Raw genomic sequence first — 72,089 nt, 5'->3', positions numbered from 1 at the left:
ACTTAATGGAACAATTTAATAGATTAAAAACAAATATTTTACACAAACTTTGTGCAGTTTGTGAACGAAGCTGCACCAATCAGACTGCACAAATCAGCCTATGAGTGTCAAAAACCTACTTTTTGGCCATGACAGCCCATAGGCTACATCAGAAATGTCATATTAATGATGTTAAACTCACCAAAATTGTCCTCTTTCTATCTGCAGTGTCCGTTTCATAGAAATCCACCGTAGACATGTTATGAGCTATACTTTCTGTCAAGAAATTCCGTGTAGGTGAATATTTTTGTGTCAGATTTTGGAAGCACTCGTTTTCAATAACGCAACGTCCTGCTGCCTCATGTGACAATGAGAAACAGGTGGTACGCATAACTGTTGAGTGATTTCCAACGAGCGCTTCGAAACTCCAATGCTCCATGCTGCTCAATCAGTGTGTGTGTGTGGGTGGGGGGGGGGTGGCGTGTCCCAGTGGAAAAGTGATGCATGTGCATACTCTATAGTCTATAGTCTCTATTGTAGTTCACCACTGAGCGTCACTATACAGCTTACAGTTTAGGCCTCATGTCATGCCAAATGGAAATCATGACCTTTATGTATATTTCTCCACTAACAACAAAAGTGCATCACAAGAACAATGTTGGTGTGACATGGCGGTATAGTAGCCTTCACGTCCAGATATCATCTAAACACACACTGTACCTCCATGACAGTCCAAACAATGACAGTTTTAAAAAGTCATTACCAACCCCGTCCCTCCACCATTCATCAAAAGTTTCTCAAGGTTAACAGGAGAGCCTTCATTTGTCCAGATGAGTGATCGTTTACTTTAATCTAAAATGACAGCCACTGAATCCCCCCTACCCACACACACACTGACACACACACACACACACACTGCGGGAGAGGACAAAAATGGAGCGAGATGGTCGAGGTGAGGGAGAAAGGCCAGAGGCTGTGAGGACAGACAGTGACAAAGGTGGGGAGCTTACAGTGGACAGCTAGCACGCGTAATGAGAGAGAGAGAGAGAGAGAGAGAGAGAGAGAGAGTGTGTGTGTGTGTGTGTGTGTGTGTGTGTGTGTGTGTGTGTGTGTGTGTGTGTGTGTGTGCGCGCGCGTGCGTGTGTGTGTGTGTGTGTCTGAGATGAAAGAGGAGAGGTGAGAGGAGTGAACAGAGAGCGGTGGGCTTGGTCACGACGATCGTCGTGACCAAGCCCACGGTGCTCATGCTCACTCCGATCAACAGGCCACATAAACAGATAAATGCAAGGGCCGATAAATTTAGCATGACAGGCAATCAGTACAGTTACCAGAAAAACCACCCACCTCCACCACCACCAAGGACAATGCTGTCAAAGAAGGGGCCATCTGACACTGGAGGCTCTGGAGCTGCCTAATGGGATAATTTATAGCCTACCGGTACTTTGTCACATGACGGTGTTGCCCGCTTACTAGCTGAACTGAAAATAACCTACTTTTTGTTTATTTACTGGAAATCGTATTTCAGCGACAACTTGTAAACTAGGTTTTGGCATAGTGATAAAAGAAATTCATGAATTCTATGGGCTTTATTTTTCTCACAGCTGCGCGCACGCACACACACACACACACACACACACACACACACACACACACACACACACACACACACACACAGACACAGACACAGACACAGACACAGACACAGACACAGACACAGACACAGACACAGACACAGACACAGACACAGACACAGACACAGACACAGACACAGACACACACACACACAGACACACACACACACACAGACACACACACACACACACACACACACACACACACACACACACACACACACACACACACACACACACACACACACACACACACACACACACACACACACACATTGTTGAGTGCCCACCCGACTGGAGTTCACTGTCTGAAGGGATACCACCAAACCAAACCTCACACAGAATAAAATAAACATAGAAAAGGTGACAACCCTTTAACCTATAGAACTGATTTGCAGGGGGCGACAGCCATGCCACGTGAGAGTTCGATCGAAGACAGCTATGATAGCATCTATCAATCAAACTCTGGGAAGAAATAACAGTGGTTATATAAGGTGACAATGATCAAAGCTATAAAGCCATATGAAGTGGAACACTGTCAAAGTGCCCCAGGGGCAAACAGAGCAATATCTCAGTTCAAAATCGTTGTCACCTTTTGGCAGCATTTCAAACTCCTGCAGATACTTGGCAAACATCATTGTGACCTTTTCACTGTTGTAGAATGAGCAAAAGATTGTTTTAACAGTGGTGAAAACAAATAACTGAAATCACAAGTGAAACAGCTCAAGCTTTTTTACCACCCAAATGTAAAACGGAAACAGTTTTTCCTCAATGTCGATGCATAATATTAGTTCAGGCAAGTAAGATTTGAGAAAGATCACATCTATAGTCTGCCCGTCTTGTAAATCCTCCCAAAAAAGCAATTTCATATCTGTGAACAGGGGGAAATGGCTGTTTTTTATTCACGTTCTAAGAGAATAGCTGGTTTCCAAGTCTCTAACATCAGCATTTTGGCTCTAAAAGAAGTGTGATGCATCACGGTTAATTTGCTTCAGTGTGATAAGGTTTTTCAAGCGTGTTCTGTGATTGGGTTGTACCGTCCTCTAAGCACATACTGAGGGGCTTATCACTTCACAGGGATCCATACAGTATGTGCCCTGGTATCTGAATTGCTATGAAATCATCTAGAACAGCGGTGTACAAACTTTCAGCAATGATGCAGAAACTGTAGAAAAAGTTTAAACAGGACTATAGGTCAGGAGTTTTTCATTTTAAATTACAGATGGGATACAGGAACGATAGCACTCGGGGGGAGCAACTTTCTTCGTAGGGGATGTTCAGGTTTCCATCTTACATTAACTATCAATAATTTAGTTGGGGACCGCCTCAAGGACCCCATGAGAACCAGAGATCTAGAGGGCATGCCATACTATCCTCTATTGTAAACAAGTGTAATGCTTTATGGTGTTCACAGTTAACAGTTTTGAAATGTACTGCAAAGTCGTTATAGTTGATGTTATATTAACCTAATTTTGCTGGAGACCCCCTGGAACCCCCTCAAGGACCTCTGGGGGTCCCCGGACTCTACTTTGAGAATAACTGTGCTAATCTATACTTCAACAAGCAGCAGCTCTACAACCAATGTGACACCTGTGTTAATGGAGCACTTCATACATTTTCAACCTGATCTTCACAATTGGTCCTATGCGATTCCTGACTAATACTCATTATAAGATGGCACCATTTCCATCTCCTCACGTTGCATCCTAGAGGTGGGGGCTGTGGATAATTCTGAAATCGGCCTACAGTGACATAATTTGTGGTAATTTCAAACAAGATTATATTTTTTCCTTTTTATTGATGCAAGAAAAATGGCTTCTATTTCAGCATTCTAACTCTCCAGCAAGAGAAAGCCTTTTCTTTCCTTTTCTTTTCTTTTTTGCTTTGAAATGATACCGTTCCGATTCGGACCGATTTTATCCGACCGTCCACAGCCCACCTCTGAGACTTTGGTAGTGCTCCCTTAAAAACACCCGTGGTGATCACCTTGACCAATGCCTCTGGCATGGCAACAAGGTCTGGCTGCAGGAGGAGTACACGGGAGAGTACACTGACAACATTAATGACTCCACTATCTTCCACCTTCAAATCAATAGAAGTCATAAATAAGGTCATGGCCGGGCGTGGCTCAGGAGGTACTGTGCAGAGCGGCCGTCTGGGAGCTGAAAGGTTCTGGAGTCTGATCCCCAGCTCGTCCTGGCTGTGTCGGAGTGACCTTGAGCAAAACACTGAATCCCCTAACTTCTCCTGATGAGCAGGCCAGTGCCTTGCATGGTTGCCTCTGTAGCCATCCATCGGTGTTCTGTACAGCACAGTAGAACTGAATGTGTAACAGTGTTCTGCCAATGCGGTGTGTACTGTATGTGCATCTGAAGTACACTGCACTGTCCATTTGAGTGGAAAATGTGACATAAATGCAGTACATTTACTGTAGGCTACCATACAGAAAAGCTATGCTGTATGATTCAAAATGACAAAATAAGTGTGCATTCGACAGATAACTGTAGCGTAGATGTGGTGGACACTGTTGTGTGTTTAGTATATTATAAGACATAATCTCTCCACTTTTGTAATACGGAGATGGCTTGAAGTTGGCCAGGTTTCAATATGGCACACAGCCATGGTATATAGCTACAGTGTCTGGTAAGTGATTGGCAAACATGTCCCTGTAGACAGCAGCTGCAACTGTAGAAATAGATCTTCTTTAATGCAAATCACGGACGTGAGACAAACACACTGTTCATGCATGCATCTTTGTACTTTGTACAGAGGTAATCACCTAGAGGAAAACCAGACAGAATGACATACAGCACCCGTCTGTCAGCATATTAGTGCAAGCCAAATGGCCCTGTCCCACATCGACTTGTTCTGCTTTGTGTTCCATTTCAATCAGATGCAAAATTATGACTTTGTACTCTCAACTCCAAGCAATCGTAAATCCAGCACAGCTCCACAACAATCACAATGATCGGCCAAATCTGAGTGCGTGCACAGTATGTGAAACGTCAAATGTTCCGTACCAGTGAATCTGCGCTCCTGAAATATTGAAAAAGAATTTGGGTGAAGATCGCACTAATTCCTTCACATCAAGAGCAGTGAGTTTATTGAGAAATCCATACAGCAAGGTACTCCAAAGCGATTGGATTCACCCCCTGTACGCTTGTAATTACCCCTGGTCTAAATTATATGGATTTGAAAAAAGTTAACATTTTCTGTCCTTTTGTGCCTTCTTTTAACTTTCTGCTGGTGTACTCTAGAGACGAGTCTTATGCCTCTGATCACTAATGATTTAACCCATTTTGTCAAAATGAGGATAATTTTCTAATCAGTATGAAAAACTTTGATTTGATTAAAAAGCTTATTTTTGTGAACATCTTACTTATAAGCAAAGAAATAAATACAAATAACAATTGGGCTATCGCCTTTTACGAGAGGAGCAGATGCGACATGATTGGTCCACACTCGACAGTGACTTGGAATCCATGCACCAATATTAGGTGTAATTCTTGTATTTAACCACGTAGATCTCCTATTTTTGTTTTAAAACTACAAATTGGCTGTATAACTGCCAATATCCCCCCAAAAAGCAGAAGGCCTATCCTGTATATCAGGCCAACCAATCAATGTGGCATTGTGGCCCTAGTGTAATCACAGATGTTTGTTATTTCTATCAGTGTTGTTTTCGTCGACTGCCTGACGAAAAATGTTCGACTACCTTTTTTCATTGGCGAAAACTAAATGGAAACTAAATGAAAACTAAGCTATGGTGACTGAAACTAAGACTAAATGTACTGACAATTTCGTCAACAAATAAAAACAAAACTAAAATGTTAGGAAGGGACTAGTGGACAAGAGATCCATAATAAATAAAAGACAAGTCATTTTAAACTTGGTTTCATGCTGAAAATAGCAGATCTACAAGCTCACGTGTCGACGTTGTGAGCTTGTAGATCTGCTATTTTCAGCATGTAAAATCAGTCATTACGACGGCCTCAAGGCCCGCCAAAATACATTTTAGTCGACTAAATCAACTGTAGATTTAGTCGACAAAAATCGTATGATATAGTAGACTAAAACTAGACTAACACTAACACATTCCAAGTGACTAAAATGTGACTAAAACTAAATTAAAACAGACATCTGTGGTCTGTAAGCATGTGTTGTTGTTGCTTGCTATGTGATTTGGATCCAAAGGAAACTGACGGTTGGTTGCACATGGTTGGTCTGTAATGTGAGCGGTATGAAAGCGATCCTAGTCATTCTTATAGGTGTACTGTATGCTGTGCCATGTCCCGATGGCCCAATTAGAAACAGTTGCTGTGATTCTCTAGTCCAGTGGTTCCCAAATGGTATGCCGTGGCACAAATTTATGAAAACCATATAGCTTATTATTTGCAACTAGACCGGGCACCAGCCTACTGGGGAACAGTTGGAAATGCATGCCCCACCAGGTTATGCAACACCCGTTGTACCTGTTCTGTCTGTGTCACTTGTTTGTTCATTGCGACTGTAGGCCGCATTTACTATGAAAACCTGCATCTCCTGCCCGTCCGTCCATTAGTCACCCCACACCTCCATATATGGTCACGCCTTGTGACATCACACCTCCATATATGGTCACACCTCGTGACATCACGCCATGTGACACATCACGCCACCATATATGGCCATCTCCATATATGAAGCTCACGGACCTGACCTCATCTAATTCTGGATAACCATACATGGAGAATACTGGATCTTCACCTAGATTTGCATATATGGAGCCGGCTAGCAACTCTACATCCGACCTCAAACCTCAGCATATGTTGATCTGACCTCATCAAACCCTGTACAAGTCACGCTCCATATATGGCCAGTACAGAATTCATTCCATATCTTGACCTGACCATCCATGCCAAAGTGCCAGCACTCGCCAGGCAGTCTCCCATCTGCTGTAACCCAGGCGGGTTACAGCCATAGGTCGCAGTTTACTATGAAAACCTGCATCTCCCGTTGGTTCGTCACACCTCCATATATGGTCACGCCTCTTGACATCACACCTCGTGACATCACGCCTCCATATATGGTCATATCTTGTGACATCATGCCTCGTGACATGTAACGACACCATATTTGGCCGTCTCCATATATGGTCGCAATTATGACTTTTGGAGGGGACCCACCCCTGTGACAGCCACAGTGGGTGGGTGGCTGGGTGCCCATCACTTCATACGAGTGTGATTCTTTTTTTTTGTGGCTTTCGCCTTTATTTTATATTTTTATAGAGGGACAGACAGTAGACTGACAGGAAATGGGGGAGAGAGATGGGGGAGTGACATGCAGTAAAGGCCGTCGGGATTGGGAGTCGAACCCGCGGCACACTGCCAGACTCGGACTACCGGCCAAGGTGCCTGGACCTCTGAGTGTGATTCCAAATTATAGTTTGTCAAATTTTGTTTGGCATTGGTAAATAAAAATAAACCTTTACAGAGCGATTAGATTGTTAACGAGTCATAGGGACGACTTTGCCAGTAGCATTGATTTGAATTCAGGTGTGCCTTGAGCTTTTATTGGTTTGTCCTTTAGTGTGCCTTGGGCACACATTTGAAGATCACTCTTCAAGTCAACTATTGATTCAATGGTTAACAATAAAGTGAAAGCCTGTCTTAGTGAACGGTTAGGTGGATGGTTAGGTGAATGGTATATCGATCAGAAGCCAGTGAACAGTTAGGTGAATGGTATATGGACGAGTAAGACGCGCGAACGCGGGAAGCGAACGCAGATCGTAAATTGCAATAACAATTAGAATAAATTACGAATTAGTGAGAACTGTGTAGTACTGTGACATTAGTGAAAACAGTCCCTTTTGTGCCCATATATGGAGCTGAGTGGACCTGGCCCCTTTTGTGCCCATATATGGAGCTGAGTGGACCTGGCCCCTTTTGTGCCCATAATAGGAGCTGAGTGATTGCTGATGCAACACACTCCATATTTGGATAGCGGGACAGACACACGGACAGACAGACAGACATGATCTGCTAGGTCTCATAGTAAGTGCTCACTGCATTCGCAATCAGAAGCCTGTCTTAGTGAACGGTTAGGTGAATGGTATATAGATCAGAAGCTAGTGAACGGTTAGGTGGATGGTTAGGTGAATGGTATATCGATCAGAAGCTAGTGAACGGTTAGGTGGATGGTTAGGTGAATGGTATATCGATCAGAAGCTAGTGAACGGTTAGGTGGATGGTTAGGTGAATGGTATATTGATCAGAAGCTAGTGAACGGTTAGGTGGATGGTATATTGATCAGAAGCTAGTGAACGGTTAGGTGGATGGTATATCGATCAGAAGCCAGTGAACGGTTAGGTGGATGGTATATCGATCAGAAGCCAGTGAACGGTTAGGTGGATGGTATATCGATCAGAAGCCAGTGAACGGTTAGGTGGATGGTATATCGATCAGAAGCCAGTGAACGGTTAGGTGGATGGTATATCGATCAGTAGCCAGTGAACGGTTAGGTGGATGGTATATCGATCAGAAGCCAGTGAACGGTTAGGTGAATGGTATATCGATCAGAAGCCAGTGAACGGTTAGGTGAATGGTATATCGATCAGAAGCCAGTGAACGGTTAGGTGAATGGTATATCGATCAGAAGCCAGTGAACGGTTAGGTGGATGGTATATCGATCAGAAGCCAGTGAACGGTTAGGTGGATGGTATATCGATCAGAAGCCAGTGAACGGTTAGGTGGATGGTATATCGATCAGAAGCCAGTGAACGGTTAGGTGAATGGTATATCGATCAGAAACCAGTGAACGGTTAGGTGAATGGTATATCGATCAGAAGCCAGTGAACGGTTAGGTGAATGGTATATCGATCAGAAGCCAGTGAACGGTTAGGTGGATGGTATATCGATCAGAAGCCAGTGATCGGTTAGGTGAATGGTTAGGTGGATGGTATATCGATCAGAAGCCAGTGAACGGTTAGGTGAATGGTATATCGATCAGAAGCCAGTGAACGGTTAGGTGGATGGTATATCGATCAGAAGCCAGTGATCGGTTAGGTGAATGGTTAGGTGGATGGTATATCGATCAGAAGCCAGTGAACGGTTAGGTGAATGGTATATCGATCAGAAGCCAGTGAACGGTTAGGTGAATGGTATATCGATCAGAAGCTAAACGAATGCTGATAAACATTTGAATTTTAGGCCATGTTGCAGCGTCATGCTAGGTGTGCAATGTTAGAAAAATCCTGTTATACATTTTTATCACAGCAGCAGCACAGGTTTCTATGTATGCAGTCATTTTATCACAGCAGCAGCACAGGTTTCTATGTATGTCATGTCTGGATGATCATATGTCATATCTATCACCTGCACACACAGGACCTACAGAACGCACATCGCTCATCCACCACACACTGAATTACTCAAGTGGACTGGAAGATTCGCTTGACAGGTCAGCCGCAGCCTGATTTTATCCACCTCTGCCTCCGTCTAGCCTACATTTGACTTTTTCCAGATGACTTGTGCAGTAATAGCTTTTTTAATCATCCGATCGAGCCGTGTATAGATGCACACACAGGCAGAAACATGGACAAAGACAGTTAAAACCCAGACGCAATTGCTTAGCTGAAATGTCACCATCTTGTGTCCAGAAAGGAAATTTAAGAAGCTATTGCCCCCAGGCTGAAGCCTTTAAGCAGCAAATGCACTCCGAGGTCTCACAGTAATATGCTTTATTTACAACCAAAGATGCTCAGGTTTTCTTATACAATCATTTTTGAAGAGGTGGGGTTCTATGAAAATCTAAATTGAAACAAAGAATTGACAAGAGGTCAGACATGTGGTAGAATATTTTAATTCTCATATACCTTTATGGAATATCATACAAAGCTATACTTGCCCACCCCACAGAAACTTCAAAACCCTAGACTCAAGTGTGCACATCAGGCCTCTTCTGGGAAACCAAAGCAATGGCCTGTGCAACCACAACTCTTAAAAGTCACTGGTTGGTGGAAAACTGTCTTAATGGAAAGGCCAAGGGTAAAGAATAACCTATTAATAGACATGAGAACTAGCTGTGTGGATGTAGAGGAGTATGATATCACTTCCATGTGAAGTCTAACCCATATAAAAAGTACATCATCTCGTCATCATGAATGAACCCTAAAAAAAGGTTAGCCAACTTTGGCCAGAGTCAATTCACACTAGTGCCGCAGCCTTAGCAGCTGAACCAAGACAAGAAAGAGAAGCGGAGTTCATTGAAAAAATAAAATGTCTTTTCATCATCATCACTAGAAGGACATAATGTGCAACAATAATTTAGGTTTACAGGACTAAAAACCAGACCCTTACAACTTTTTTTTTTTCTTCTTTTGTCACAATCTCTTGAAAAGCTGCACAACAGGAATGAAATATTTGCCCACTTAAGACAACACTTTTCACAAAAATAATAGAAATAGCTGAGGGGAAGAAATAAAATGAAGAAAGAAAAATGAAGTGACATGAATGTGACCTGTGTGACAACATACTCAGTTTCAATAATAGAGCCCCCCCCCCCCCCCCCCCCCAACAACCTTTGAAACACTTGGGAGTATGTTTGATTATAGCAAACACATTTTGCACCAGAAACTAACAAATCGAGCGCACATCAAATATTTCAAAATCTTGCCCAGTTAAATTTGTGATGGACCAGTCAGACTAGGGGTGGGACCGTCGACAAATCACTGAGCATAGAGCGTCCTGGAGGGACAGGGGTTAAAGATCCTGCCCACCATCATGGAGACTGGGGTTTGAATCGTCCACAGTACCTCCGGTTTGGCCAGGCGTTCACAATGTACACAATAGGCAGTATTCGTGGGTGGGAAACCAGGTTGATAGGACGTCCCGTCACTGCACTAGTAACTCCTACAAGGTTGGGAGAGGCAGCCACCTAGGAGAGCTATAGTGTTCCTCTGCTTGCGTTAGTTACGCCATCCCGGTGAAACTCCTTGCCTTCAGGTGAAAAGAAGTAGCTGGTCACTGGTGACATTATGAGCATTAGAATAGACAACCTTTTTTGTCTATACTCTCCCCAAGACCAAAGAGTAGGGGTTGGCAGTGACAGGAACTATACACATGGGGGAATTGGCATACTGTAACTACTAAACTGGGCGACATTTCAAACTAGATAAAGTATAAATATAACCGAGCTCAAAACGAACTAGAATGGCAATCAGAGAGATGCCTACACCAGAGCGTAAGCAGGCAAAACCTTCTGCAAGTGCTGATTCCCCCCCCCCCCCCGGGTAACATTACGAGTTTGTCCAATATCATCCACGTTCGAAAGGTCCGCCTGACACAGGGCTTCATATTAAGCCCCATTTTATTATGTTATTTTAATACTTTTTTTTTTCTTCCAAAATGTTTTAAATGTTAATTTATTTTTCAAAAATAGCCCATCTACAAGCTCACACATCTTACTCAAGGGGTTTTTGGATTGAGCTGGCAAATTGTCCTGTGGCCAACAACAGGAAACCAGAGTTCTTGCCAGAGCACCCTGTAGTATTGGAAAAGGCTACAACCTGCACCCTTCTGGCAGAGGAATACCAATGAAGAATTATAATAGCCAAAGATTTAGGCTTCGTTTTAAAAATGTGTTATGGTAATTTAATATATATATATATATTTGTTTTAATGTTATCAAATATTAAAGAAGGCAGGTCCTTGGTCAACTGTTAAGCCATGTGTGAAGTGAAGGGGCTGGCTGTTACTGTCACACATGTAGAGGCCTGTCACAATTATCACATAATCGTCTAATTGGAATTATGTGAGATAATTGCAATTATTTGAGATAATCGCAATTATTTGGCCTAATCATCAAAATTTAAAAAATCAAAAATAGCTGTAGATCAGCTATTTCCGCCATTCCATTATATTGTTTTAGTATAAAATTATTAAATGTCAATAATTTGATAACAAAGCCAAAAGGCCAAAAAAAGAAAAAGTGATGCATGTTCCAATGTTCAATGCCAAAAACAATTAAATCGTTAAATCGCAATTAGTTGTATGACATTAATTGTCAACTGTAACCGTGACAGCCCTACACAGGACAGGAGGGTCGTTTTGGTCCCGTCGCTGCACTGCACACAAAGGTGTAAAAAGTCAAATGTTACTACAGTTTAATCCATCCATTACCAGACAATACTTACTTCTGTGAGATCAGAGGGACATGGTTAGTTAACTATTTAAACCCTGTAGTCTTTGTTGGCCAGTGTCCCCCAAGGGTCTATACTTGGTGCCCCTACTTTCTTCCCTCTATACCAAATCTCTTCACGGAAAATAGCCAATCTACAAGCTCATGCTATCTCAAACTCATTTAGGTTTTTTACGTTTAACCTTTTGATTATGGTGGGCTATATATCTATATACATAACTATTGCATATGCATATATGTATCTCATTATGATCAATATCGATGTCACAATCAAAGCCAAACTTTCAGCTTTTCAACCTGCACAGGAATGGTTACAGCCGATAAGATGGAGGCCACACAGGAAACGTTGGCCCATAAGTGGAGTGGGAAGCTCAGATGTTTGATTAGTTGGGCTGCAAATATTTTCTTAGCAATTAACTGTCAATTACCATTTTGATTATTCCAACAATTTTAATTTTATACATTTTATACTTTGTTGTCGCACAGAAATAGCTAAAATAGCTGATCTACAATATAATTATGTTGTGAGGTTGTAGATCTGCAACTTTTTTAATTGCCCAGGTCAAGATGTGTATGCCAACGCTCTCTTGACTTGGCATCGTCATTTTGTGTCACTGTGGTGCTCGTCACTAAATCGATTAGATTAAGCATACCGGCATATCCTTTTGGTGGGTCATGTTAGTTATCGCTGCAAATATGTTTTCCATCATCAATAAAGATGTCAATGAATACAAATGTAACAAAAAAACTGTGGTGGTCATCTCCACAGAAAATGTGCATTATCATCATAAGCCTTATTCATTATCTCTGGATCCGTCTTTAAAAAAAAATAAAAAAGGAAAAATGATATATTTTATTAGGACGTTCTAGCAGCAGCAGACCAGCAGGGGGCTTGGAGTTTAAGAGGCCTGCTATCATCTGGATGAAAAGAACAGTGTAGGGATTCAGGGCATGGCTGAGGCCCACTCCTGTAGAAAACTGGAGAAACGCAGCAAAGATGACATCCTTGAGTAATCAGTGTTCCAGCAAGATCAGAGATTGAGCTTGACACGGTGAGCTTGTAGATCTGCTATTTTTAGTGAACGTGCGCCCATTTCCAGTTTTCCACCAAACGTTCACCTATTTTTACGTGCCCAGACCAGGGATGCTAGGATTCATTTGGTTAAAACCATCTACAGGCAGACTAATACGATCTGTTATTTGAGTCGGATATGCCCCCTCCCAGGCTCCCACCCTTCATTCCCAGAAATAGGGTTTAATAAACTGTGCATTACTGTAGTTCTCCTTTCCAGGAGGTGGAATAAACTGACCCATGTTCTGGGTCAGTTTCCCGTTAGCTTTGTTTGGAAACACACAATACTTCCGTGCGTTTCCCACTCAAAATCTGCTGGTGAGCCAATCAAATGAAACTATGCAAGACTGACCCGGAACAGGAAAACGGGCATAACACCTTCCGAGAAAGGGAACCATAGTTATGCACAGAGCCTATTCTTTCCTCCCCTGATGACTACAAGACAAAAACAAAAATCTTAAACAGAAACTTTGTCCGTTACATACACAATCAGTTCCATTGTCCGAAAAAGGTGCCATTCAACAAGTGTCCAGAACAAGAAGCTACAGCCCTGCTCCTACGGCCCTCTGTGTCCACTGACTTACGTGTCCTGCTTGGGGTGAACCATCATCTTCTTGACGGATGAGGACAATGTCATTATGGTGAACATTGGAGGAAAGATACAAAATCGACATGTGGAGTGGGGCTTCACGTTGAGATGTCCTGAGCTCTCTCTTCTACTGGGGCTCAGTGTCCTAACCCTGCAGGCCTCCCTCTCGGCCTCTTAGAAAGAGAACATTGGTCGCAGAAGACAACGGGACGGCCGGCTGATAGGAGGCGGCTGCCCCCTCTTTTTTCTGTCTCTTTCAGTCCATCCATCTCGTCGTCCCTCATCCTCTCTCTCTCTCTCTCTCTCTTTCTCTCTCTCCTAGTCTCAAACCATGTAGGAGTTCTGGTTCTTCAGTTTGTCCAGCTCTTTGCTCTGCTGTCTCAGAAACAGAATTCTAGAAGGCAAAAAAATAATAATAATGAGAGGAGGATGTTTTAATCATAATCTTGTCTGGGTCCATATCCGTTCAGTTATGTATGCAAGGAAATAAACTGAGCATAGTCTGAGGTAAGAGCGTGTGCGACTTGTCCTTACCTCTGTTCCCTCAGCGTGGCCTGAATTTCACACACTCTGACCAGGGAACGCAGATTCTTCAGCTCTGTGCAGATCTCAGACATATACAGGCTGCCCATGTTGTGGAAGTCCTCGCGCAACCGCGCCGCCTGAAGGTGACAGTCCAGTGCAAAGTTACAAGCAACTGAGGACGACGGATTTACCACGCTTCTCTCGAGAACGCAAATGGATCACAATCGCTTGCTTGTCATACTCATTTGGATGCGAGCCTAGCCTACATTTTTCCCCAACCTGTACAACATTTTAATTGTTTCTACTTTTTATTTAGTTATTTTTCATGTCATGATTATGAATTGAATACCCAGGAACTGAATGTTAACAAGACCGCAAGGACTTTTTCTTTCTGTGACCCTTTTGGATGTGTGTTTGACCGTAGCCTGTACCGCTTACATTTATGCCAATAAAGTATTTAATCAAACACAAACCCAAAGCCCAAACAAGGCATATTAATAGAGATGAATGAGTTAATAATATGAACTCATGGTATATATTAACTTAATATGTACCACCCCCATGATACAAAGTAATATTCAGGTCTCAACTGTGACTCCAACCCGGTCTGAACAACTCAATCATGAAAATTCAAGTGGGCCGTGACCCGGCAAAAGTGGGGAACCGCTGTTCTAACCTGTTTCTCCGTGTGTTCGGCAGGCCATCCTTGGACGTGTCTGATGAGGTTCTCGTCAAAGTGGGCGGCCAGGCTGGGAGTGAAGGAGCCAGGCGTGCTGACCTGGGATTGGCTGCTGCTGGAATGGACAGGGAGCAGCCCAGAACCGCCGGCCCCAGATATGTGGTTGGATCCCGGGGATGGAATCTCCTGGCCGCTGGAGGACAGAGAACAGGCTGTAATGACCAGCTTAAGTGTGTAGACTATTCTGGATCAATTATTTGTATTTTGTAAATCAGCATTGTGTGCATGTTAGTCTTGGAAGATGTATCCTCATTTGTAAATAAGCCAGCGAAGAAACACTCCACAGGTCCAAGATTCTTCTCCTTTCCGACAATGGAATGAACTTCCCATTGTAATCAGAACTGCAGACTCATTCCTAAACCGTGCCGTGCCGAGTGTTGCGAAGGCCACCAGACCCGACTCAGCACCGTCCGAGTTACGTCCCGATAGGCAAAGAATAGTATATATATTAGTAGCCCGTAGTTTCCATGCACCGACAATAGAGTTGGAAATGACACGTTCAGCAGGGGGAGTCCATGACCAGGCTATGTCTGCACCACCCTACATGCGTGCAGTCCGGGGGAATAAAGCCAAACTCCACAATGTCTAGTATGCCAGTATGGCCATATTGGCCGTATTCCAACGACCTGATAACTGTTGATTTCGTATATTTAATACAGTGATAACAGGTGAGTCAGGGAGAGCAACAGTAATGTTTTGAAGTTTCATACTGATTAAGGAACATGGTATGTGGGATGGAATTCAACCAGACAAAATGAAAATATATTTAAAATTTCTAACTATGTGAAGAATACCTTCTCTGCTGGAGAGTCCTGGGGTCCTCTGGACGTTTCTCTACCGAGGTCTGGGACATGAGGACTGGTCCTGGTTTCCCTAAAGACATGTTGCCCTGGAGACAGCAAGAAAACACAGAGACAAGAGCAGTGAATACCAATTGGTATTATATTTTATATAATTGTAATCATTGATTAGCAGTAGTCACCTTTACAGCGAGGTGTAGAGTTGGTGGAATGAGCAACCTGTGGGTTGCGCCTCCAAAACATTTGCCAAAATGGAAAGTGGTTGGTATTCACCCTTGCTTTGAGTTTTAGTGGATTGGATGATTGCACTCTCACACAGTAATAAGGAAAGAAAAACATATTGGCCATTTTTACACTTTTTTATTAATTTGACACATTGTTAGGGAATTCAGTAGCGTCTGGAAGATCCATACGCAGCTACAACAGACAAGACAGAATTATGGCGATCCCATATCTTCAGAATCTAGGACCCAATGCTCGCCCCCACAGAGCCAGGATCAGAGTACCTCCAGAATTTGGTAGGGGAGAGGATGGAATGGCCTGCCGTGATTCCAGACCTTCAACCCAATTGAACGCGTATGTGCTAGAGTGACCAACACTCTGCCATTCCGCAGCAAAATGAGGCTAGGTTGGTGCCAAGATGTTGCGGCTGCTTTTGGATCTTCCACCCGCTACCGAGTTCCATAACACTGAGTGTAAAATTAATAAAGTGTAAAAATGACTGTGCGAAAGTGCAAAGTGAATACCAACCACTTGCCATCTTGGCAAATCTTTTGGAGGTGCTACCCACACTTTTAGCTGTGTTGGCCGATCCTTACAAGCTATACCTTGTTGTAATGGTGACTAACCAACGATTAAAATGATATAAAATCTAAGTGGAGACATAATGGTCCAAAGTTACGTTTCCGAACTTTGTGTGCCGAGTTTACATCATCCAAATATATGACATATAGCACAAGCTCAGAAAGCGGCACAACGCAACGCGTTGTGAGTTTGCAGTTCAGCCATTTTACTAATATGCAGACATCAGGGTCAATGCGGTGCCCTCACCCTGGTTTGGGAGGAAGGAATGGCTCCAGGGGGCATGCCCAGCAGGGATTTCTGGTTCATCAGGTTGGTCTGCGGGGTGCCGTTCCGGGGGGACACGTAGGGCCGCGGTGATGAGGCGTCTGATGCCAAAGACATCGGGGACTGACTGGACTGCTGGGCTGCTAGATTAGAGACAGGGACACGTAACAGAGACAGAGCATAAGAAGAAATGGAGCAATGGATTTGTTTCAGCAGCGGTTCAATCAATTGCTCAAAAACGTACAGAACTACTAGCAGACGAGGGTTGTTTGGCGGATAAGATGATCAAATGTTTTCCACTCAATACTGGTAGAATTAATGCGGGGGCATGTTGAAAGCCAATTGGCAATTGATTATGTAGGGTGAAGAAGAGCACATGGATCAATTAAGCAGTAATAAGGGGGGAATTCACATCAAACAAAATTATTCATCAACCACCCGATCAAAACTAATTCAGTCACATTCCCAGATGGCTTCGTTTTCGTTTTGTTTTTAAGGAAAGCTACAGCTGTGTTGTAAATTGTTCTCTTTGCCAAGTGAAAAAGACTGATGCTTGTGGATTGGAAATTGGCACGTTGTGACGTAAGGATAGTTGATGTCGTGTTCCAAGGCCTTAATTGCTTGATTGGCTTTGAAAGTGTTAGGTCTGTAATCGATATACATGCATGGATTGTGGCTGGATAGGACAATATGACCGGCAACTAGGCCACTCTCACTCATTACCAGAGACTGTTCTTTAAATCATCTAAAGAATCTGCTATTTATACTACTACTCAGGGCTCGACGCTTAGCATTTTTCCAAGTAGCACGTGTGCGCCTAAGTTGAAAAATCTAGTAGCACACAAATTATTTTAGGAGCACGATGAAAAATGATGTATTTTTAAGGGGCGCTAGCCCCTCCTATATACAGCCTTTGTCCCCACACATCTCAAAATGAGCCATTGACGATCAACAGAGAAATTTCGTCAAAATTCTGCTAAATATGACATAAATTAAACGCCATTGACATTGAAGGGAAAATGTATGTCATATGTAAACGAGCAAATCAGCTAATCAATCACAGGCAACAGGCATTCTGATTGGCCAGTATGAGATGATATCTGATGTATGATGACAAGAGCGCCCCTCACTTAACATGGGTGTGATTTTTCTTTAATGAAGTGATATGAGGTAGGGGTGGAAATAATATGTCAAAATATTATATCACTATCTTTTCAGCAATTATCACAAAATAGTGATATTCATCATATCATTGTTATGTTTGTTTTCATATAATATATATAATCAATTTGTTTTATGCTAATACTTTGTAGATAGATCGATAGTAGCTCTGTTCCATTCCATACCTCTAATACGTGCAACACATTAGAGCTATGGACCAGAGCTAGATAGATAATAAGTTGCTCATGGATGGATAGACAGGCTATCCGTTTTTATCCTGCTGTTCTATCATGTTAGTGTGACATTCGATGGTGAATTAGTATTGTAACATTCTCCTTGGATTTGACTGACTGACTGATATTAATACGGTAATCCAGCCAGTTCGGTCATTCGCATTATCATTTACGCTGGGCACACGCTTTTGTAAGCAAACGCTAAACAAGGGTTGTTTTTGATAAACATCAATCCGTCCACTCCATGTGTGTGCGCACGCGTGCGTGCACGGCTGCACGCTGTTTCACCCGCGTTTGGTTAAAAGTAAGATACGTTTGAACATTACAAACAAACTTTGCAAGCAATTCCTTCTGAATCTGTGCTATCATGCTAATGCTATCCCGTTGAGTTCGCTCTGACTTCTTTTCTGTCTGCCGCTGACTGGGAAGAGCACGGAGCAGCAACACAGGGAGGGGAGGGGCAGTGGGAGCAAAGGGGACAGATCTTCAAATGAACGTTGTTAGCTTGTAGCTCTTCTCTTTTTGGCGAACGACACCGCCGTTCAGAAATATAAATTTAGGTATAGAACAAAGACTATAGAATGTGCACTTGCTGTAGACAGAGACTTGTCTTTATCACGATTGAATGGTCAAATCCTGTAGTCGCACCTGTGCTACAAATTGAATTTTACAACTCGCACAGTGATATTTTTAGTCGCAAATGCGAGTACCTAGTCGCACTGTCGAGCCCTGCTACTACTTAAACCCTTTTTCCCCACATCTTGAGCTTGTAGATTTGTACTACTTCTTAAAACTTTATTTTATGGAAATAATTGATCATGTTTTTGCTCCAGATCCGATTCCGATAATTTGAAAATGTGATCGGCCCCAATTTCTGATCACGTGATCGGATCTGGACAACCCTAATTAAACCCTATACACTTAGCTGACCGAGGTACCCCCAGGCTTTTTCTCTCCACACTAAATCTCTCACTGAAAATAGCAGATCTAGTAGCTCACAATGCATTGACTGACTAATCACATATTACAATAATAACTAAATAACAAATTAAATAACTAAAACTTTCCACACAACTAAATAAATAACGTAGCAAACATATTTTGAATAATCAAAAGGTGAGAGGTGAGCTGGAGAGAGGGGTGGAGGAGTAGGGCAGGAGGTTGGGGTGTCAGTGGGCAGAAGAAGAGACGGTAAGGGGGGCAGTTGAGGGCTGTTACCTTGGTTGGAGTGCTGCGCAGCGGCTTGGGAGAGCAGAGCAGTGATGTTGAAAGCAGACGGTCCAGAATTTAAGAGCTTATGAAGCATAGACCGCAAAGATGCTTGGGTGACAGCAGCTGCCAGGACTGGATGGAGGGAAAGAGAGGAAGTTGCACACTGGTCAAATACCCAGTACTCATTTGTAGCCTCTTCTGTTCTCTCTTACTCTCTTGAGTGGAACTCAAGGGTCAATTTAAATGTCTAAAACGCAAAGTGGGGTTTCAACTGAACCCTTACAGGCCTGTAACTCAGACAGTGGAACCAAATGGACCCACAATGGTCCATCAAAGTAATGGCGGTCCTTGAAATAAAAAAGGTTTGATGAGATGTTGATATATGCCCATGTTAGTCGGGCCCAAAACCTTAACGGACTATTCTGTTTTTGATGATTGATTTGACTCGGGCTTCTAATGAGTTTTGATGATATACATTTGGCTCGGGGGTTGTCAGATCTCAGAGGCACTTGTCAGTTGGGCAAATACAGGTAATGTTCTACTTGCCCACTTGGACAAATCCTCCATTATAAAATGCTAGGTACAATTTAGGCTTGTAGAACAAATTAAAGTGAAACTGATAGTTGTAAAAAGGTAGCATTGTACTTAATGAATAGCCAATAATATTTAATGAAGACAGAATACACTTGCCCGTCGCGCAACCTGAAAGCAAGCTCAACTTGCCACGGGCAGTCGAGGATTGTTTTTCTCATGATGGGCCGATACCGATCTTGTGCGTGAGGATTTTTTTTTTAATATTTCCAAAATTATTATACGTCAAAACTGTTGCTGTGTGTGGGGAGGAAGGGGAGAATGTTTAGGCCTGTCAAAGATGCAAAAATGATGTACTATATATATATATATATATATATATCTGATTGACTTTTATACCACTTAAATGGAATAAGAGGAAAAAGAGTAAATTGCAATCACTGATCGAGTCATTTGGAGTGAATATCGCATCTCTACAGGCAACCGTTAGTGTCAACCACTGTGACTTCTATGGAAGGGTTATATTACAGGGGTGCACACAAGCGAGTGCGCAAGATCAAAGGCATGGAGGTGCATTTGCGCACCAACAGCTGAGAGACAGGGATTTAGAGAATGCTGACAGGCACTCAAAAGGAACTCAAATGAGATGTTAACGTCCTGTAAGTAGACTTAGAAATAAAACTATTGTTGACTAATCATTACAAGTGGCTCTTATTTTGATGAGGAAGTCAGAGGACAGGAAGTGCGTTTCAGTTGTAAACAAGCTAGATACCAGTTTTTAGCTGTCAAAGTGCTAGTCGCTAAACCGCGTTAGCGACCATATTTAAAATATGAAAACTATCTGTCACTTAACCAATGTAGGTTACACACGCTGGAATTAAACATGGAACCTGCAGGCAGCATTAGGTGAGTAATTCATTGTATATCTGTTGGACGTTTGTGGTTGTGCTAGAGATAAACGGACACCTGCTGCCAGTGGGATCATCCTACTGCTGCTTAACGACTACATTCTGTGACTAGGTGTAAGAGTGTAGCTTTGCATCTGCCCGTGTGAATGCAGCATAAAGTTGTGGCAGGATACGTACATCTTTTTCAAAAATAAGTTTGGTATTTAAAAAAAGTCTTAAAAAGTCCCTAAATTCAATCACTTTGCTGTCATTGGGGGACGGTCCCCCCGCAAAGGTCACGACCCATATCTTAGCTTGAGAACCACTGGTCTGCAGCACCTGCAGAGATCTCATCCTATGCCCGTCACTGTGTGAGCTCGTGCATGCATCTCGTATGTCCTGCGTCATATGTCCTCACCCTCATTGATCTTGGTCATGTCCATGCTGCCGTTGGTCATCTGCAGCGTGGCCTGCAGCGCGGGAAGGAGCTGGTGCAAGAGCGCGGGGTCCTGGAGTAGCGCGGAGGACGATTGGGATTGGACAGCCGAGGACACCGTGGAGGAGGAGGCGGAGGATGTGGTGGCCGAGGAGGCGGAGCCCAGAGCACTCGATGCCGAGGTCAGGCTCTGATTGGCCGAGGAAGAGGAAGTAGAGGAGGAATGGCCGGAGTTGGCTGCGGCGGCGGACTGCTCTGCTGAAGAGCTCTCTGCAAAGACAAAAGTGCTTGAGATTGAAGTTGAGCCGCACTCTGTACAGCAGCAAAACTAGAACGCAAAAGAATAGAATCGAGGGGAGAATGAAGGGACCAATGACAGAAGATACAAAGCTTGCCATGATCCAAGCAGGTTTACGGCGCTACGGTAATTTTATTTGGATATCACATTTCAGCAACAAGCCAATTCAAAGTGTTTTACACAGAACATCAAGCAAAGGAAACTATAAAGGAAAAGTATAAAATGGCATTAGGATATTTCAAACAAATATTTTTTATCTTCTAATTATTTGTTCGGCCCAATTTTTTAAATGTATTGTCATGATTTGTCAACTCGGCTGTTGGCTTTGTCCGAGGCTTAAAGTTCGTCTTGAAACATCTATGGAAAAATGAATGGGAAATTCTCTTGACACTATTAAAGGTAGCGGTAAACAGAAAGGTCTTTAGTTGTGTTGGCAGCAGAGAAGCCCTGAAGTTTTCTGGGAGTTCGTTCCAGATGTGGTTAAAAAAACTAGAGCTTTGTGTGTTTAGGGTACAAGATCAGTCTTTTTCACATGTGGACAATACATCTTGGGTGACAGGTGCTAAGGTATTATAAATTAATCTACAGCCAAGTACACTTGCTGAACATTTATTTAAGACCTTCAGGCATACGAGGAATATGTTTAAGAACACAGGAAAAGCTTGAAGAACATCACGTTTAGAACATTTGTAGATGCATTTATCCGGCGAGCAAGGGCTCGCTCAAGGACCATCTTGACAGTTTAGTTATGGAGCAGGGTGAATAACCATTATTATTATTTTCTATGTGTCAGCCAGGATATTACATAGATTGCTGAATCAGACCAGAGCCGCATTTTAAGATCGTGACATACAGCTTGGGCGACACATACTTGTTGTGGCTTTGTCCTGCAAGGCCTCGTGTCTGTAGTCCATGTCTCTTGGGAAACTGTTAGCCGCCATCTTGGCCGGGTCTTTCGGACGCTGTTCTCTGAGAAAAAGGATTACAACACAGATAGGAAAATCAATGTGTTGGACATGGTTCGTAAGATGCAGGCTCCAGCAGAGCACCGGTTCTGTAACCTGTAGCAAATAGGCCTGGGCCGTGGCTGAGCGGTCCAGGCACCTAGGCCGGTAATTCAACCCGACGGTGTGCCGCGGGTTCGAGTCCCGAGCCAGTCGGCCTTTGCTTACGAACACTCTTTTGAACACTCCTTGCCAGTGCTGGGCCTGAATGGTCAGGTTGGCGTTTCCACCAGTCTAAAAGACAAATGAACTGAATGAACAAATGAATACACACGACACACTATTTGAGGCCATTATTTAAGGTTATTGTAAACGGATCACTGGACCAGCATCATGTAAAGACAGCTTTCATGCACCAGATGTGGACTGTCCAAGCAAGGAGCCCTGGCTGAAAACAACTCGACACCTTCACTGTGATGTCTCTCCATCATGCTGCATCTACTACACCTTCACTGTGTTGTCTCTCCATCATGCTGCATCTACTACACCTTCACTGTGATGTCTCTCCATCATGCTGCATCTACTACACCTTCACTGTGATGTCTCTCCATCATGCTGCATCTACTACACCTTCACTGTGTTGTCTCTCCATCATGCTGCATCTACTGCACTGTGATGTCTCTCCATCATGCTGCATCTACTACACCTTCACTGTGATGTCTCTCCATCATGCTGCATCTACTACACCTTCACTGTGATGTCTCTCCATCATGCTGCATCTACTACACCTTCACTGTGTTGTCTCTCCATCATGCTGCATCTACTGCACTGTGATGTCTCTCCATCATGCTGCATCTACTACACTGTGATGTCTCTCCATCATGCTGCATCTACTACACTGATGTCTCCCCATCATGCTGCATCTGCTGTAATCTGGTACTATACAGATACTACAGATACTAAAATCATTCCCAAAAGAGAAATTCACTTTGTCACCATCACAAAACATCCAAATAGATATGTTAATCACCACCATTATCATTATACTCCTGGTTCAAAGCAGTGCTAAAATGTGCTGCTATTCTAATGTTAGCACTGCAGTCTTTCCTTTTTAATTATATATAATTAATTAAAAAACAAACCCTCATATCACATTTGTCCCTCAATATCGTTTGGAGAGGCTCTACACATTTGTCATGTTTAGCATGCCAACAGCCACAAGCTATAACACTGACAGCTATTTTCAAGTGGAGCAAACAAGACTAGTCTAGTGAGAAGAGCTGAAGGCAGCGCTGTGACTCAGGTGAGGCTGCTTCTGTGTGTATATTTCCTATATGCCTCACTCACTACCTGGACTTTATGTTTGAACTTCTCTTTTTTGAGGGACATCACATCATAGAATCAAAGGATTGAAAGTAGTTTGGTTATATTCTGATATTAGTCTCATTGCTATTGTGTTTATTCTGACATCTCCCCGTCTTTCCAACTCTTTATTAAATCAGAAAATACCATTTTCTGGTCAGGATAGCAATATACAACCAGGCGAGAGAACTCTTTACTGGATACAGGATAAATAAGTAAAATTGGAACTTGGAAGTCAACAAACATCTGGAGCACTATCAAATTAATTCATTCAATTCCTTGTTTACGGCCCAACAGTTTAGGACCTCCATAACTCTGAGTGTACAAATGGAACCAAATGGGTCCATTTGTACACTTTCAGAGTTACAGAGCCGTACAGGGCCATTAGGAACGCATTCAAAGACACTTTGAGACCCACTGGTGTAGCAGAGCGTTTCCACTGTGAGCCAACATGCACAATAGCAGCACCCAGTCTTATATCATCGGTATCAGCTGTGAAGGAAGTAGGAAAGGGGACCAAGTTCTTTCCAAAATGGCATGTGTGCAAAGCATGCATAGAGCCCATTGCTGCCCTTAGCGAACACTAGAAGGTAACTATTCCATAACATGCGTGCACGCATAGTTACACATGTAATAACTATGCGGTATAATTACAAGCAGGAATAATGTAAGTCTACTGTACCTCTCCAGCAGGTCTTTGGGTTTCTCCCACTGGGAGACTTCAGTTCTACAGTTGTAGTAGTACTTCTTGCCAGAGGAGCTGATGTGTTCGGTCCAGTCATCTGCTGGCTCTTGGCGCTGAGAAAGGACCAGACAGGAAGACATCATTTAAAGCAGTGGTTCTTAAACATTTTCATGGCAAGTGAATAACCGATGTATACAGGGTTAACGTGCAGGGCTCCAGACTAACTTTTTTCACCAACGTCCCGGAACCGTCCCAAAATACAATTTGAACCGAAGTAAATGTATACAGTCCCTTAAAGTACAAAAAAAGCACCACTGAAATTGTGAAATTAATAACTGTATTCCTATTGTAATAGAAATGCAATTAAGCCAAACAAATAATGTACTAAATGTATTGAATACATGCAGTACATTATTTGTTTGGCTTAATGTTTCTTCTGTAGATACACTGATTTAGTCAAAATGCTCCCAGATGAAAAATAGGGCTTGGTTAAAAATAAAATTAATCAGAGGCTTTGTAATTAATTATTCTTAATAAATCACATTTTAATCGCATATCAATATTTGACCTGAGAACAGTGATATTTATTTTCAAATGGATTTTGTTATTTTGGTGTACCAGTGAATCAAAGAATAGTGACTACAGTAGCTTATAAAACGTTGGTGTATGCTACTTGATCAAGACCAACGGATAACGTGCAGCAATGGTCTATGAATACTCAAATGTCTATAGTATTACATGGGTGGCATGAGAAAACAAATAAAAACTACTTTATTAGGGGGAATACTAAGACGAAGGAATAGTTCAATAAAAACTGTGGAATGAGAGCATTTTGGGGTGTGCATTCCACAGCAATTCCAGCACAATCTGAGCATTAGAAAACATCTGTTGCTTCAGAGGATATATACCAACACATTATTTAATGTCGATGCCAGCTAGCAAGCCTAGCATGGAAGCTAACGTTAAACGTTGGTGTAGTGTAGCCCCATGTCCCTATGGGACCTTTCTGTGGCACACAACCATGGTTTTATCCACGCTTCCAAACGATAGTTTTTAAATCTAAATGTCCCATCCACGGGGCAAAAGCAATATAATTCATATTATTCCTTTGGGTGAATGGTAGTGTGCGCGTTGTTGTCGTCAACTGTCTGACTGACGGCACTGCAAAAACTCTTTGCAGTGCTGCTGGTCTCATGCTGCTCATCGCTGCACGCGAAATGCGCATTTTCAGTGCAAAAACTCCTCTCGTCCCGAAACCGTCCCGAATGAGACACATTTAAGTCCCAAATAGATTTTTACAGTCCCCGGGACGCCGTTAATCTCGAGCCCTGTTAACGTGGTTAAACTGATTCATGTGATACTATAGTAACTCATTTTACTGGGGACCCCTGGAGCAATTTAGGCATTTAGACACGACAGTTCACAATGACCAAATTAATAACCAACTAAAAAGGCCCAAGTACTAATGGTATGCCGTCATTATTCAGAATGAAAAGCTCTATAATTTCAGATCAGATTGTCTGATTACAGCAGAAGACTAATGGGTGTTTCACAGCATCTAATGTGGATCGGCAAGAGCATTGTGAGCCAAAAAAAACTATCAAATGATGAGGCCTAATTCTGTCAAGTCAGTCAGTAGCAAAAAAAACAAAAACAATGAAGACTCAATTTTAGATGTTATCCTGTAGCAAAAAAGAAAAAGAAAATAACACAAAACAAAATGAATGCTCTCAACTAATCCCCGCCTCCCACCCCAGCAAGATAAAATATGTATGCTTGTCGTTGGGGAAAAATGACTTGTGCTGGATTCAATGAAGTAGTCCCTATTTTGGGCATGTTATTAAAGGCAAATTTGTTCCCGTTTAAAAAATCCCTAAAATGGCAGATCTACAAGCTAGAGGTCTTCATGGGTCCAATTTGACCAATCCGCACCGAAAAAGACAGGCAACAAATGGAGCCGACACCGAATAGATAGCTGCTATTATTAGAATTCTGTCTCCGAGCCCGAAAAGCACAGAGTGCTGTCGGAACCGGAGCTGAACAGAACCGCGTATTACAATAAATATGATGACAGTTACCCGTACAATACCCAAAATGCCCGAATGCCCACGTAATCATTAAGAGCTGTACATTATTTAATATAAAGACTTCTTTCTTACCTAAACACAGCCCGCTGAACGTGGTGCTGCAACACCGCTACATGGTCATTAAGGTGAATTACACGCCATGTTAATCCCAGTCAATCATTGCGGAGTTTGGACAGTTTGTAAATAAAATAATAAATCCACATCAATCCACGTCCAGCTATTATTTAGATGTGGTGTGTAATCTTTCTTCTTAGCCATTGCTAATCAACTGTTAATTTATGTTGCACAGTTGTTCATCATTATATCTTCAGCTTCGCACTGCCGAGCATAAAGTTCATCACACTATGACAACTCGATTGTTATACCAAATTTGAACCATTAACCAAAGCGTTCAGTGATTTGGGAAGAATCCTGGTCCGCCCCGGTAACATGATGTGCACAATGCACATGCACGCGCTCTACAGTTGGGGAAGTACAACAGACCAACAGCACGTGCAACAAGGCCCGCCCCACTCGATCATGATTGGAGGAAGGCCCCTCTCATCCTAATTGAATGAAGGCTTTGCCACCTAAAGCCCAAACTGAAACTAGGGTTTTTTTTACCCAAGGGGCTCACTGGGGACAGGGAGGAACTCCTTATATGGTCAGCACACTTTATAGTAGGGAGGATTATCCAAAAAGGAAAAAATAAGTGATATTTGAATTAAGTGAAATCACTAAATATACCTTTAACGTTAATATCAACAATAAATAGCCTATGATATAATGTAACTTCTGTCTTTTGTTGTAGTTTTGTAAAAAGCGCCTACTTCCTCAATAAAGTCACATGACCAAGGCACGCAGGCTCCCACTGCATGTGCATGGCTTGAGGAGGAAAAACAGGGGGTGCTTGACAGCTGGGACAGCCAATCGCCAGGTCCACTCTGGTTTTAGTCATTACCAGAGCCCAGAGACACACGCTCAGAACTTACCCGGGAGTCACTTCTAGAAAACGGAACCGGGACCGGCACCGGGTCGGACCCTGGGTATTTTTGGATCTCGGGTAAGCGCGAAGACCTCTATTGCAAGCTCACAATGTGGTAAATCATCAAGTACTTGTAGATCAGTTATTTCTGATCCCTTTGCGTAACACTGTCAATGTCAAATGACATGATCGAAAGGTTTCTGTTTGGACAATTGTGTTATCATCCAAACTAACCATCAGATCATGGTTGGACACTTATATTGCTGTTAACCTGTGCCGTTTATTAGCGATATTCACTTTAATTTGGCTGTAAATACAACACAGTAAGAATTTTAAATATGATTAAGTGGCTCTGGCACCCATCCTACCTTAATAAGAGCCCTCTGAGAACCCATACACACAGACGATCTTTGTGTCTGCTGAAAAAGCAGGGAAAGTAAATTAGGGACAACGTGAACATCATCTTACCCGTTCTGTAGGTTTGCTCGGAGCACCATGGGAGGTGGTGTTGTGACTGTTCTCATGGGGAGAACCGTTGGTCCCTGGAAAAATAACCAGAAGACAAACGGTTAGGAAGGTACTCGCAGACCACCTGTGATTTGCCTTCTTATTCTAGCAAATTGTAAAAAATAAATAAAAGTCAAATGTTATGCAGTGACCAAGTTATATTGTGAATTAACAAATTCAACGATTCTTTACACTAATTTCATGAAGAAATAAAAGACAATCGAATAAATTCCATGAATTAGAAAACAAATGTTTAAGAAGTAGTGAAAATGGCTGATCTACAAGGTTGCAGCACGTTGTGAGCTTGTAGATCTGCTATTTTCACTAGTTCCGGGCAAACGTCCAATTTATTTTTTGGGTCTAAAACGTTTGGGAACCACTGCTCTCTATAGTATGTGCTCCATCACAGTTGCAAATGGCTGACCCTATGAGTTGACCACTGTGGTCTGTATCGGCGATACTAATAACAGGGTGGTCTCCCTGTCCAATCTTTATCTACTGACAGTAAGTTACTATGCGTGCAGTTTGTGAACACCGTGCAGGCTTGTGGCGTGTGTGCATATCCCGATGTGGTGGTAAATATAATATATACAAAAATATAAATAAATGTTCTTTCATAGCAACTCTATGCTTTCGTGTCAAACATGGAAGAGGAAGTACTCAATCCATGTGGGCCATATGAAGATGTGTTGGTCAAGTATCCATAACAATAAGTGCCTTTGGGTCCCCAAGCAAAGCAGGTGGAACAGGGAAGTAGGGCACTTACCTATAGTATACCGGTAGTGCCTTAAACCTTTCTATGATCAAAAGGAGTGAGTCCTGAGAGGACTCAAACTGGCGTTTTGGGGATTTCTAACGATAACCTACTGCGACTGATTAATGTTAATGTGCATAATTTACTTTGTATCTCTCAAGCCTTTTTGGTTGCTCTGTCTGCAGAAAATCTCTGCAACATCAAACGGCCAGTCTTCTGAAATTTGAATAATGGACTATACTGAGGAGTGAGGACTTCCTTAAACGGAGTGACAGTGAGGCATGCCAGAGGCTTCTTTGGGTCAACGGCCAGACAAAATAAACAAGAGCAGTCATTTCTCACAGGGCATTAATTTACAAATCAAACAATGCAGCCTGAAGATAATAAAGAGAGGCCTCCGTCAATGTGCTTAATGGTACTTTGAGTGTCCCCCTAAAGTAAATTCAACCACAATGGGGGCAACTCTACTAGTAGATTCACCTCTGTCGCCGCCACAAAGAAAATATCCGCCATCTGTCTGACTACATGAATGCCTCTTAATAACTGCAAACTAAACAATACCAAACAAACTTCAGAATGGCAATTATCTGCCCAAACCCAAACATCACTAGCCAATGTGATATAACACCCAACAACAGTCTACATCTGTTAAGGAAATAAACTGACAAGAAACATGCAATGCAGAAGTTGTATTATACTGCTAAAGCAGTAATACAAATATCGAACATTCTGGTTAGACATAAGGAATATTCAAATGTCAATTAGTGACACCTGCTACAAGCTCTGTTTTCAATAAAACACTAGCTGCAGGACCAGGAGCAACAATTTCACAAAATCAGACAATGTATTTCGAATTGATAATTCGCACTAAATTAGCGTGAAATAAAGTTCTGACATAGGCTGGCCAGTGGCCACCATGGGTACGCTTGAAAGAAGAGATGGACCTGCATCGACTCCCTAACACATTGCTGTTTTACTGCTATGCTTTCTAATGTAGCAACAGTTATCAGAATATATTAACATAAACCCGCCATTTATTTTATAACGGGAGACAGTGAGTTCTTTCCAATTTCCAAATGAACAGTTTACTCTGATTGCGGTTGTTACATAAGGTACTTTTATTCTGATAGCGCCATCATTATGCTCATTAGTGGAATAAAACGCTCCTCTTGTTATTTTATGACTATTATTATTATTAACAAGTATAAGCGCATAATATATCAACTCATAATAGCCAGGTCAATGGGGGCCGTTTACGTATTGAACACTGGACCGCATTCACTTGTGAATATAATTCTTCAAACCCTAATGTACAATGTATACAATAGGCAGCACTAAATTAACAAAGGGTCCATTTAACAAATACAATAGTGTAATTAAAACATTGATTTGTAATACAATGCATGGCCAATACGGCTGCACAATGTATTGTATGTTTTTTTACACAATATTAAATTTCTAAATCTCAAAGAACAGAATGTTACAAAAACACACTATACGGTATGTCCAAAATGCTACAGGATACAAAGATAAGCTTCTAACTTTGAATCAGCATTGGCCAACTCCTCCAGCATGACAGTGCACCTATGCACAAAGTGAGGGCCATGATGACAGATTCATGCGTTTGGTGTGGAGGAACTTGAGTGGCCTGCACAAGCACTGACATCAACCCCCATTAACACCTCTGGGATGAACTGGAACACTGATTAAGAGCCACAGGCATCGTTATTGTCCAACATCAGTGGTTGGCCTCACAAATGTTGGCCAGTGTACTTTCACTTTGGGCAGAGCAGAGAGTGCATGTCAGTTGCCTTTTTTATTATCGTTTACCAATTATGTAAACATGTGTCAGACGAACGTCGGTTTCTTTAAATGTATGCTACTGCCAGCAGTCTGTTGGTGCTTTATCTGACCGAATGCATCCAGTTGGTCCGTTTTGAGGTACTTTCTCATAAGCACAGATACGGGGCACGACAGTGTCCAACATTTTTAATTCTGTTTAACTTTTGCAAAGCTTCATTCACCGATTTCAGGACATGTGACGCCATCGCAAAAGAGCAATATGTCAGTTGTTGAATCTGAGAAAGTGAGTCGTCCGACAACAGAATCGGAAAGATGTGTCAATGACAACACATGTATTGTGTGATACGTTATTGAGAAACACAAGAATGTTGGCTTTCTTTAAAACTATTGGGAATGGAGAGAACAGACGTATCAACACCTACAAGCAGACAGAAAAAAGCTTGGATCTTGCAGCCTTAATGGCAATGCTCCTCACCTCCCAAAATAAAGGTCACAGGGATTTGTGAAAACACACATGATGAACTTTGTTTAGTTCAACGGTGAACTTGTGGGGAAAAAATTAAGACAGAGGCATCATAATATGCAGCAACTATAGACTAAAACTAAAAATGAATTTAATGAGGCTTTATTAGAATTAGATCTCATGAAAGATGCCATGTAAACAAGAGTTTCTGAAAAGGTGCACGACGTGTGTTACACTGTTAGTTTGCATGTAATGTCCCACTACCAGGCTCAGTGCATACCATCTTTTCCTCTGAGAGCGTGGGCCGGCTTGGCCTTGCTGTGCCCCATGGTGTCTCCATGCCGGCTGACAGGACTCTCGTCGGAGCGTCGCAGCATCTTGTAAGGTGGAGCGGGGTCCGAGGACCCATCACGCACCTTGTCGTGACGGTGAAGGCTGCTTGACTGGCTCTTTGGTTGAGACTTATGGGCCTGGGTTGGAGTAAATAAAGCATGTCACATAATGCACGGTGGATCACTGTATATAGGCTATGTGTGTATATATATTAGAATATTAAGGTAGATACAAGTAATGAGTGGCTGTTTGCCATTACCACAGCCTAATGACACTTCTTATAAATGCTTGACATTAATTTTACGGTAAATGTCCTGTCATATGTCTTTATGCATGACTTATAAAAGCCAAAGTGCTGGAATTTATTGTTGATTACACAGCACTTCTTAGACTGCACAGCTTACACAATTATGTCTAAATTAAAAGTGTATCGTTATGAAAATAAGATTTAAACATATCAAGTGATATTAAGTGGTTGTAAAATTATCTGGCATTGCCATGTTTACTAGCCCCACACCATAATCAAAATGTCACCCTATTCCATCCAAAAACATATCTTACCTGATAGGATTGCGAATCCCTTCGGTCGTTGCACCTAGAAACAGACAAAAAACAGTTAATCATCCATTATTATGTCATTTAAATTACTTTAGCATCATGCTAGCTAGTAGAGATAAGCAGCGATGCTAACTGCAACCCATCGTCGGCTAGTAATCAGCCTAGCTTATCGATCAACCGGCTTCACACTACGGTAGCAGCCTGCTCTCAACAGATGCCACTTGTCTGTAACTTAGTATTGTGGTTCTAATGATGCCAAATGTCCAATTTGAAGGATCGGCGGCTGGATTAACGAGAACTAGCTTAGCTGGCTAACTTCAGTTCGGGGATCATTTTGTTCCAGGAAATAACCGGGGCCCATCCATGTATAGCTAACTTTTAGCTAGCGGTGTTAGCACCGGCTAGCGACACAGTTTAAGAGACCACAACAACACGTCTATGCGTCGTAGTTCGGAAGTAAACACTGTTGTTGGTGGTAGTTCTTTGCACATAATTTACCCATCGCTGGCTCTGGTTGGTTTCCTTGCATGCATCACCATCAAGGCCGTGTTGATGTGTGTGTATGTGTGCGTTGAGGCCTGATGTCTAGCTGCTGTCACCGCTTCTCTCCTCTCTCTGTCTCCCTGCTGTTGTTGCTTCACCTGATCAGCTCGACTACCAGATATCTGCTAAACTAAAACAACAGGTTGCAACGGGGGTGATGGCCAAGCATTCTATGCATTGCACAATGGGTGGTCTATGCTGAATTACCACCCTGCGTGCGTCTAATAATAGCATGTGAGAAGAACAGAACAAACTGCGCTGCTGTGCTGTCTGTGGGCTCTGCTCCTCTGCCGAGGTTCCAAAGCACGACTCGAACCCATAGTCTGAAGGGACGGTCTCGCCATGATTGGCTGTAAAATGAACCGTTAGTGACTTTATTTTTATGGATATCAACTCAAAAAAAAATTCGGGGTTTCTTTTAAGTTAGTTTACCTACTACATTTGACTGCTGGCCTGTTTATCATAAAACATTTATTTTTGTATTTATTTTATTTTGTATTAATTGAATTAATACAATACTCTATGTACAGTTTGCAAATAGTGCAGTGGATTATACAATGGTGCTAAAGGATAACACAAAAGTCCCCATTGTAGTCCACTTGCCAGAATGTGAACCCATGCATGTTGAGTAGGCTACACCAAGGTTTTATGTTAGAAATGTTGAGTATGGGTCCCCAGCATGTAGAAACCGCCGGATGCTAACTTGCATAATATGTTGAGCAATTTTCATAATTGGCATAGTATGTGACCATACCATTAGAACAACCTATATGCTTTATGTAGCATGTGAAATGTCAAACTTTTCATGATGCTGAATCCATTCCAAGCATTAGTTTTGCACAAAAACACTCCTTGGGTTTAAAACGGTCATAGCTGCAGCTATGTCATCATGATGAGCACATTTGGGCAAGTGGCTGGCTGTTTTTAGCCCAAGGAGTGGTTTTTTTTGTGCAAAACGAATGCTTGGAATGGATACAGCATCATGAAACCCCCCTAGTTTGACACGTCACATGCTACTTAAATCATGATGAAATTTTGGATTTCTTTGCCTTCTATAGGTTGTTAATGGTATGGTCACATATTATGCCAATTGTGAAAATTGCTCAACATATGTGTCGTTTCTGGGCAATAATTGCTGGGGATCCATACTCAATATTTCTAACATAAAACCTTGGTGTACTCAACATCTCCGGGTTCACAATGGGGCTCTATGTGCTGGCAAGTCAACTATTCTGGTCAGGTCCTGTGTATAATATTCAATACATGTTCATCGTCAATGTGTTGAGTGATGGGTTGACAATGTTCCCTGACAACCAACTAGCCAATCACAGCATGGCCGTCTCTCCAGGCAATGGGGTCCCCACTTCCAGGGACATCGACGTAGCAAATTGCACTGTGGACCCCGCCCCCACCTTCACAACTACACTCCACTTCCGGGATCCACCCATCTGATGGTGCTGATAAATGCACTGATGTTTTACCATTTTGATTTGACATTCAGTTAGGTCTGTTCTTGCTCTCATCCAGAGAATAAATTGGATAAACCATATAAAACAAAGATGGCCCCAGAAATAGAGTGGGTTCAATGGCTTCAATCAATAATCAATAGGCTACCCCCTTTCCCTCATTTTGAATCCAAGTAGCCTACCCCCTTATTACCAAAAAACATTTTCATTAACATTCTGACAACAAAAGTCTGGTTGTGTCAATAATGTTCAAAATAAAACACCATATCGGTGTATACCAGATCGCTATAGTAGGCTATTTCTTTCTATTCAGTAACATTTAAATGTTTTGGTTAAAGCTACAGAGTAGGCCTATAGCATTTTCACATAAATGTGTTAATGTTTTAACATTAAACATTACAGTATTAAAGATTTTTCCATTTCCTCATTTTCTCTCAATTACCGCCTACCCCTAACTATAGTACATGTAGCCTATATCCCATTTGAGAAACACTGAAATAGACCAACCAAGGACATACCTGGAACTTTGCCCAAATTTGGAGTCATACCGTACATCATAAATACGTCATAAATTACTGGTATCATGGACTGGCATGCTGTAGTCAGAACATGCATCAGTGAAAAGCCACACCTTACTACATAAATGGCAGAGGTGTCGTTGGATGTCGACTCACTGATTTCCAGGCTATTGGAGGTGCGCGGATGTCGCTCGGGGGCACCAGTCCAAATGACGGAGGCCGAGGTCAGGGGCCTCTGCATCACGTCCCGGCAGATCTTCCTCAGCCAACCGATCCTCCTCGAGCTGAACGCTCCACTCAAGATCTGCGGTGATATCCATGGCCAATACCCAGACCTGCTGACACTGTTCGAGTGCGGTGGATTCCCTCCAGAGGCCAGCTACCTGTTCCTAGGGGACTATGTTGACAGAGGCCAACAGTCCCTGGAGACCATCTGTCTGCTGCTGGCCTACAAGATCAAATACCCAGAGAGATTCTTCCTGCTCAGAGGCAACCACGAGAGTGCCTCCATCAATCGCATCTACGGCTTCTATGACGAATGTAAACGCAGATTCAACGTCAGGCTCTGGAAGACTTTTAACGACTGCTTTAATTGCCTGCCGGTCGCCGCTATAGTGGATGACAAGATATTTTGCTGTCACGGAGGTCTGTCACCCGACCTACAGTCCATGGATCAGATCAGAGACATTGTGAGACCCATAGATGTTCCTGACTCGGGCCTGCTGTGCGACCTGTTGTGGTCTGACCCAGACAAGGACGTGCAAGGCTGGGGAGAGAACGACCGTGGTGTCTCCTATACCTTTGGGGCCGATGTGGTCACCAAGTTCCTCAGAATCCATGAGATGGACCTAATCTGTAGAGCCCACCAGGTGGTAGAAGATGGTTATGAGTTCTTTGCCAAGCGGCAGCTGGTGACCTTGTTCTCAGCCCCCAACTACTGTGGAGAGTTTGACAACGCCGGCGGCATGATGAGCGTGGATGAGAACCTGCTGTGCTCTTTTCAGGTCCAGAAGGGGAAGAAAGTAAAGTACCAGTATGGAGGCATGAACTCGGGCCGGCCCGCCACCCCTCCCCGCACAGCCCAGCTCACAAGGAGACGGTGAAAAAGAAGCGAGTGGTTGCCCTTTGTAGTCCCTTGATGACATTTGATCCCCTCCTCAAAAGTACTCTTCTGTTTCTTTCCATTTCTACTGCAGGAGTCGTCTAGCCGAGAGTCTGTATTTGTGTGCAGACTCCAGAGCCTATCTTCGTCTGGAAACCCCTGGAAACACTGCCAACAAGCCAAAGACGTATTAAACTACACAATTTTTTTATCAAGTGGCCCTGAAAAGGCTAGCCGTGTGTGTGTGTGTGTGTGTGTGTGTGTGTGTGTGTGTGTGTGTGTGTGTGTCTTATTCTTATGTACCTACAGGTACATAAACGTGTAACAGTACAGAAACCTTGAATCTTGAAACCTAGAGCCACATGTGGACGACAGCAGCCTCGATCCATAACAACTCAAGCCTTCGCAGCGACAGCCTCGGCCCTCGACTGAAGGAGCAGACCTGGGTGCAATGAGGTGATCCTGTTTATGTAACCTATAATGGAACCTTCCAGCCGACAAACAAAGCGGGCCAATTTCAGAGATATGTTTAAATATATCACAAGAGAATTTCGATTGTGAGAGAAGCAAGCTTGTGAGATCGCTCAACAAGTAGATTTTTTATTCTGCCTTCATTCATGTTTCATTTATTGTTCTATTGTTTTATTTGGTTTTATTTGATTTAAACCCAAGCTGGGAATGAACCCTATAGTCTCCCACTCCGCGAACCAAACAGAACCTACCCAGGTTTGATTGGTAGAGAAGTTTCGGCCTGTCCACTACACAAAGTGTCAGGATGATTCGACTGCCGTACCTTTCATTATAACAGCTCTGCCTGAACCTTTGCCCAAACATGGTCATATGTCATAGCTAGGTCATCATAGGTGACGGAACTTAAACTGGCCACATGAAGCCACGCTGTTATTGGACCCGATCTTGTTTTCACAAATCTATTATAATATATTTTTAAACATTTAATTTAGAAATATAATGTTATAATGGACGTGAATGGGGTCATAGAAAACTGACTTCATAGATGACAACATCACAGGCAGCTAGCTAGACACATGAAGTCCGAGATCCACATGGGAGCAACATGATTTTCTCATCTCCCTCTTTGAACTGTTATATGCAGAGGATTAGCAGCAGGTGCATCTGTCACAATCCTGACATTTCTATTGATTAATCGTTACATACAAATAACTGTGATGAATGATTTATTTTATTTCCCTCTTTTTTTGAGGGGCGCTCCTATTTCCAGCTTTTGGTGTGTGTGTGTGTGTGTGTGTGCATAAACCTTGTCCTACACAAACATTAAATTCCCATTAACAATGAATGGAGAATTTTACTTTATAGTGTCTGAGCAAATAGACATAGTGTCTATTTTACGTCATGATGATGTACAGAGTGCCCCTCACTTCACACAGGTGTGATTTTTAGATTTGTTAAAGGTAGGGTACATGATTTGCTTTGATTGAAATAAGTGTTAAATAGTAATATATTCTGATATAGTACTCAATGCTATAGAGTTGTTCAGTTACAATGGTTCTCCAACTCTTTACACAAATTGCAAGTGCGAGGGTGGGGTGAGGGAAACCCCTTTTTTCTTTTAACAAAAAATAAAATAAAAACTTGATCACAAATTGCATTTTCAGGTCAGGATACCAATTGCATCCAATCAGGATAGAGAACTCAGACAGGATACAGATTAAATATGAAATTGGAAGTGCATTACTGAATAAAATGGGTATTTTCTGTTTAAAGAGTTGGAGAGACAGGGGGACTCCTGTTACTGAACAAACGCTCTATAGCAATTAGGAATACAAAACATCACACGTGTGTGAAGTGAGGGGTGCCCAGATTTTTGGGGGTATGTTGATGTTCTCATGTCAGTGAAAAAATGAAAGTGATGAAGTCTTACATTGTCATTTACTGTCCTAAACAAACATTAAAGTCCATAGACCATAATAAATCTGAGATCCATATGGGAGCCATTATGTTTTCATCCAATCTTTCCTTTCTTCCTTTCTGAGACATGGTCAATCAATTAGAACACTTTAGAACAAGACACAAGAAGCCATCAACAATACATCTAAGTAAAGTACACTGTTAGATATGTATGATAATAGATATGTTTAAATGTGTTCCACATTAGTCCTAAATGTCTAAAATGTTTGTCAGAAGTGTATCTGTCTGTGAGTGACGTCACTGACATGGAATGCCAGCACAAGGGAAAAGTAGACTAGGAAATACATTTAATAAAATAAATGTAAAATGTCACAATAGTAACCTGGGTTGCTTATCCCATTTAGACCCGAGGCCAATTCTAAAAATGCAGTCTAAATCCCATCATGGGTTAAGCTCGAATGATATGAATGTACAACAGTCATAACATGGAAAGTGTTCACTGACCTATGCTCCATGATTGCTGTATAGCTATTGACTAGTTTACATATAGGTCAGAGCTGACACTGTTCTGTGAATCAGGCTGCGTTGATTTACAGTATACGTCATTGTATGATGATCCTCAACACCGGACATAGCAGATCTCCAAGCTCACAAAGCACACTGTAAGCTTGTAGATCTGCTCCAGCGTGCAGAACCTGCACGATGGAGTAGCCATTAGGCTTTATGTACTGTTTGAGTGGTTTTCACTGTGTATGCTCGTCTCTCTCTCTCTCTCTCTCTCTCTCTCTCTCTCTCTCTCTCTCTCTCTCTCTCTCTCTCTCTCTCTCTCTCTCTCTCTCTCTCTCTCTCTCTCTCTCTGAAATGAGTAAGTAGCCTACCATATCTCACTCATATAGTTGAGTAAATAGTAAATCTTAGTTTATTATAGACGGGAGGAGAGCCTGCTTGGTTCGCATGGAATGTGGTGAGTAACAACATCTCAGTTTGGCCATCGTGAACACACATGTACACAAAAGGTAGGGTCTGTTTGTTTATTGTGTATGTTTGCTTGTTTGTTCGAAGAAGACTTTGCATTTTAGAGTGAGTAGAAGTGTGTGCTGTTCAAGGTTCAGTTATCACCTTGTACTATCTTAACCACTTTTAGCCTAAACTATTTGTAACAAAGTGGGGTCTGGGGACCCCCAAGGGTCCTTGAGTGGGGTCCAGGGGTCCATGACTTGCTCAAAATAGGTAAGACTATAAAAGTGGTTAATTTCACTATCATTTTTCACAAGCTAGAAGATAGTCCAATGACAGTGTACATTATATTATCTCTCTCCCCATCTTGCAGTGGACCTAGAATTCTGTACTTAATCAAATGTACAGTAACAACTATAATATCTTCTCTTGTGATGTTCCCTGGAACCTAATCTTATCAGATGAGCGGTCCCCAGCTTAATCTGTATCAATTTGAGGGTCTTGACATGAAAATGTTTGAGAACCAGTGACCACTGATATGACAAATAGCTAAAATAACAAATCTGCAAGCTGATCCACATCCCAATCCATTGTGAGCTTGTAGATATTAAACTTGAAATTTGAAAACATTTGTTAATCTTTGACTTTGTTATTTACTTATTTAAACTTTTAATGACTTCCAAAATAGGGATGTCAGGTTGAAAGTACTGGTAGTTAATTTATCACCAGAGGTAGAAGGACTTCCATTTAACCAGGTTAGTAAATTAATCTTCATCAGAAGGCATTGACAAGGTCATTTAAGTGAGTCTGAGTTACTTTTTTGATGATACAGGGGTAAGCGCTATTAGGCTATGCATTTGACCAGAGGACATTTTCCTCCTAAATGTGACATGCTATATATATAACGCATTGTGACAAATTAATATTCATTATATCTTATTATACATTTCACTTCATACAGGGTTCAAATCAATACCCACTGCAGTTCTGACAAACCATCTCTCATGTTGTAAATACTGTATGGATTAATGGATTTTGCCTCGAGGAAAATGGAAGTGCAAAGATGAAATGGCCTACACAGTGTATCAGCATTAGGGGGCAGTAATATCACAGAAGAACAGGTTTTATAGCAGTAGAACTCTAGCTGGTTCTAGAACTGGAGCCGTTCTATATTCTTGGAACCGTGGTGCTGTTACGGAACGGGGGCCATTTCTTGGTCTGAGTTCCGAACCAACTTTTAGGGTTCTGAACCAAATCATATTCAGTGGAAAAAAGAAGTGATGGGCCAAAGGAAGAGTCAGACTTTGCATCACATCACATCTCTCTCTCTCTCTGGTCCCTATTTAAAGAGAACCTACAGCAGATGAGTGTACATACTCTACCCGTAAAAAAGATTGATACATCAATTTTTCCCTCCACATTATTTCCTTCACAGAACAAGAATGATGAGCCAATCAGAGTACAGAGGTATGTGCAATGTGAGGAGGGTAGTTGTGGGGTTGAAAAAAGCTTTTGTTATTTATGTTTTACATTTTATGTCTTGCCCTTATAAAGACAGTGAACACAGGAAAATGTTCACAGTAAAACCCTCAGTGTTCATTAACTGCAGTTAATCCAGTGTTTATGGATCCTGTGAAACAGAAAGCTTCTGCACAATGAGTACATTTACTTTTGGTACTTTTATGCACATTGAGATGCCAATACTTTTAACTTTTGTAGTGTTTCTACATTGCAGAATTGATACTTTTACTTTACATAAGTAAAGAAATGTAGTACTCTCCCCCACTGGTATTGTATAGACTCATGTAGTTAATTAGTAACATCCCTGTGTCTTGTATAGACTCATTAGTAACATCCCTGTGTCTTGTATAGACTCATGTAGTTAGTAACATCCCTGTGTCTTGTATAGACTCTCCATGTGTATGTCTAGTACAGCCTGAGGGAGGCTTTCATCACAGCAACATTTTAACCTCTCACTTCTTGTCCCATGACCTCTGACTTTGCCTCCTGACCTTCTCAACACCCGCTCATAAATAAAGGTGAGTTGCAGGTACAATGAGCCTGTGCTTTTTTGTGATTGTGTGTGTGTGTGTGTGTGTGTGTGTGTGTGTGTGTGTGTGTGTGTGTGTGTGTGTGTGTGTGTGTGTGTGTGTGTGTGTGTGTGTGTGTGCAACTGTGCATGCGTGCACATGGTTTGAGTGAGTGGAGTATCTGATCATAAAACTGTTGTGCTGCGCTGCCTCTGGCAACTGATTTCCCCCCACGGGGTCTGTCTGTCTGTCTGGTTGCTATCATCAGTGATGTCCAGAGCCGAGTGTCATAGCAGAGAGGAGGACTACATGTTCCTCCACAGCATTCTGATGGAAAATAAACTCCACATGCTCTTCAAGGTGCATTTGCATTGTCGTTCAATGTGTCTGTGTGTCATGACTCATGATAGCTGTCATTTTGATGGCGGCAGGAGTGAACGCCAGTTCACCAGCCAAAATGCACTAATTCCACACTAAAACACACCCGTCGTAACTACCGTCGTCAATGTAGGGAAGAAAGGTTATTATTATTATGGATATAACCAGATTGCTGCTCGCAATATGTGCCTGTGTGTGTGTGTGTGTGTGTGTGTGTGTGTGTGTGTGTGTGTGTGTGTGTGTGTGTGTGTGTGTGTGTGTGTGTGTGTGTGTGTGTGTGTGTGTGTGTGTGCACAGGTGGGGGTTCTCAGCTTTTGTCAGATGTATGAAGGGGGGCTCCAAAGTAAAAAGGTCGGGAACCCCTGATTTAGGCCAGGCAAATGTGTGCGCATGTGTCTCAGTTGTATGCTCCTTTCCTTGTCTCTGACTCAATAATGCATGTGTCTCAGTTGTATGCTCCTTTCCTTGTCTCTGACTCAATAATGTTTCCTCAAAAACCCAACTGAAGCGAGGAGATGAGATGACATCATGAAAACAAAGAGCTTTTCACTGATTGCTTTTAAGGGTAGGTCTGGTCTGGCCACGGAATTCTAATTCTCCATGATCCAGAGAAAGTTTTGCCATATTGTGTATGTGTAGAGACACACTAGCACACTTCAGCCAGCTCCTTGAGAATCCCAGTGCTCACTCGATAGACTTTTGGATCAGCAAAGAGCATCTGGGTAACTTCACATAAAGGCTAAAAGGAGACAGACATTTGAGCACACCGATCTTCTTTTTGAAATGTTTAACTATTAGACCAATGTTTGAACGACAGTCCCCCACCCCACCCTACCCACACAGAGTGCCAGTAGTAGCGGGAGCTTTGACTGTGATACCTTACTGTCTTGACAGATCCACGAGCGACTGAAGCGTTTTGAGAAGCGGAGCCCCATTCCCATCCAAGAGCATGCGGCTAGTCTGGGTTCTGATGTAAGTAAAAGTGCCGGTCGCCAAACTTCTTTTGCAGGCAGACACACTATGGAGGAGGAGAGAACGTGTTTTGACAGGAGAGAGAAGGTGGATGATATTTCACTGTGAGGATTATTTCCTGTGGTATGGAGAAGACTAGACTGATTTATATCCTGCTGCACGCCAGTGATGCACACGGAAATAGCCAGTCTGCAAGCTCGCAACATGTCGCAGCGCGATGCATTGTGAGCTTGTAAATCAGCTCTTTTCTATGCACAACACCGGTACGGAGGCATAAATCAAACCACTCTCTAGTCACACAGAAACATCTGTGGAATATCAACTCTGCTCGATCTGCATTGGTGGTTGATATATATATATCTCTCCCCCAAAAAGAGCATCTTGAATATTATTGGTGGCAACCCTTGTTTCTTTTTAGCAAAAGTGATCCGTTTTAAAAATAGATATCATTTTACAACTCTCTTCCATAAGGTGAGGTCACCAAGGACAGTGTTGAGCATTAAGCTGCTAAAATCATTTAGTGCCGAGGCTAATGTTTCAGGTTGAGGGAATGCAATTTATTTCAGATCTAAGATGAAGTGACACTGAATACTCCCACTCCAGTTATCATCCAGAACGACTCCTACTTCATCCCTATTCCTTTCAGCAGTGAAGTTTATTTCATATACCAGCCCTCATACCTGCTGCCAGTAATTCCTTTGTATGAATTACATTTCTTTGCTCTGCATTGGATCAAACTAGAACATTTTATACTTCAAATAAAATATGTCTTTGGTATGTCTATGTATTTAAAGTGCCCAACATAATATGCAGTATATCAAATATATTTGTATTTCTACTGTAGGTTCCAAAATATATGATTAAAAACTAAAAAACAATTTTGGGGCAACTTTTAGTATAATATTCGGTACGTTACGTAAGATGAATCACTCTACTTCTTTTGCTCTGAGTCACATCTGTATTCCTTGTTTGTAATCTTGAACCAGAGGATGATGGTGCAACACCTTTCTCACCCTGCCTTTCCCTTACTATGACGATGATCACCCCTTTTCTTCCCATCTCTTACACACATCGGGATCCTGCTCTCCATATTTCCACATCCTCAATATCCCTCTCTATTACCGCCCGAGCGCCAACCATCGCCACACTTTACTTTCTGTGACTTTGAACTTCTCTATGTTGCACACGATCCCCGCATGTTACGTTCCCCGCCTGTGTCTATCATTCCTCGCCCTCCATCTCGTTCCTCTCACTCCCCGCGCTTCAGATTCAGGTCGACAGACACCCTCCGCCTGGCTTAAATCATCATGCCTGGCTGCAGGGGCCAAACCATGGATCTGTTTCCCCTCAGAGAGGCTTCTGTTTGCTCACAGTGGAAACTAATGACCTTCATACATTGTGTTTCTGGAGCGTGCCTTGACATCTTGAAGCAGTAGAAGTCATTACAGTAATACGCTTGACAGGACGGCAACTTGCTCAGTCACACTCCATGCCTTGCCAGTTGTCGTACTATATAGCCGGTGCAGTCAAGGCTGGATGGGTAGCCTTTCAGATAGAGGCGTCATGTCAGAAAAAAAAGACCAGAAGGTGGCACATGAAAAAAGTCTCAAAAAGTGTCAGATAGTGATGCGTTGTGAACGCCAATGTTGAGTACACCAAGGTTTTAAGTTAGAAATGTTTAGTATGGGTCCCCAGCATGTAGAAACTGCCGGATGCTAACTTGCATATATTGGGCAATATAATATAATTGGCATAATATGTGACCATACCAATTACAACCTATAGAAGGCAAGATATTCAAAATGTCATCATGCTTTATGTAGCATGTGATGTGTCAAACTAGGGGGGTTTCATGATGCTGAATCCATTCCAGGCATTAGTTTTGCAAAAAAAACACTCATTGGGCTAAAAACGGCCAATGCCGTCATCACAAATTGATGATGTCAGCACATTTGGTGTTGTGGGCATGGAAATATATATATCAACAAAAAATGGCATTTTGTCTATAATTTCAGTTTCAATAGAGAGTATGAGCATGCATAAAGTGAATGGCAGATCGAGTGGCAAAGTGAATTTAATGTTGTTTTAAGTCATTTAATTCAATCAAATAGGACTTTTCTGTTTGGATATATGAGCTGTCATGGCCAGAAAGTAGTTTTGTCACTCAATAGGCATTCCCGCATAACTTCCGGGTATGATGATGATGTCACACGCATACCCTCTATATAAGTTGGTTTTAGTAGTTTTGTAACACATGTGAGTTAGTTATTGATTTGGTTTAATATTTTAGTTTTTATTTAGTTCAATTATGTTTTTTCAATTTTAGTTTTCCTTATTCCGTAAGTTTTAGTTAAAGGGACACTTCACCCTTTTTGCAAAAAAATATATGTTAATGACGTTTAGAAGCTTTAGATCACTTTCCTGGGGGTATTTATGTGTGTAATATGTGGTTTTAGATATTTTAGATTGTAGCAGTGAGCCTGTTGATGTCTCTGATGTCATGGACACTGGTCTCACTACCTTCCTGGACTACAATTCCCATAATTATTTGGTGCACTGCTCCTCCTTGTGGATAGGGTGGAGAGCTGTCTTACTGAGACAACATGTAGTCCAGGAAGGAAGTGAGCCCAGTGTCCATTACATCAGAGACAACAAACAGGCTCACTGCTACAATCTAAAATATCTAAAACCACATATTACATACATAAAGACCCCCAGGAAAGTGTTCTATTGCTTCTGAACGTCATTAACATTTTTTTAGCAAAAAGGGTGAAGTGTCCCTTTAACTATAATACCTTTGGTCTGTCTGTATTAGCCTGGTTAATAAACCAGACTAATATCGCACGGACCGCGGGATATTGCCATTTCTCTGGTGTAGGAAATGGGCGTACAATTGAGCCTCTCCAGACCGTAATCGGCCGGCAGGCAATTATTTTTTGCCAACGGCTGATTCGGTCTGGTTTATTAACCAGGCTATGTCTGTATCTCTCTGTCTCCCTCTGTTAGCAGGGAGGTGGAAGCTACACTCATGTGCTCATGTAATCACATACAGTACAGTATGTCTGTAATTCTATGTCGCATGTAGTATGAATAATGAAAGTATGCCTCTGTCTGTCTGTCTGTCTGTCTCTCTCTCTCTCTCACCACACATCATGTACAGTATATAAAATACAACACCAGTACATTTGAACATAATGTATTTCATATTAAACAAATGAACGGCCACATTATGACTGCAATCTGTAAATGATAACCACCTCTTTCTCTAAAGCCAGTATTTGCACAAGAAAAGTTTAAGTAGTAGCCTAATCTGTGTGTGTGCCGTGCATGCCTGTGTGTATGTGTGTGCATGTGGATGCATGTGCATGTTTGTACAGTCAGTGTGCATACATTTGTCTGTTACTCACTCTCTCTCTCTCTCTCTCTCTCTCTCACACACACACACACACACACACACACACACACACACACACACACACACATTTCTCTCTTTGTCTCTAGTTGGTGTCAGATCTGGGTTTTATGGAGAGGAGAGCTGAGGTCACAGAACTGGTGGAGCTGCTATCTAAACCTCACTTTAAGGTCAGGGCTATTCCCTTTCACGAGTCTAGGAGCACATGAACTCCAAACTAAGTAGTATGCACGCAGGCACGCACGCGCACACACACACACACACACACACACACACACACACGGCTAATCCAATAATCTAATTTCTCTCAGGGGACGCAAATCAATTGACTTGCTCTTCTCTGTCACTCACACACACACACACACACACACACACACACACACACACACACACACACACACACACACACACACACACACACACACACACACACACACACACACACACACACACACTTTGTTTGTTTTCACAGCTATATAGTAGTAATTGCTATTGTATGCCTTTTTCTAATATGAAAAATGAAGGCGGTCGTAATTTGTATAATTTCCTTTCCATTGGTATTTGGTACCACACTGAATAATAACTTACTGTTCACTCATATTCCTTCACAGCGGTTTATACAAGTGCTCCAGTAGGCTATACATTTCTCTCTGCTGACAAGCAACCTTCAGCACAGCTACATTCTGGAGTAGATCTGGTGATTGGGCGTGTCAGAGTACGCACGCCACGCCGCGCACGCACACACGCACACACACACATCACAATGTTTCACTATTTTTTGGAAATAGCAGATAAAATGCGCTGTGAGCTTGTAGAACAGCTTACTGTATATAGCTTAAGTACAAAATATGGCATAAGTGGTAAGACGAAATGTCTTCTGCTTAATGGTTTGTGATTGAGGCCCAATGTCCCCAAGGTCGATTAGTTTTTGACGGTTTCACAATCTACTACTGTATGTGGTCTCTCTGTACATGGTACACATGGTACACATAATAATACATTATACAAACATACATATCCATAATACAAACAGTCCATCCATACATACATACATACAGTGTCTGAGATGCTCTAAACGAAGTTGAAGCCAACGGTGACCCGACAGTGGTGGAAGTGGAAGAATTACTCGGATTTCTTACTTTTTCAAAAGTAGCAATTGCATTCTGATGAAGAAATGAAAGCCTATTCAAAATGTATTGTATTTGAGGCATCTATAAACTTAAAGTAAAAGTACTAAAACCAAACCTTTTCAATCTAATACAATAGAGTTGAATTGGTTATATTTTGTAATTAACTAGTAACTAAAGTTTTCCAATAATTGCAGTGGCGTAAAACTGGAGTAAAAGAACGTCCAAAGTGTACTTAAGTACTTAAGAGTAAATGTACTTAGTTTCTTTCCACCACCTGCCAACAGGTTTGTTGAAACAGCCTTAATGAGCTGTGTTCTTGGCCTGGGGTCAGGGGCTCACACATAGGCTACACACACTGGATATAATATCCTGTAAATTAATGTTTGTTTCTGTGAAAGTGACCAGAGACACGTTGTCTCATGTGTTTTGGCAGCGGCAGCTGAGCAGCTCACAGCCACTGATGGACACGTGCATAACGAGTATAGTAGACTAACTGACAGATGGATTGGCTGATTGTTAAAATGGAGCCGATGAGCAGATGTTTCCTCACCCCTCATGCTTCCCAAACGAGAGTACATTCCTGCTGAGGATTGCACTGCCGTCATAATGGCTTATTAAGTGCACTCTATCCAGAATATTTCAATATACTGCAATAACTGCATTACTCCACTATGTTTTTCTTCTCTTTTTTGCTTTTCACACAGCCAAAACCAACTAACATGATCTGAAATGGGTTGTCCCTGGCCTTGTTAGCACTCTATAGATTAGCTCATAGACACATTAAAATGACGCTGGGCCTATATGTAGTTTGGGTCAGCACTCCGCACCTAAGAATGAAACACAGATTTCCTTTATGGCATGGCTCCTTTTAGTAAAGCTGTCTAGGAAAGGGTCTGTCTGTTTGCGTGTCTGTCTGTGTGTCCGGGGCTAGTCTCTCTCTCAAACTATGGACCATGCACACCACGGCCATCTTACCATATAAGTTAATGGCAAGGTGCTAACAAGGTGCAACTTCCCATTACAGCCCATTCAAACAGAAAAGTCTGATCTGATTGTATTACACAACGTCAAACTCACCAACATTGCAACTGTACGAAAAGCTTGAATTATCCTCAAAGTGTTTGTTTCATAAAAATCCACTGCAGACATGTTATGAGCTACTTTCTGTCCTTGCAGGTATTTCCCTTTACTGTGAATATGTTTTACTTTTCAGAGCTCAAAGTTTATACAGGAAAACTATGGAGGGCAGCTTGGGCTGAAGGTTTACCCACATTATGGATACAGTATGAGTCATAGTCTAGTCTAGTTTACAAGCTCACATGTTGCACTGTGACACACTGTGAGCTTGTAGATCTTGAAAAAGCTCTGAGGAAGGCCGTTGGACAGAAACGTCCGTGTCTCTTGTATCGCTGCTGCGGTTCAGGGAATTAAAGTGAGCGCTGGTGATCATGTGAAACCATGAGAAAGAGCTTGTGGATATGCGATTATTGTTGCGAGACATGATGCTGTACAATAGGATAGAGACTGAACCGGAGCGACACCAAACTCCTCAACGTTGGAGAGCCTCACTGGGGGCTTGTGCTGTACCAAGAAAGTACTTACAAATCAGGATGTACCTGTAGACACCATCTTGTTTTCTGTCTCCCATACAGAGTCTGCTGTGGGTCCATGACGCTGTAGCACAGAAAGACTTTGAGCCTGTGCTGCCCTCGTTACCTGATTGGGTCCTGGAGGAAGATGATGAAGACTCAGTAAAGATTGTCAGTTTGGTCAAAACCCAGGAACCTCTGGTCAGCTTTGCTACATACATTTATTTTACAAAATACAAGTTCAATCAGCTTTACTACACACATTTTACAAAATACAGAATATTTGTGCAGCTTTGGGCTATGCATTTCACTTCTATTTGCTGAGCAGTCAACAGCAAATTACAATTACAAGTGGAACCATCGTGTTAAGAGCATTTTAAACTCTGATAAATCACTCAACGCTTTTAAAACCTTGGTTTGAAACATGACGCACAAAAAGTATAGTTTTGGCCTGACTGTAAACAGGATTCCACCCAGCTAAATGTTGTTTTCCCTCTCAATCCAGGAATAGGTTTAAAACATGCTCAAGGAAACCAAGTGTGACATTCCCAGCCCTATGCCAGCCTGTTTCTAATTTGGTCACCCTGAAGGCCTGTACATAGCATCGCAGCGGCATGCAAAACAAGCAAGCCCATATGGATGATGTAGAAAAATGCAGGTATTAAAGTTAAGACAACCATGTAAGAGGGCGACTGGCCTTGAAACCGTGCAATTTGTCCAGCAACAACATCTGACGCACCGAGACAGTTGAAAGCAAGAAAAAGTAGTCAGAGAGAGTCCAAACAGAATGCGTCTATGTGCGGCCACTGAATTTATGTCATGTTGTCAAATGCGAGACCACTAAAGCTGCATGCATGCAAAGGTGTAGCCAGGACCAAAGCCCCTGGCTGGAGGGGAAAACATAAGGAAAGAGGTTTGCGCAACGGCCTGGATCACCTTTGTCTCTGGGGCTGCTGCAAACTTTTTTCATCCTTTCTAAAGTCAATTCTTCCATATCTCAGTTGCCATATATCTGCTGTGACACTACGCAGTTACACATTGTTATAAAAGTTTGTGTGTATGCGTGCGTGTGTGTGCACAGTGTATATCATGCATCCATATGTGCATGCTTAAGTGTCAACGATTCAGCTCAGACCAGCCATTCATTGCCAATAATGGAGAACATACTTTTGTATTGATCCCAAAACTAGATGGAAGGGGACTGACCCGTTTGTGACATGCCTCCTTGATTGATCCAGCATGTGGCCATTTTCCAGACAGAAGGGTTACACCCCGCCGTTAGTTGATTGTAGTCAACTACATAAGATGCTCTTTTCCATTGTGATTCCCCGCTCAACCCACTCAACATCTGTTGAAAATAATGCTGATTTGGATAACCTTTTCCAGCCATTCGTTGCACAAAACGCAGCCGGCCGCCTAAATGGCCACGTCTTTATACAAATAACTCTCGCTGGAACGAAGTGACTTTATGGGAGTATTTGTGTCTGGACTCTTAATAGAACCAACATGCTCCTAATTTCTACGCCGTCCATTTGTGGCTCTCTTGCCGTTCGTCTATTCATCAGCCACTGGCTTGTCTCTTTGCTCACCCTCCATCACCACTCCCACCTGCACCACCATTTCTCTCACACACACACACACACACACACACACACACACACACACACACACACACACACAGGGGGCCACAATTAAGAGGGATGAATCCACCGGAGCGATTGTTGTGGCAAGGATCATGATAGGCGGAGCTGCAGCGAGGAGTGGTGAGCATTGCAAACTGTTGTTCATAACAGAAGTCTACTGAAAACATATTGTGTTGTTGTTGTTATCCCACAGGAGTTAGCTGATTTTTGGTGCATATGACACCCACGTGTGACTACAAGTGTAAATCAAGTCTTTTCGTGGTGCATAATACAATCCTGGCATTACTTCAAAGGAAGAGGTGGGGTGGTTCTGGATCTGGAATGGCAGATACAGTTGAGTCATCTGGTTGTGTTGAGGGGCCTGCAGTCATAGAATGCAACATCTGTGATTGGATAAATATGCCCTCTCACCTGCCCTCCTTTCTCATAACATCTCTTAACTGTGGTGCACAGACATTGACAAGGTACATTTTGAGTACTGTACAGGCCCACTTCTTAAGTGCAATTTTGTGTATCTGTACTTTACTTGGAGTATAATTGTGCTTTTTTGGATACTTAGGATTTTCAATCCACTACATTTCAAAGACAGATAGATAGGATATTGTACTTTTGACATTTGAAATTTGTACTTAACGTTTTACACTACACTTCAGGGAAGGGAAAGGGTACATTATGAATGAACCACTTAAGCCCTTCGCTAAGCTTGTGAGTTTGTTGAGCTGCTATTTTCACTAATTTTACTCACTTGAACTCAAGTACAAATCAACTTGAGCCAGGTTTCTGAGCTGCGGTCAGGCTGTGCTGCCACAAAGCCACCACAGGGTGACTCACACTCCTTTTCCCCCAAGCTATCAGATCTCTGAACTGTATTTAACCAATTAAGGGGGTTATGACATAAATAAATCTACGTTTACGTTGTTTCTTTTTTCTTTTGGCATAGTATTTCTATATTTGTTTACATTTGACTCACTGGAGAAAAGGAGTAGTGAAGTGGTTGAACATTTTTGATCACATTAACCTGCGTCTTGGGGCGTATAGTCCATTGAAATATATGCATTACTGTAAATGCAAAATCAAAATCGGTGATGTGTCGCCCTAGCTGACAATTTTAGACCCAAATTGTTTCTGGCCATCATGGGAACATTAAACCCTCTATACTTAGTGAAATGGACCTGAGTTGCAACTGTCAATCTACACCAAATTTCTTCGATCTACAAGCACACAATGTGTTGCGTTGCATCGCGTTGTGACACAACACATCCAGTATGAGGCAAGAGGCATAAACATAAGGCCTCACTCACACTGTTGCAACATGCATACAACATTTGTCTTGTGTCTTGTCCGTGTTTAATGGCCGCCCCAATGCATTTCCAATGGAAGTCACATAGTTTGACAAAACATTTTTGTTTGATGGCTGTGTTGTGCCCCCCTCCCCCGCATAAAAAAAAAAAACGTTTGTGCTTTTCTTTTTTAATTAAAGGTTTGATCCATGAAGGAGATGAGCTGAAAGAAGTCAATGGAGTATCAGTCGAGAACAAGAAACCAAGAGAGATCCTTCCACTCCTTGTTAGTCTAGCCGTTTCTCTGAATGTTTTGTATTTAGTTTGTTTCCATTTAAGTTATCTCTCAATTCAATGGGATTGGGCTACAGTATATTGAGATATAAAACATATGCTGTTACATTGCACATCTCTCTCTCTCTCTCTCTCTCTCTCTCTCTCTCTATTGACGGCTGTTGTCCTTTGTGTTTCAAGGCTCTATCAAAGGGTGACGTTACATTCACAGTGATTCCTGCTCCCACCAAGGAAGACCTTTCTACAAATAAAAAGGTATATATATATATATATACTGTATAAAGGTATATATATATATATATATATATATATATATATATATATATATATATATATATATATATATATATATACAGTATATATATATTGCTTTCACAACAAATAGGTTTCCCTGTCGACTCAAACAATTAATCACTGTACATTGTTGTACAACGAATAGCGAAAGTACCAGATCTATAAGCTAAAGATGTAATTTTGGACCTATAATGACATGCCCAAAATAGGACAATAAAGAGTTACAAGTACAATATTAGAATCCGAGATGTAGTGGAGTAGAAGTATAAAATAATATGAACAAAATGCAATACTTCACCACCGACTATAGCACGGTTCTGATAAGTATCTGCTGATTGTGTTCTTTCCAGGGGTTTGTGCGGACTCTGTTCGACTATGATCCCAGGGAGGATCCCACCGTTCCCTGTAAGGAGGCGGCACTCAGCTTCAAGAGGGGCGACGTCCTCCAGATCGTCAGCCGAGAGGATGACACCTGGTGGCAGGCTTGTCACCATGCAGATGGCAACACCCGTGCAGGCCTCATCCCCTCACAACAGCTCCACGAAAGGTGGGTCTCTGTATTTATCCATCCATTAGTCGTCTAATATGTACGCCGGCCGGTATACTGTATCCATCCATTACCTCCTGCCAACATTGCACATTGTACTGCTACGGTAAGAGAAAGAAGGACGTGGTTGATTCTGCACAGTGTCACTGTCAGGCACCGGTAGCGATCGAGCGAACTGACTCTGTGGGAGCCAACCCAAGGCGCAGCTTTGAGGGAAAAAGGCCCTCAGCTTATGTAGACAGCTTACGTATAGTGTGATAGCGCAAGGGGCTATCCCGCCCTGTCTTATTTTTAAATTCTCTCCCCGTTTCCCTACAGGAGAGTTGCCCTACAACGACCTCAAGCTTTGTTCACGTCCCAACGAGCCAACAGGCCAACAGGTGAACAGCAAACATATCTCCACATAACCTCCACCCAAATCCCCCACCTGCAAAGAATAAAAGAGCCCATTAAACACTTTCCAATAAACCTATCCGAGATCTTTCGGCCCAGAGACAAGAGGTGAAAGGTGGTGGCTAAAGGTCACGGTCAAAGTGAATGTCACGGGTGAGCAGCTCCCACCCCCACCGTTGTACTCATCCTGTCCTGTTCTCTCCACATGCTGCACAGATGATGAGCAAGGTACTGTCATCTCCTGTTCTGTTCCTCTCAAAATCTGATAATATGCTTTAGATAGAACGTTCTCCTTGTCTGGTTTTGGAAAGTTTAACCACTTAGAAATGATCAATCAATACAGGGAGTGAGCTTCGTTCCAGCACTTGACATCACTGTGGAAAACGGTTGAACGTTATTAGCCAAACCAAGACCTCTGCTTACAAAATATTGAAACTTTTAAAGGATGAACTCATTCTTGAAATATTGACTAATGGATTTCAGGTAGCGCTCGTTTTTCAAAACCCTGAGCAAACAATTCCTGTTCCCAAATCGTTTAAATAATTATTTTAACTTAAGCAAATAGCTTTAACAACATCTCATGATGTCATTTACTTTAACGCCAGCAATCACTGGTGTTCATCGTCATACTATGAATATCATTTAAGTTAAAACTGTTGTTAGTCGTCGTTGTCTCTGTTTACACTGCGACATTGTTGCTGACATTTGAACATCTGGGTCAAACTCAGAACATGTGCTCATGCTGCCAGTATGATATTTCAGATTTACGAATAGCCTATATGTCTTGTGGCTATATCCATAATTCCTACCCCCCCCCCCCCCCCCCTCCCCTCTCTCTTGCTTCCTCTTTTTCCAGTTATGGAAGACTCAGACTATGGGGGTATAACAGGACTCAACATTGGTGAGAATTGCTGACTTTCTCCCCCTATAACCCGACACGCTGAAGAAAGGATGAAATGAACCCCGGGCAGGAAACTGAACCGTAGTTCTATTTACAAATCAGGTTATGTGATTTAGTTTTTGTGGTTCAGAGAGTTAGAGGATATGGACTAGAACAGCAAATGAGATTTTGAAACGCTGTACCATTTCCCCCATGATTGCTTATAGGCTCATGGATCGGATCGGATCAAATTCAATTTATGGATCGGATGAGCTGTGTGCTTGTGCTTGACAGTGCCTGCGTACGCCCGTGTTTTGCGTGGGTCTATGGCTGATTGTGAAAAGGCCCTTGTGCGTATGAGGCAAGGTGAATCGCAGATGTTGCATTATATCAACTGTAGGAGTCATATGTATTTAATTATTAAATACATATGACTCCTACAATTGATGAAATACAGATTATTACATTTTAATAATCTGTATTTCATCTTCCTCAGGCCAGGCAGGGCCAGGTTCCCCACATGAATGTGGTTCAGAGTCAGACTCTGTCTTTCCTCTAAGTCTGAGCTCCAAACTATTATTGATCAGAACCACGGCCTCTCTCTCTCTCTCTCTCTCTCGCTCTCTCTCTCTCTCTCTCTCAAAACAGCCGATCTGCAAGCTCATGTTGCAATGCTTTGTGAGCTTGTAGATCGGGTATTTCCGTTGAATGTTTAGCCCACAAACGGGATATGTGGTTGAAATATGCCATGAGATTGATGGCACACATGCACGCAATTCACGCATTCCCTCCACGCCCCTCAGTGCATTGAGTAGAGTTAGTATAGGCATGTAACAATATACCGTAAATCGATTTGAATCCATTCAAACAGCTTTAAACCGATTTAATAAAATTAAAAAATATAAATAAATTAAGCTCACGCAGCCATCGTGGACGCCATCTTGAAAACAATGCCTTTCAAATTGTTCGTTTTCCGTACAATTTTAGTATGTTATTTAGCACACCCAATGGTAACAGCATCCATTGAAAAATCTATTCTATCAATTATTTGGGGTTCCAACCATAATATACTGACATATCTAATAGTGGTTTCATTGCAAACCAACCACTAGGGGGGCGAGCCAAATTAGTTTGCAATGGTTTTTGAAAACCTTATGCCAATACCTAACACCATGCCAAAATTCAATTGTTATGATTTTTTATATATTAAATCCCAGTTTATAGGCATTTTAGCTCATTTTAGCCACTGTGGATGCCATCTTGAAAATGATGCCTTCCTGGTTGTTCGTTGTTTTTTAGTATGTTATTTAGCACACCCAATAGTAACAGAATCCATTGAAAAATCTCTTTTATCAATTATTTTGGTTTTCAACCATACCTATACGTATCCGATATTTGAGTCTGTGCAAATAGACCACTAGGGGGGGCGCCCAGTGTGTTTGCACAGCTTTTTGAAAACCTTATACCCATACCTAACACCACACCAAAATTCAGAAACTAGTCACCAAAAGCCAAATCTTTACAAGTCCGCCACCTGCTATGATGAACTGCACATGTTAGACTTAAGTCCTAGTCTGAAGACGTTATGCAAACTATAGCAGTTATTCAGTATGATCTGGACCAATCAGAACTCCCACACAATATCAGCCATCCAACCAGCCAGGGACACACATTGCTGTGCATTGGAGTGGCTGCACCACTCAAAAATAAAGTTAAACAGAATAGATTTTGACACTACATCTGCACTGGGTCTCTGAATGTATGACTTAAAGGAGTAGTGACTATTCAAAAATAGCAGATATACAAGCTCATAACGTGTTACTTTGTGCCATGATACAAGCAATTGTAGAGCTTCAAATATTTGAATATAACTATTCTTTTAAAGTGAAATTTTAACTCAAATCTTGGAATCCCTGGAATACAATATTTTGAGATGCGGCTCGGCCGCAAAATAGTATTCATATAATTTTGGGGTCCTTGACATGAAAAGGTTTGAGCACGACTGATATAGTCGACTATAGTCCAAAGTATTTAGAAGACATTTGTTATCAGCCTCAGGTCTTGGGTGAGCCTCCAGGACTCCAAATACTAAAATTGCTTATAAAAGAAAACAGAAATTGGCTAATTAATGTTAAGCGCTGGAGTATTTTTCAATGGAGGAGATCTGCTCCTAATTTTGTGTCTGTTTGCTTTTCGGCGTATGCCAGATCATATCAGATCATGGTCGGAACACTCTGTAATGTTGTTTTCCCTCTTAGTGCAGATCTTATTTCCTTATATACAGAACTAACAACTCTGATTTTCCGTCTAACATGGTCTTTTTTTTCATTCTCTATTACCCTCGCATGGACCCTGTGTGAAATTGTCAGTTTGAGTCACTCATCAGCAGCATGTCAACAAAACCTTGCAAACCCAGAGAGCAGACCAAACAAACAAAGCAGGGCAAAAGGACAGATTATGTTTACGGAGTGAAATTACAGCTGATGTCTAAACAGTCCTGGCACCATCAGTTTAGGAACATAATGGACGAGGAGGCCATTGGCCCAAACGGAACCAAAACCACATTCACATGGCAGATGCACAAGACACTGCTTGTCAACAGACAGCCTATACAAGCCATGCGTGACAGAATTATTCCAGAATGCTCAATTTCCCAACTTGTCATGTCTTCTCCTCGCGTTCCGCCAGGAGTGGTGCAGCGAGCCTATAGCGCTTGTGGACAGATTTGAGGTGGCAGTGTTCCGGGGTCTGTTGACATACAGATGGCTGTCAGCCTTATGCACTCTGGTATTCACTCAATGTGTCAGTGGTGGAAAAAGTACTCAAATGTTTTACTTAAGTAAAAGTATCAATACTGCAAAATTTAAATAATAAAGAAATATAAATAAACGTCCAGAATTTAACATTTACTTGAGTAAAAGTACATAAGTACGGTATTGGCTTCAAAATGTACTTAAAGTACCACAAGTAAAAGTACTCATTGTGCAGAATGTCCCATTTAAAATGTATATTAATCATTTGAAAATAGCATCTACAAGCTCACAATTCACTGTGAGCTTGTAGATCACTATTTGTAAATGGCCTAAATGTATATAGGGCTGAGTTAATATACGTTTTGTAGCGTCTGTAGGTCGCAGTTTACTATGAATACCGGCATCTCGCGCCTCATGACACGCTCCATACAGAATCTGACCTCATCAAACCCTGTAAACTCAAGCTACTGCCCCCACTGATCTCCATATATGGAGCTGACCTGTTCTGACATTCCATATGTTGATCTGACCTCATCAAACCCTGTAATACGCTCCATATATGGCCATATATGGCCACCCATCCAGGTGCTATCCCTGCCTGCAACAATACAACATCTCTACTTCTACGCCTCTCTATTTTGACTCGGATCTCTGACCTATTATTTTGATCTTGATTGTTACTCTTTCAACTCAAATGTATCATTATTAATTATTAAATCTTCCCCTTCTGTTCTCAAGTTCTATTGCTAATGAGCACACACACACACACACACACACACACACACACATACACACACACACACACACACATGGGACCGATTATAATACTCTGCCACATACTGATGTGGGCTGGCTAGAAATATGGCTGGAGTTTATTTAGAGATATAACAGGAAGGCACTGGATTAGTGCAAATGTCAGGGTAGTATTTGTATAAATTATCATGTAAGTGCTCAAATCATTCCAGAGATCTAGCAAAGTTGCCACAAAGTAGATGAAATTGCAGTCTTGACACTCACTGGAAAAATGTTGGGACTGTGTTTTGTTACTCAACACAAGCCAGGTTACTGACGTTATTAATGATGCCATTATTACGGGGGACAAATTGACACAGAACCATTGTGCACACCGTCCCTCATCGAGAGGGACTTCTTAACAATATGAGTATGACACATTAAAATAACTCTTTCCGTATCTCCCACACGTATGTATCTCAGCTGCATTGAGGAGGAGTTTCCGACTGGGAAGAAGAGAAGCACGGGCCAGGAGGAGAAGGAGTTTAGGCATGGAGGGCTTGGCCCCCAGCACTCCCACCTACATGGAGGTGGTGCCCTACCGCAGAGATCCGAAGGACAGACACCGCCTCGTCCTTCTGGTCGGTAAGAGAAGATACGGCTACATAGTTTAGGTGTTGCGTTGATGCCCTTGTTGTTGGGATTATCCCCGTAATGGAATTCTCAAACGTGTGTCGTGGCTGTTGAGAGAGACTTTGGCCACCACATACAGTAGGCCACAACCTGGACTCATTTAAAGCACTGTGTAATTAGCTCATTAAATCACTTTCCATGCTGTGTTTGGATTGACGAACCATATTGCCATACGGTATGTGTATAGTATACCACTGACAAGTTCTGTATGCATACCTTTGGCAAAACCATGGACCATATGCACTAGGCCGCGAAATTAAATCCCGAATGAAATGTATACCCAAGTGCAGTCCAAGATTACCAGATTGTCCAATGGCCTGATAGTCCAGGCAGTGTATTCAAGAGGCTTTTAGTTTATTTAATAAAAACAAAAACACACACATTCATGGCTGAGCATGCCGTGGTTAAAAATAATCAATAATGCATTGATGATTAATGGTTTTCAGTCTTGATTGGGAGAAAAATCCACCTCCATCAGTGTAAACCAAACACTGTCAGAATACTGGAGTTAAAATATATCGTCGTCCCAAAGGTTGCTTAGGAGCCCACCCCAGGTTAGGTTTACTGCCAGTCCAGCAGGTCTGGTGTATGTATCTTTTAGCTATATATATCTCCCGAGGGGAACTTACCATGAGGCCCCGACTGCAGGCCTTTTTAATGTCATATGGCAGTATGGCTGTAGGTAATCCACGGAGGAGGAAAAACTTATGGCCAAGACGAGAGATGTAGTGGGGGGGGGGTTAAAGGAAAGAGAGAGAGAGCAAGAGAGGAAGGGGAAAATGAAGAGGTGTTGTAAGCACAGAGATGTGAAGTAGAGAGATCATAGAGGGATAGATGGATGGATGGAGAGAGAGAAAGAGAGAGAGAGATGAATACGTTTTTTATAAAGTTGGCTAAGCTCTCCATCATCAAACTGGAACAGTTAAGACAGCTTGGATTTAGCTTTAGGCCGCTTTAATTGACTTGGAGTCCACCCCGACTCTGGATTCTGTTTTACCGTCTGCAGTAAAGGCTCTTCGTTGACCGGAGGTCATCAATAGGGGATATGTAGCTTATTGGCAACAAGAGTTTATAGAAAGGAAAGCCAGACTTGAAATCTCAAAAACAGGACCGGCTGGATCAGGTTTGGTTCCGTTGAAAATGTAACCTTTGTTCTAAATGCATTTTCTACCGACTTTGAACGAGACAATAGACAGTTAACTCCAGGGGGGAGCTCACTGTAGATCAAGGCCAGGCAATTAAGTCTTTATAGATCGTGTATCTTTTGAATCCGTTTGAAAAACGGACCGTCGCCCAAAATGATACTCCTCTTCAGCGTTTTAACATCGCCTGTATTAGGCATTAGCAATGTAAGAGCTGGGAGTCTATGAACCTGATAGTTTGTAATGTATTGAGGTCACGCAGCACTGTGATGGAAAGGGCAGGTATGTCAGGAATCCTGCTTTGGAGACATTAACTCCATTTCAGCCCTGATGATCACAAGAAAATCCCAGATTCTGTGTTGCGCGCGTGTTGCGCGAGTGCGTCTACTTCTCTACTAAAGTGTAGTATCAATACTGCAATGCAGAAATACTCAAGTACAAGTAAGTATTCAGTCTGGTATTCAAAATTTACTTGAGTAAAAATATTGGCATCAAAATGTACCAAAAGTAAAAAGTACTCATTATGCTGAATGCCCTATTTCACAAGTATTCAAAATGTATAGCCTACAAATCTTTTGAAAATATCAGATCTATAGCCTACAAGCTCACAGCGCATTGCAAAGCAAGGCACGCGTAGTGAGCTTGGAGATCGACTATTTTCATTTTTCAAACAGCCAAAGTAGGAATAAAGTGGTTAATGCATGTTTTGTAATACTGTAAATCTAAAAAGTAACTAGTAACTAAAGTTTGCAAATAATTGTAGTAGAATAAAAAGTACAATATATGCCTCTGAGATGTAGTGGTGTAGAAGTAAAAGTATTGAAAATGTAAAAGAATCCAGTAGCCTACAGTAAAAATTCCTCACATTATGCAGTACTTGAGTACATGTACTGTACTTAGTTACTTTAAATTTATGAATGTAACTGTGCAGTGTGTCTGCATAAATGTTTGTGTGTGTGTGTGTGTGTGTGTGTGTGTTCATGTGTATGTGTGCATAAATGTCTTTCTGTGTGTGTGTGTGTGTGTGTGTGTGTGTGTGTGTGTGTGTGTGCGTGCGTGTATAAACGTCTTTCCGTGTCCACATCAGCATGTGCCTCATCCTAAATGCATCGCCCAGTCACAATGATACTCACACTGAAGTGTGCAAGCTTCACAGATGTCACATCATGACATGATGCTATGGATTTCCCAGAAGGCCTTGTGGGAGGACTCTGAGAACTTTGGGTGACAGATGAGAGAGAGAGAGTGTTGGTGACAGATGCAGACAGACTGAAATCAATATGGAATCAAAAGCTCTATCTGTCTGCCTTCTTTCTCTGGTTCTCCTCTCTCTCTAATGATAAATACAGATGCATCACTGAATCACTAGAATGAAGGACTGTTTGATCCTGGGTTTGTCGCCAGGAAAACATTAGTGTTGAGTGCAATGTTGCATAACCCCCCCCCCCCTCCATTTAAAACACAGCATGTTCTGGTCTTTGTCCCACAGGACCCAGCGGGGTCGGTGTCAGTGAACTGATCAAGAGGCTTCTGCTCTCTGATCCTGAGCACTACGGCATCGCCATACCGTGTAAGATACCACGTCCAAATCCTTCATCGTTTAACAGTATAGCCACACAGACTTGGATGAAATGACGCAGATAACGATTAATAATAACATACCAACTTATAGATTAACTTATAGAAAAAAACCTTTGATTTGTTATTTAAATGTTTTGGCGTTCATTAGCAAGCCTACGCGGAAGAACTGCTGAAAAAACATATTGGACCCAAGTCTGAGGTTACGCATAGTCGCATACCTACAGTATTCTACATACCAAACAACTCCATCTGTTTAAAGTACTATTCTGTCTCTCTCTCTCTCTCTCTCTCGCATTCTGCTCTCTCGCTCAGACACCACGCGAGAGAAGAAGAGGCTGGAGAAAGATGGGATGGACTATCATTTTATCTCGCGGCAGATGTTTGAAGAGGACATCATCAGTCATCGGTATGGGGTGCAAACAAAGGTTCTGGAAAACTTTAAAAACTTCCATGAAGTGTTCAATTTCTTCCAAGTTAAGCTCAGTTATTGGGGAACTTCTATATGAAAATAATAAAGTTTAATAGTGAGCTTATTTCGGGGGGAAATACTGTACTGTACAAGCCCTCCTCCCTGGCCTGTGTGTGTGTGTGTGTGTGTGTGTGTGTGTGTGTGTGTGTGTGTGTGTGTGTGTGTGTGTGTGTTAGGCTGTGCAACAGTGACACTTGGTGGTCAACAAACACTATTTCCGTATTCGGACGGACAGACCAAGCCAGACAGCCAGGGACACACATTGCTGTCTATAGGAGTGGCTACCGCCACTTAAAAATTCACCAAGGTGTATTCTGCAAGCCAAATAGTACACCTTCCCTATGTCACTTATCACATGACAAGTTCTAGACCTCCATTCTAGGCAACACAAACGGAGCAGACGTTTTTATTATTTCAACTCTAAGGTATATTAATGACATAGTTCAATGTTAAATGAGTGGTCTCTCTTGCTCTCTCTCTCTCTAGGTTCATTGAATATGGCAGATACAGGGGCCACTATTATGGAATCCGTATGGACTCGGTTCTCCAGGTGATAGCGGAGAACAAGGTGTGCCTTTTAGACGTGCAGCCAAATGTGAGTGACAAAGCAGCCATTACACTTGACCAATCATCACTAGCCTTGCTCAAGTAAACGATCAAACAACCAATCACAGGTAGACGTTGACTAGTGGGGTGGTCAGTCATTTCAAATTTATATCGGATGATCCAATTAAAAGTTATAACAGTTACCATATTTTGCTAAAGCTGGTGTGGGGTTGCATGGGAACCACTGACACCTCCTAGAGGCTATTTTCTTTATCTGAGTGCTTGACACTCAAAACAAAAAAAAATCTATAGATTTAGTAAACTATAATTTACAAAACGACAAGAATTCGTATTGTTTGATTTGTCCCATTTGACGCCGAGTGTGAATTTTTTGTGCTCCGTGTTGTGTTAAAATGAATTCTTGTCCTGCCACACACCACCAGCCCACCACTACCCCATGCTGTGTTTCCATCACAGGTAGTGCAGCATCTGTACACCGCTGAGTTCAGGCCATACGTCGTGTTTGTGAAGCCGCCAAGGGAAACTAAATTCATCTCTGACAATGGAGAAAACAAACCAGCCAGGATATTTTCAGTAAGGATAACCATAATCACACATAAGCACGCACAATTTTCAAATAATATGACACATGCATGGCTAGATACAGTATACCACAGCCACATGACTGAGCCACACAAAATGTATAGGAACACATTAATATAGGAACAGATACATTGGAGAATATCTAAAAGAACCTTGGAAGTCCAGCACAGTAGGCTACAGTATATATCAAGCTTTCCTTTCTACAACATCTGAAAATAGCAATTCAGCAGTCAATCCATTTTATGTATAAGTTGGCTCAAGACAACTATTTTAATAAAAAAAAACTCAAACAGAGACTCTGAGAAACAGTTATCCTGTGAGCAAGTGATTGGCGAAGGTGACAAGGAAAAACTCCTCAAACCTCAAGCAGTGTTGCCAACTTGCCACCCAACCGAACCACTGATGTGAACCCACATCCTGTCACATCACGACATAGCCAGTCATATCCTGTCACAACTCAAAGCCTACAGCAGCCAACAAATGGGGGAAGTTCAGTTGCCAGTGGCAGTTCAGCAGTTAAAGTACAGGTAAAGAGTAAAATAATTACTGTAAGATACAGAAAGAGTAGCAGCACTATGCCAGGAGGCAAAAAGAAGAACATCATAAAAACATCAACAAAATGATAGCAACAACAGAGCAATACTCTGAAACAACTAAGTATCTGCAGCTAAAACAGACAATGCCACACATGCTCTGATACACAGGAACATTCTCGTGGTCCTATTAAGAAGATCTATGACGCAAAGCTCTAATGTGTGTGTGTGTGTGTGTGTGTGTGTGTGTGTGTGTGTGTGTGTGTGTGTGTGTGTGTCCAACTCTAGTTTTGTTTGTCAAGCAATACATTTTCTTGCAAGGTGCATCAGGTTCAGGGGCAAAGGGATTGTAGCTCATCTCTTACTTAATCATTTTGGGCATAACAGTGTCATCTCCCATTCTCTGTAAGAGCTATAGTTGCGCCACCATGGGCACATTGTTATTTAAATGACAGATTTGCCATGTTGGAGGAGTCAAACAATTTTTACCTTCTATGGGAGCAAAATGTATAATATGATATAATGATGTCAGGGGACGGGGGAAACAGGTGGACCAAACGCAGTGGCAATGTTGCTGGTCAGAAGCCATGACTCCGCATGTCCCAGAGACATCTGTGATATATTGACAAATTAACGTAATAATTACATTCTCATCCTCAGTTAGGAGCTTTTGTGCATAATAGCATGACGGACAGCTGTGCATTTCAGGAGCCTAAAATATGAGATGACATGTTGAGCAGAGACAGATAAAGGAAGCCAGGAGGCTTGAACAACATCTATCAGTAATAATTGCAGGCACACTCTATGCTGCTGGGACTCTCAGAAATGATGTGCTGTATTGAATTTGAATGGATTTTGACTGCAAGCAGTGTGCACGCATTGAAAACCCTACGGGTGGGATTTAAGACAGCAATGTAATGATTTGACTTTTCTTACTTTAAGATAGCAATGCACCAGAGAAATAAAGCCAGTTTTAACTTGCTCTATTTAACTCTGAGTGTATAAATAAGGGTCCATTTGGTATGCTTTTACAGTCTTTTAGAGTTATAATTGGATGAACTGACATTGAGGATATTACTGTGTGGGGTCAAATGTGCCCTATGTATAAGAATACGGCAACACTTTTGTATTTGGCCTTGCACTGGGACATCCTTGAGATTTGAAAAAACGGAATAAATCAAATGTGCACGTTATGACCCTAGACCCAATCCTCCCAATTTATCTGCCAGGTTTTCTACAAAAAAGAATAAAACTGGCCTGAGTTATCACTGTGAGTAAACAAACACACTACTGCAGTGATTACAATGCACAGCCATTCATCTGAACATGATGCCTACCTTTAGCCGTCTTCTTATTGAATTCTGTCCAGCAAAGTCCTTGGCAGGCTCATTAAAAGTCACTCTCTGTGGTGAAATATTTGCGAAAACACAAGAAGCTTGATCATCAGGTGAATCTACAACACCTGGTTGTGAATTATTTACCAGGTGGTGAGGGATTCTGCAAGGCCTACAAACCATTTCTCCAAATGCGGCTTCATGGGATCACGCACACCTGTCACAAATTGCTAAAGAATTGCTCTGGTAGAAAAACGCCCTGGGCTCTACTGCCTGTAATGCAACACATGTCCTCTCACAATGCTGGAGAATCCATTTCCTTGTATTGCACACAAAAGCCACTTCATGTGGACCAGTTGTTGCTCATTGATTCCTCATAGGCTACATGTCAATCAACAGGCGTCATGTCCTAAAGCTAATTCTTAAATAATATATTCATATATCTTTTTTTTCTTCTTCTTCTTTTAACCATGATATTATCATGGTAAAAAAAGATATGCAATTTGCCGCTGTATCACCAAGTAATCTCATGGTGTAGCCAGTTGTTCCTTTAATTGTGAGGACCAAGAAAACCAAAACCAAAAACGAAAAACAGACAGATTATGTGCACACACAGGACTATAATTTGTGTGAGAACAGCAGGCTTGGTGGACAACTACTATGTAGTGAGGGGCAAGGATGCCTCCCCCATCAGGAGGAGGGCGCCATAGGCTGCTGCCTGGCCACCACATACACAGTTAAACACATACATGGATTGTTGTTTTCCACATGGTTGACCCTCTGACTATGTGAGTTTTAAGAGACAGAGAGGGCAGTTCCATGTAGACTCAGAGGTTAGTCGCAAAATGGGGAGTTACATGAGTGAGTGGCTGAGTGCATGAATGAATGAGTGAGGGTGGGGAGATGGCAGGGTGAGTGAGTGAGTGAGTGAGTGAATTCGACTACCCAATATTCCGACCATAGAGCCTCATACTAACCCTATCCAAAAAACCCTAACCGTTACTGCACGTGGAAGCCACAGGTGAGTTAACCAGCCACATACAGTAGTCGGATTAATGGGATGTCGGACTAACGCATGCCCCCAGAGACGGACAGAAAGACAGATAGAGGGGGTTGGGAAAAAGAGTTTGTATATATTTCATGACATTGAACACAACATGGCATCAAATCCAAGTTCTGCTTGGTTTAGTCACTTTGTGTTCCAAAACGGTCAGTCTGCCTATTTATATGAGTGTCATGGAATGGTGCATGTCTTGGCAGGGCGGGTGATCACTTTCATAACACCCATCTGGCTTCTCATACAGTGTTCAACCCCGTTTGCCCTTATTAAAACGCCGGGGTCATACACCTGTGCTGCAGCATGGCTGCAGGCAGCCTGTTGCCAACCACCAAAGCCTTAACAGAGTTCAAGCATATCTTATTGGGCCATGCTTACAAGTTGCAGAACAGCTGTTTGCCAAAAGCCCTCTTATCCTCTTCTCCCAGCATGTAATGACAGTCATGTAATGACACATTGCAGTTTCCATGGGAATTTATATCCCATATCCATTCAAGCTACACTGAGATCACTGTGAAGTGGATTCACGTCCGACCGACACCCTAACATGCTGCACATCCTGTGGAGTGATTGTTGACACAGGTGTTTTTCATTCACAGGAGGAGGATTTGGAGGATATGATTAGCTCGGCAGACGCTATGGACAGCCAGTACGGTCACCTGTTTGACAAGGTGGTGGTCAATGGTGACGTCACCGCGGCGTCCAATGAGCTGAGGGCCGACCTGCAGAGTATGGAAGAAGCAGAGGTCCAGTGGATGCCTGCAGCATGGCTGCACTCCTCCAAAGAGAGGCGGAGTCTATGCTCTGATCATGTGACAGGCAGTGGCGCCGGAAGAAGTACTCACATGTTTTACTCAAGTAAAAGTATCAATACAGCAGTATAGAAATATACTGAAAGTCTGGTATTTAACATTTTAATGTTCCTAGTTGCTTTACACCTCTGGTGCATAGAAACCCTGTGCAAATATAGCATAATCATCCGAATGACAAACCTCTCTAATATATTATTTTATTTTTTTCTGTTTCTTTTATTCTTACACGTAGTAGTAGTAGTAGTAGTAGTGTTAAACAGGTCAAGGACATGGAATGATGTTTTTCTCACAGCAAAGCAAAGCAAAATACAATTAAGATATATAATATAGCTTATGAAGCCCTGTTTATATTTTAATTCAGGCTTGAACTATGGCATTAATGTATATTTAATATTATTTCTCATTATTCTAAAACCCAGATGTTGTTGAACTAGGACTGTATTCTACCATGGCCCCTGAATAGAGACTAGTGGTTCTCAAAGTTGGGTCCGTGCTATTTTTGAACATCTTTTTTAAATCTTGGAAAGTAATGGAAAATGGTGAATAATTAGGCTATATAACAAATTACCCAAAATATACACTTATATACAAATATACACTATCTCTTGCCGGATTTGTATTCCATAACATTGTGTCTCTGCTATGCTGAAAATAGCAGATCTATACAAACGCACAACATGTTGCATAGATCGGCTATTTTTGGCGCACGTCACCATCATACGACTAAGTATAAATCAGGCTTCTGCCTCCCTCTGTTTCAGAGCCAATGTTTTGCTCTTTGAGTTTACATTTGGCTAAAATATTGTAGTTGACTGGGGGGGCACTAACCTCCCCACAACATGGCTGTGTGCGTGCGGTCCTTCTCTGCCAAGTTACAAACATTACCATGTAATTATTCTGACAGATGCCGCACTTCAATTAACTGTAATGCACACCAGAGAAATATTATTAGTAGGCCTGGTAGTCAAAGGGGGATACTTTGCCAACAACACGCTGTACAAACAAGATAGCAGTGCACTGAAAGCCTCTGTGGAAGACTCATGTTTTAAACCATCATTTCACGTCTTCATTCGTGCGACGATTATTTTAAAGGCCAGTGTTAGGCTGCTGTACTACATCATGATCCATTGTCAACCATCGGCCACCAGTGGTGGAAGAAGTATTCACATTTGTTACAAGTACAACTATCAATACTAGTCCGGCTGCCGGGGTTATTGTTTTATTGGCCTAAAATATTGTCTATACATTCATGAATTGAGCAATTTTTTTATAGGGGTTTATATGTGACCATACCATTGACAATAAGGTAATAAGGTACCTTTACTAAGGCAATAAGGCAAAAATGTCATTATGTTTTAAGTAGCATGTGACATGTCAAACTAGGGGGTTTTCATGACATGAATGTCCCATTTCACAAGTTGCTATTATGTGTAAAATGTGTATAAAATCTTTAGAAAATTGCAGATCTACAAGCTCACAATGGGAAACTATGTGAAGTAAAAGTGGAGTAAAAGTACAATATTTGTCTCTGAGATTTTGTGGAGTAGAAGTAAAAGTAGGCTACTTTTGGGTCTTTTTATTTTACATTTTGTACATATTCAATAAATGTTACAGAATGTCGCTGGAAAGTTTTGTAAATGTTACACTAAAACTGACTGTATAACTTTAATTTCCCTTAAAAAGCGCAAATTCAAGGTCAAAATGTATATGGAACTATTTGGGTCACAGCTATTTATGTTGCCCAGTATGTTGACTGTTACATTGCTCGTTGAAAAGCATCAGTTGAAAGCATCAGTTAGGCCAGCGGTTCTCAAATTGTGACAAAAAGCATGTTATCATGAAGCTAAGAACGTAACAGTGGAATATCTATATAATGAAACTATACATATAAAATACTATACTATACTATACTATACTATACTATACATCAGGGGTATTCAACTAGATTAGGTCGGGGGCCACAGCTGTAGAATGATTGTGTGTGGAGGGCCGCACAGCGTGCGCGCGAAGCGCGGATTATTTTGGATTCTACAAATGCATTTTGTGTTCAAAAGCCTTAGCTTTTGTGTATTCAACTATTTGGGTAACATGTGAGCTTTATCCTCTAATTCATGGGCCTGGATTTTTTTTCTCTAAAAATTCAAAAAACGATGGTCCAAAATGATGAGAAACGAGGATAACTTTTTTTTCAAAATTTCAAAAAACATGGGCTATAACCCATCGTTTTTGTCATTTCGTCATTTTTTTCAAATCCTCAAAAATGATGAAAAACGGCGCGCTATAGTATGCCGTACGTCACATGTAGACGTAGGAGGGTCCCGGACAGGAGTCAACCCAAAGAGCCAAGTCCCTCCACATGCCAGAATTGTACCTCCCAGTCCCGGCAGAGTAGTTCCGGAGTGGATACAACAGATTGTGTGGCCCTGATCTTTCCCTAGTGGGTCTGATCGAGGGTAGTCCAGATCACCCCGGCTGGGTCACGCAATTCTAGTGCTGTCTACGTAACATGCTATAAGTCTGTATAAAATGATATCTAAGTCTACATAAAGTGCTATTTAAGGGTGCTAAAAGGTGGGTTTTCAGACTACTACTTCCAGCTTCCCTGCATTGGCTGATCTGAGTGCCCGGGAGGATTTGTAGGTTTCGATCATATTTGCAAGACATGGGGAGCCATACCTTAATTTGGTTGCTTTGAATGCCAGCATCAGAGTTTTGTATTCTGAGCGGGCAGCGACCGGGAGCCACACGTCTCCCCCTTCTCCGCATGGAGCGGAGAAGGGGGGAGACGTGTGAGAATTTTGGCTGGTTGAAGACCAAGCGAGCTGCGGCATTTTGGATCAGTTGGAGAGGCTTAAGTGCACATGTAACAATCCTCCAGCTAAATTAGTTAATATAGCATTAAAATCAGGTTAACCTCTTTAACCCATACATCGACTATTTGAAAATAGCCGATCTACAGGCCTTGTGAGCTTGTCTAGTAAAATAACTATTAAAAAAACAAAAAACATTGATGAAACATGAGAAAACACAAATCTCGCAGCTAAATACACAATTACTTTGGCAGTTGTTGACATGAAAAGAAATTGAGAAACTCTGGCCCAGTATGTTGATTGTTACATGGTTCTTTGAAAGCATCAGTTAGTCTAATTAGCACAGAGTATATGTGTATAAGTAAGTTTTCCATTCCTGTCAAACTGAAGGCTGTCATACGGCTGCTCTAACATGATCATTATTGATGATGTGAACACGTCTGTGGCTGTGCTATACAGTAAGCTACCATTATTGAGGCAGTTGAAACATAATTGGCACCAATTTGCCATTAGTGACACCCCATTAACAAACATTCACATTTGAATGCATGGTTTTTCGAAGTGGCACATGGAGCACATTTCTCCTGTCTCTCCACATGAGGTGGACTCAAGCAAATTTTGTTTAATGGTTGCATTCCTCTGCATTCAAGGGGTTTCCTTCATTCTTTTTTTGGACGTCGTGGTCAATTGGGTGTGAAGGAGTGTTAATGTGTCCATCATGTCGTGTTTTTTGGGAAAGGAGGGCAGTGATGTGGAGGGAAGTAAATGTGTTTCCTGGGATTTGGGCCCTCACAGGCAAACAGAGTGAGAGAGAGAGAGTTATGATGGGACATAAAATCCCACTGTATAGGCGGTGTGGGACTCATCGTGAAGCTGATGGTCAAATCAATGGGATACAGTGTTACGGTAAGTCAGAAGCTTGAGATGACTGAGGTATTCATCAGTACTGGTTATCGAACAGTATTCCTGATCATTTTAAGTGGGTGTAGCCTTGGTTACTTATACGTAGATACGTGGGCCAGTTTCATTCCGAAATTCTAACTTTTGTCAAACCTAGTTGATGCAATGATTGTTAGTAGCCTACATAATTAAATGTAATCAACTCTGTGCATAACTGTAGTCCCTGGTTTTCAGAAGGTGGCATACTTATTTTTTCCTGTTCCAGTTAATTTTCCCATGGGCTTGGCAGTAGATTGGAACCGGAGACACATGTCACCTTCACATATGTTTCTAGTTCAACTCTGCTGCCCAACCACTAAAATTCAGCAAGTGGGAAATTAACTGGAACAGGAAACGCATATGCCGATGTATGAGAAACATTATTGACTATGGATCTGTTTGATCTATCATCTACCAGTAGAAGTCTTCCTGGGTCCAATTTGACCAACCTGCACTGAATAAGAACCAGAGAAAGTGTAGAATGGATACTGTAGGTCCTACAGTATCCATCTGTCTGTCTGCCTGTCTTCAGCACTTCATAAACTACCTCCTCTGTACACCAGGGGTCTTCAATGTTTTTCAGGCCAAGGACCACTTTGCAGAGAGAGTGATTTAACATTTTCTTACGTGTCATTTTGTTTCATGTTATAGGTCTATTTTCTATTATGTTGGATTCATTTAACAACTTAAACCTTCAATACTTAGTAAACTCGACCATTGGCTCTGTACTTGGTCTGGTCTTTTTTCCCTGTACACTGACCCACTTTGCCGAAAATACAATCTATAAGCTCACAACGCACCTTATAGATTGTACATTTTCGATGAATGTTCCCCCTACAATACATGTTATCAATGTAAAAATGTAAGTCCCCTGTCATAACTCTGAGGACCCCTAGTAATCACGGACCCCCTGTTGAAGACCCCTGCTGTACACCATCTTATATGATCACCATACTGTGTATGCGCTAGTCGTCGGGGCAACACTTGAAATGATTCTGGGTCAACTGTGCCAGGTTCCTAGTTAGTTGGGGCATCAGCGGTGCAGCCAAGCGTGGCAGTATAATTTCATCACACCACTGAGGATCTGCAGGCGCCCTGTGAGATCATAACGACGCCATTAAAGACACCGGAGCGATCCAATGAAAACCCTGCACTCTGTGCGCTCTGCAGCTCACACTTCAAACATTACACACGACGAGTATGATGTCAATTGGTCTCATTCAGTTATGTGACATGTTTCCCAAAAGAACGTGGAAACAAATGTGTTTGATGTTACAGGAGTAGCTCACCCCGAAAATTACTTATTTTCTATCAATTACACACGCCATGAAACCTTGAAATGTTTTTGTTGCATTCCTGAGCCAATAATTTGATGACCGGCAGAAAAATGCTAATGTCTCCGGTAGGAGACCGCAGACTCCGGTATTAGACGCCGGTCTACAAAATATTGGCTTAGGAATGCGACAAAAACAAAAGAATCCCCATGCATTCAAGGCTTCATGGTGTGTATAAATTGATAGAAAATAAGTACTTTGGGGTGAACTACTAGTACTTACAATGCTCATGAGAGACTTTTATGTGCCTAAAGGATAGGACACTAGCATCATACATGAATGAATGAATTAACTGAATCATAGAGATTTAATTGTATGAGGGGTTCACCACCGAGGATATTTAAGGATACATTAAGCATATCTTTTGTGGCTTTTGACCTATTGTCTAAAAACTTCAGTTTTGATCAAAATACTACTGTGAATCACGAGAAAACGAACTGTCAAAGTGGACAGTTTTACATAGGCCTACTGTAGGAAACAGACGTTTTTGTGGCTTTGACCTATTGTCTCAAAACTTCGTTTTGATCTGTCAGGCCAAGAGAAGCACTTTAAGGCCATTTCCAATGGGACCCAGGGCTTTGAACAGACATCTGTGAGCGTCTAACATGCATACACAGCTGCACCGAGCTATCCAAGCAAGGACATATATATCTCCATGCACAATGTTTTTCCTGGACCTTGGGCCTCCAGGCTACTGTATGTGGGTGCATTTCCCACCTAATATCAACAGCTGGGCCGGTGAACAACATGTCGCAGAGGGAGAGATGGAGTCAATGGTCTGTGATAGCTGCCGTGTGGAATGTTACCGTGGAATTTACTGCACCTAGCGGACACTGGACCATGTGCTTTTCTGCTTTAATAGTCTTTAAACTCAACTTCCCAGCCAGAATTATGAACGGGCAAACTTATGGAGTCCGTCAGTATATGCGATTCTATAAGCTGCTAGTTAGATTATAGCTGTCGTTTAAAAAGGTACAACTGTTGGGTATCTTTTAAGGGAAAGAGGGACATCACATTAGCATTGTGATAGCATAGCAAATTGACAAAATAAGTTATACCGGTAGTTCATAAAATGTATAAACTTTACTGTACATTTAAATTATCTTTATGGTAACACTTTATATGAAACCCATGTGTTTCATGTAAAAAATACTTATAATCTTGCTCGTAACACTGCACAATTACAGTTGTAAGCAGCTTTATAGTATATCAATAACCATAACACATTAGAAAGCATTTCATGTATGATACTAAATTGTTAGACACTAACGGAAATGTGTTTATGCAAGGGTGCATTAGTAGGGAAATATAATTATTTTAGTTATAATATATTATAATAATTTTATAATGCATTATAATCGCTGTTATCATGCATTGTACAGTAGTGTGATAACAGGACATTGAAAGTGACTATTGGGTGCTTTAAAAAGGTTTTTGTTAAAGCTCTATTATTCTGATAATCATAAGAGAGTTTGTTCAGTATACCAGGACTGTCTCTGTCTCTCCACTCAGTAAACAGAAAATGCATTTTCAGGTGGGTCACCAATTTCATCCAATCAGAAGCGATAACCCATTTATCAGCTTCAATTTGATATTGTTCCATTTGTAATTTTGTCTGCTCATTTCTTTGTTTCATCAG

At 41.9% G+C, this 72,089-nt stretch overlaps 3 protein-coding genes across 4 annotated transcripts; 2 read left to right on the top strand and 1 right to left on the bottom strand.

Moving 5' to 3' along the window:
* Nucleotides 1-13,033: 13,033 nt before the first annotated feature.
* LOC308325477 (WW domain-containing adapter protein with coiled-coil-like) lies at nucleotides 13,034-32,630 on the bottom strand. Of its 2 annotated transcripts, none has more exons than XM_080777975.1 (13): nucleotides 32,296-32,630; nucleotides 31,801-31,834; nucleotides 31,187-31,376; nucleotides 27,848-27,921; nucleotides 24,326-24,441; nucleotides 22,209-22,306; nucleotides 21,022-21,309; nucleotides 19,192-19,317; nucleotides 16,562-16,722; nucleotides 15,506-15,600; nucleotides 14,649-14,844; nucleotides 13,982-14,109; nucleotides 13,034-13,841 (listed from the first exon to the last, which is right to left on the bottom strand). In XM_080777975.1, exons 1-13 carry the CDS (start codon nucleotides 32,334-32,336, stop codon nucleotides 13,772-13,774), a joined length of 1,617 nt encoding a protein of 538 aa, XP_080634101.1. In that variant the 5' UTR covers nucleotides 32,337-32,630; the 3' UTR covers nucleotides 13,034-13,771. The 2 variants fall into 2 exon arrangements, with proteins under 2 accessions (XP_080634101.1, XP_080634102.1); XM_080777976.1 differs by having other exon boundaries at nucleotides 16,562-16,719.
* A 1,819-nt stretch (nucleotides 32,631-34,449) lies between these two features.
* Nucleotides 34,450-35,427, top strand: LOC308326158 (serine/threonine-protein phosphatase PP1-beta catalytic subunit-like; the record flags this gene model as incomplete). The annotated part of the gene is made up of 1 exon (XM_080778965.1): nucleotides 34,450-35,427. The coding sequence occupies one exon, from the start codon at nucleotides 34,450-34,452 to the stop codon at nucleotides 35,425-35,427; it is 978 nt and encodes a 325-aa protein (XP_080635091.1).
* A 4,285-nt stretch (nucleotides 35,428-39,712) lies between these two features.
* LOC308326157 (MAGUK p55 subfamily member 7-like) lies at nucleotides 39,713-71,054 on the top strand (the record flags this gene model as incomplete). Its single annotated transcript, XM_080778964.1, has 17 exons — nucleotides 39,713-39,737; nucleotides 40,470-40,660; nucleotides 41,573-41,650; nucleotides 45,179-45,232; nucleotides 47,845-47,982; nucleotides 49,463-49,544; nucleotides 50,905-50,990; nucleotides 51,643-51,839; nucleotides 52,158-52,340; nucleotides 55,801-55,805; nucleotides 57,081-57,242; nucleotides 59,922-60,002; nucleotides 60,326-60,419; nucleotides 60,969-61,077; nucleotides 61,506-61,622; nucleotides 65,155-65,392; nucleotides 70,984-71,054. The coding sequence occupies 17 exons, from the start codon at nucleotides 39,713-39,715 to the stop codon at nucleotides 71,052-71,054; spliced, it is 1,911 nt and encodes a 636-aa protein (XP_080635090.1).
* Between the last annotated feature and the right edge of the window lie 1,035 nt (nucleotides 71,055-72,089).

Source organism: Protomyctophum bolini (genome assembly GCF_963924005.1).
Source record: "Protomyctophum bolini genome assembly, chromosome: 12".
NCBI lineage: Eukaryota > Metazoa > Chordata > Actinopteri > Myctophiformes > Myctophidae > Protomyctophum > Protomyctophum bolini.
The sequence above is the reverse complement of the archived record's forward strand: the minus strand, read 5'-3'. Positions and strand labels throughout refer to the sequence as shown.

What these genes read in the sequence shown, in the direction of transcription:
- LOC308325477 (XM_080777975.1), bottom strand. Translation starts at nt 32,336, where the DNA reads ATGGTGATGCATGCAAGGAAACCAACCAGAGCCAGCGATGG. An exon ending in CGAGCAAACCTACAGAACGG is followed by an intron (nt 24,442 to 27,847) that starts GTAAGATGATGT and finishes GTCCTTTCTCAG; the next exon opens with CGCCAAGAGCCAGCAGATGA. An exon ending in CATGACCAAGATCAATGAGG is followed by an intron (nt 19,318 to 21,021) that starts GTGAGGACATAT and finishes CCCTCCATCCAG; the next exon opens with TCCTGGCAGCTGCTGTCACC.